At 37.0% G+C, this 72,089-nt stretch overlaps 1 protein-coding gene across 3 annotated transcripts; it reads right to left on the bottom strand.

Annotated features, from left to right (window-relative positions):
* Positions 1-15,708: 15,708 nt before the first annotated feature.
* RPGR (retinitis pigmentosa GTPase regulator) lies at positions 15,709-71,204 on the bottom strand. Of its 3 annotated transcripts, none has more exons than XM_054566561.1 (18): positions 71,007-71,204; positions 69,022-69,147; positions 68,506-68,598; positions 67,369-67,431; positions 65,172-65,330; positions 63,666-63,815; positions 60,296-60,454; positions 47,613-47,768; positions 44,205-44,329; positions 42,012-42,194; positions 40,893-41,064; positions 35,889-35,986; positions 35,499-35,564; positions 32,258-33,199; positions 22,428-22,595; positions 21,015-21,066; positions 19,642-19,733; positions 15,709-16,299 (listed from the first exon to the last, which is right to left on the bottom strand). In XM_054566561.1, the coding sequence occupies exons 1-18, from the start codon at positions 71,167-71,169 to the stop codon at positions 16,102-16,104; spliced, it is 3,165 nt and encodes a 1,054-aa protein (XP_054422536.1). In that variant the 5' UTR covers positions 71,170-71,204; the 3' UTR covers positions 15,709-16,101. The 3 variants fall into 3 exon arrangements, with proteins under 3 accessions (XP_054422536.1, XP_054422535.1, XP_054422534.1); XM_054566560.1 differs by having other exon boundaries at positions 22,449-22,595; XM_054566559.1 differs by lacking the exon at positions 32,258-33,199 and having other exon boundaries at positions 22,449-22,595.
* Positions 71,205-72,089: the final 885 nt, after the last annotated feature.

Here is a 72,089-nt window from a genome sequence, read left to right as displayed (position 1 = left end):
TTTTTCTTTTCTCATCCCTTTATCATCTAACCAAGATATCTTAATAATACTTAACTTTATATCTCAGTTATAAGACACCAAAGGAACTGTTGTGATTCAGCTTGGAAAAGAATGAACATCACCCAGGGATAAAAAAGAAATTTGCATTCTCTTCTGGGGAAAGGGTTAGCATTTTTTGACTTGTATGCAGGGTAGTTGTATCATGCTAGGCAGAAGTAGGACTTTGGTATTGTCTTTATTCAGAGATTAAGTATACTTTAAGGAGATGTATATGGATGCCAAGTTGGCTAGAGATGGATTTTAACAGCTTTGTAATGTGTCAGCTTGGCTAGACTGAGCTATATTTCCCAGAATTCATTCTCGTTTGTTTCCAGTTAAAATCAGCCACCGGGATTCTTGGGAGATTTTGGAGGCTGGAAGGAAAGCAGTGCCATTTTGTAGCTCACACATGGTGCAGATTTGCTGACTTACTCATTTGTATGAAGCAGCAACTGGGACTGCAAGTGCTCTACCTCCCCCTGATCCTCCTTCAGTTTGTTCAACTCCTAGGCCAGGTGTGTGTGTTTAGCAATGTGACAAAGAGCCCCACTTCTGCTGGATACCCTCATTACCAATGCCAGTGGCAACAGGAACTAAGATGAGTTTCAGTTCTTACTCATGGGGTTCCAGTTCATGCTCGTTGGTTCCTGCCTGCCCTGGCTCTCCCCACTCCACCTTCCATCTTTCCTTCCTTATTGTCTGCCCCATAAACATCAAGCTCCAGTATTAGAATTGGAGACAACAGCTGTACAGAAACTGCTTAGCAAGCTCACACAGTTGCATAAGAGCAATTCCCTGTAACTTATGTAACATATCCCTTACTGATTCTGCGGCTCTGGTTAAACTTGGACTTATACAGGCAAGGAGCCAGTATGGGGAGAAATGAGTTTAGTTTTGAACATATTAAGATTGTGATGCAGGTGAAAGAACAATGTAGAAGATGCCTAGTGTTAAAATACTTTGAAATTCAGTAGGAAAAATGAAGAGAGGGGTATAGATTTGAAATGCTTGCATGGCTGTGAAAGCTGAAGGCATTGCAGTAGATGAGATCCTTGAGGACACTGGAGAAAAGGGAAGAAAAGGGAAGAAAAGAATATGTAATTCAAATAGGGAAAATTGAAGGAAGCCATAGCAAACATCAACTTCTGCATCTTAACAAGGGACATCTGAATCTGAAAGACATTTTCTTTTTTGCCATGTAAAACCTGTGGAAATATGTACAGGGGAACGTGTCCTAGGACTAGAGGCTGACAGAAAATGGAACAAAGTGAGGACACATCTGTTAGATCCTGTGACATAATCTCTTTTCTATAAGAATTGAGCCCAAGACTCAAAAGCCCTCACCTTGGGTTGTAATGTGGTTTGTGGCACTCATCTCCCAGCCTAACAGAGAAGTGGAGAATCAGGAGGCTGAGACTTTTAAGGCAGGAATACCTTAATGGGGTAATGAGGAAACAGTTACTTTGTATCCTACAGGCTGTGCATTTGAAAAGGGATATAACTAGTACACGACTGGGGTGTTTTTGCATAAAAACTATCCTGAGACATCAAACTATTATGTTGATTTCCCAAAGAAGAACCCAGTCCTCGGCCCAGTGGGGTCCACTCAGGGCACTGCAGAGGTAGTTCTGGCCCCTTCTCCCTTTATTTCCAATAAAATTCTTGGGCTGCCAATTTTGAAGATGGTACAACTGACACCCTGAAGAAGGCTGCCTCCACTGAACTGTCTCCCCACTCTCTTCTTGCTGATTCTGTTATTGGCACATCCTTAGGGCCTCTCTCTTTTAGAATGCTGACTCATCCAGAAAGCATCTGCTGGAGGTAACAGCCTTGTCACATGTTTCCAGTCAAAGAAGGATGTGTTGGAAGAGAGGGAAAGCTCTCATTTACTCTCTTGTAAGGAACCCAAAGGTCAGCATCATTATGAGGACTTAGACTGGAAAATTAGTCCTGGGGCCTGAAGTAGGGCTTCTAGCTGCAAGGAGAACAGTTAACACATATCCCCTGTATGTGAGTGCACTGAATAGGATGCTTCTCCCTGGGGTTGTACCCATGCCCTTTCTCCTCCTTTTCCTAAAGACCTCCCTTGGATCCTGAGAGTTTCTGGCTCATTGTGAGGTCCTCATGGAGGCCAGAGCACATGCAGAAACCCTGCTGTTTGGCCAGAGCTCTGAGGGCTCCAGCCAAGTACAAAAACAAGCCCAGTTTAGAAACAATGAGTTAATAGTCCTTCTTGGGCTTCATCATGCTGTTAGTGATAACTAATCAAATGCTTCATTTAGTCAGATCCTGTCAGATTTTTTGTTGTTGTTGTTCCCAGTGTTTTTCAAGGATCAGCCTCTCTCTGACCCTGGTAAGTAGCCAAAGCAAAGTTGCTGCATGGAAAAGTTATAAGACTTGCACAAAGGCACACTAGAGTTGAACACATCCAGGCTGAATAAAAATTCTGAGCTATCAGCATTGGGATTCTACAGTAGTATCTTCAGGTGGCTGCTTGAAGCTTTCCTGCATTGCTCTGGTCCTTTTCTCTGCCAGAGTGGGTCTGATTTCTGTTTGTCTGGACATATAAGATACAGGCACTTTGCCTTATGATCTCTTCTCTTTAAAAGAATACACAGTCATATGTTTCTTGAGTGTATGATCTGGTACAATGAAACCCAATGTTTGGTATATCTTCTTATTCTCAAATAAATGCCATTGCGTGATGGTCGTGTTATATAGTTTTCCTCCAACTCATTTTTTCCCTTTCAAAAAAGTTGTCTAAACTCTCTGCCTTCCTCAACCTACTCCAACCTGGGTCTGCCCATACTCCTCTCAAATAATTCTTGTTGTCATGACCTGAGTGTCATTTGCACGAAAAGACATGTGTTAGTTGTCATCTTTATACACTTCAGAAGCTCTCAACACTAATGACTACGTTTTACTTCTAGTAACACTAACAATCTTTACCTTCCAGGATAGCACACCATCATGCCTCTGGCCTCTCTGAATGCTTCGTAGTCTCTTTCACCACCCATCAGTCTCTGGGAAACCACTGAATGTTGAATTCCATGAGAATCTCTATACTCTCTCCCTAAGTGACCTCATTCACACACACAGATTTAATTACCGGCAAAACACTGAGAACTCATAAATCTGTATCTTTAGGCTCTCCTATGTGTTCTTTACTATATAACTGCTCTTGATTGTTCAAATGTATCTCCAACTCTACACATACAGAACAGATTCAAGGCCTGTAACTTGCAAAACTAATTATTCTCTAAAATCCTTTGTTTCCATGACTGGCACCACTATTCATCCTTGACTCCTTCCTTCCATTCCACCCCAACCCATTCCTAGGTGCAGCTGATTTTCCTCCTTATTCTGCTTGAATTCTGCTATGTTCTTCCATCTTCATTACCACACACTGGATTCCTTCCTGCATTCCTATCAATGACTTCCTAAGTGGTCTCCTGCATCCACTCCTGTCTCTCCTGCAACCTCAGTATACTCACCACTCGCTGCATCCAGAGCAAGTCATCACTCACCAGCTTAAAAACCTTTGATTGATTCCTGGGCCAAGTAGATGAAAGAACAAGACTTCAAGCAAAGAACAAGATTTCAAGCATAGCGTACAAGGCTCTGCTGACCTGCACCTTGTCTACCTATCCAGCCTCAACTCTCACCACCCTTCCCATCACTCTCTGTGCTGCAGTCACTCTGACTTTCTTTATGTTTGCACTCTGTTCCTTTCTGTCTCGGGGTCTTTGCACATACTCTTCCTTCTGCTTGTTTTTCCAACTCCTCATTTATTCTAGGTGACATCTCCTTATTTTCAGATCTTCTCTTAAATGACATTTCAGGAAAGCTTTCCCAGATTCCTAAAGGTTTTTCTCATTTGTATCCCAAGCTTCCTAGCCAAGGAGGGGTAGTTCATGTCACAGATAAAAAGGTTTGGGAAACACAGAGAATGGGAAAGAAGGCATAGGTACGAAAATACAAAGAAAGCATCAATAAAACCTAGAGCCTGGCAGCAAATGTGGTACAATGGTGACTTCTTTTTTAAAGTAGATGCAACCTTGTGGTTTTTTTTTTTTTTTGGAATGGCCAAATAAATTAGATGGGACCAATATTCTGACAAATATTTGAAGTTATTGATATGGTAGATATGTGTTTTGTGATAGCTTAACACTCCTTCCAAATGGTACCTTAGTTTCTTTCTGGGGAACTACCTCTCCCTAATATGAAAAATCTAGTGGTATGAGGAATTCAAATAGCTCCCTCCCAACTCTGCATACCCAAGGGATTTCAGGGGGAAACATTCATCTGATTCTTCCTATTTCCCCAAAAGAATGTAAGGCAGGCACCTTTTCTCGGTCATTTGGACCTTGAATCTAGAACAAGTGACAGAAAAATGACAAAGCAGTTGGAGTATTTTTTAATGCAATAGCAGGGCCTTGACTGTTCCTATAGTGCCTATTTCCCTGTGCACCCCACCCCCTCCCAAAGCTGCTCTTCTTTTGCTTGTTTCCAAATCTTTTTCTTCTACTCTCCTGCCAATATTGTGCACTCCTGAAATCCAATTCCCTTTCCACAAATATCCAGTCTCTCTGTTAAACAATAAAGCTCCTGAACTTCAGCTACGTACTTGGATTCCTACTTTAGGATAATAGCTCAGCCTTTCCTGCAATTTGGTGTAGTCCTAAGACTAAGTTCTTGTCATTGGATATAAGCAAAAGTTAACGTATGCTATTTCAAATTTGTCCCCCTACAATGGAATGTTGATGTGCTCTCCTGAGTCTTTCCCTTCAATCTTGAATGAGTGATTACAAGAAGTGGACTCAAGCCATCGTGAGCCATGAAATAAATGGAAGGCCCATACTGAGGATCGCAGAGTAGCTTTATTGTTCGTGGACCATACATTTTTGAATTGTGATCTGAGTGACATAAACCTCAAATAAGTCACTGAATAGTGGGTCTCTGTCAAAGCACCTTGGCATGTGCCTGAATGATATAATTTCCAATAAGTCCTTAATTTATGATCAAACTTATCTGATATGCCTAAGAAATTAATGTTAATAACATGAAAATATTAATGAAATTCAAACTTTTGTGGGTTTTCGTAGTCCAAATATTGGAGGACATGAAATATTTAAACAGTTCTGCAGCCAAGAGAAGCTGCTCCAGACACTGGAATATTTATAGTGTAAGACAGGAAGAGTCATAGTATTTGTGTTTCCATAAGGCTAAGGAACCATTTTCATCTTGGATCCAATCTAGAAATTATTTTTCCTGCCAAAGCCAAACTTGGATAAAATCCTCTCCCTCACCAATGCAGAATAGAAGCCATAGGAGGAGAAAAGTGAGTTTCCACTGAACAGAGAACACAGCCACAGCACAGAAAATGTGATCTTATTTCCAGAGTTGTATGATAAAAGCAATGGGCTTTTTGCAGAGTGTTAGAGGGGATGTACCTGCCTAGTAATAGAGCTGCTACATCTCAAGATTTTAAAATAAACTTTGAGCAATTACTCATGTAAACACATTTTTAATACATTTTCTAAAAGACCCTATGGCACAGATGTTTACTAATTATCAAATATCTATGTCCTCCCCTATGTTTCCTAACATTCTCGCAATTAGGTGGAATCATACGGTTGGTTCTGGCTATGAGAAGTGTGATGCATCATTCATAGGCTTTAGCATTTAAAAGCCAACATGTGTAGTTAAAAACCTTCCCACAAAGAAAATTCCAGGCCAAGGTGACTTCACTGGTGAATTCCACCAAACATTTAAGGAAGAAATAATACCAATTCTCAGAAACTCATAGAAAATTGAAGAGGAGCCCTGGCTGGTGTGGCTCAATGGACTGAGTGCCGGCCTGTGAACCAAAGAATTGATGGTTTGATTCCCAGCCAGGGCACAGGCATGTGTTGCAGGCCAGGTCCCCAGTGGGGGGTGCACGAGAGGCAACCATACATTGATGTTTCTCTCCCTCTTTCTCCCTCCCTTCCCTTCTCTCTAAAAATAAACAAATACATACATACATACATACATACATACATATATACATAAATAAATATATGAAAGAAAATTGAAGAGGAAGGAATACCTCCCAACTCATTCTATGAGGCCAACATTATTACTCTGAGAGCAAAAGCAAAAATATCACAAAAAAACTACAGACCAATTTCCTTCATGAAGACAGATATAAAAATTCTTAAAATTTCAGGAAATTGAATCAATATTATATACAAAGTACAATATGAACTTTATCATAGGAATAAATGAGTTTATCATAGGACTAAAAACTAGCTTTAACATTCAAATTCAATCAATGTCTTTCACCACATTAAGATACCATAAGAAAAGCTATATGATAATCTCAAAAGAAAAAGTATTTCACAAAACTCAACATCCATGCCTGGTAAAAGTTTTCAGCAAACTGAGCCTAGAAAGAAACTTCTACAACTCAACAAAGAGCAATTATTTACAAAAGAGCTGCAGCTGATATACTTAAAGGTGAGTGGCTGAATGTTTTTCCCCTAAGATCATGATGTCCAATGCTGCCACTCCTTCATATTGTGCTCAAGTTCCAGCCAGTGCAATCAGGCAAGTAAATTAAATAAAATGGATGCCGACTGGAAAGAAAAAGGTAAAACTGTCTATTTAAAGAGGAAATGATTGTCTATATAGAAAATTCAATGGAATCTACAAAAACAGAAATAAAAACTAGTGAGTTCTCTATCCTATTACACAAACAATTGTACATAGAAATTTAAATATAGCACCATTCGCAATAGCATTGATATTATGAAATACTGCAAGATAAATATGACAAAAGTGATTCAAGATATGAATATAAAAAACAATAATGTTGAAAGAAATTAAAGTGCATGAATCAGACTCAATACTATTAAAATGTCATTTTTCCCCAAACGGATTTATACATTAAACTCAATCCAAAGCTAAATTTCAGTAGGCTTTTAAAATAGAAACTAACAGACTGATTCTAAAGTGAATATGGAAATACAAAGGACCTAGAAGAGCTAAAACAACTTCAAAAAGGAATGAATTTTGGAGCAATGACACTCCTTGACTTCAAGATTTATTAAAAAGCTACATTAATGAAGACAGTGAAGTATTGGCATAAAGGTAGACGAATAGATCAATAAAACAGAACAGAAAGACCAGAAAGAGGCCCACATATATAACATCTATTGGTTTCTGACAAAGGTACAAAAGCAGTGCAGTGGAGAAAAGATAGTCATTTCAACAAACGATGCTATAAAAATTAAACATCCATATGACAATAGAAAAAAAAAACCCTTGGATCCAAACTTCACACTAAAGACAAACATTAATTCAAAATTCATTTCTCTTCATAATTAATAATGAATTTTGAATTAACTAATTCAAAAAAGACTCACAGTCCTAACTGTGAAACATTCAACTATAAAATATGTAGAAGAAAACATAGGAAAAAAATCTTTGTGACCTTGGGGTAGGGAAAGATTTCTCAGACATTATACCAAAAGCATAATCCATAAAAGAAAATAATGTTAAATGGACTTCATCAAAATTAAAAAAACATTTGCTCTCTCAAAGACAGTATTAGGAAAATTAAAAGACAAACCACAGATGGAGAGAAAATATTGGCAAATCACATGTCCAACATACATAAAGAACTCCCAAAATTCAGTAAGAAAATAAATAACCCCCCAAATATAGAAAATACAATTTCCCAAAGTAGATATATGGATGATTAATAAACACAGAAAAGATGCTCAACATCATTAGGAAAATTCAAATTAAAACCATAATGAGATCACTATATATCTTTTAGAATGGATAAAATTTAAAAGATTGACCATACATACAAGTATTGGATAATATGTGGAAAAACTTGAACTCTTCTATACTGCAGGTAGGAATGTAAAATGCTATAAATGGTCACTTTGAAAAATAGTTTGGAAGTTTCTTAAAAAGTTAACTATATACCTACCATATAACTCAGACATTCCACTCAGAATAATTATGTTGAGTGAATTCAGCCAGATAAAAAAGAAAGAGAATATATTGTATTATTCCATTTATATAAATTGTAGAAAATGAAAACTAACCTATAGTGATAGAAAACTTACCAGTGATTTCCTGGGGGAGGAGGTGGAGAGGGGTGGAAAAGAGAGGTTACACAAGATGCATAAGTAAACTTTTGGGAGTGATAGATATTGTTCATTGACTATACATATATGCAAGGGTTAAAGTAAAGAAGAGTTCAAGTACATATACATATGTTGAATTGTGTATTTTAAAATACATAGTTTATTATATTTCAATTATACCTCAATAAAGCTATTTTTTCAAAACCACTATAGAGTAAGGATAAGATTAAGGGTGTGGCCCTCAAGAAAATTACTCAGTTGTATAAAAGTACTCAGGCAAAAGATATGCTTAAGATTATGGCCCTCTCTGACCTCTTTTAGATGCCCTCACCATTGAATCAGGAGAAAGATACGGGCTTTGGAAAAGAGCAAAAAATGTGCCAGATCTGTTTACTGTGTCCCAAAAAGAACTGTGGATGTGATTATTAATGGCATTCACTACAATAATGTATTAGGAAATCTAGTACATTTTTATTAAGTTTATTTTTCATGTAGAATTCAGTGCTGTTTAGTATGTTCAAAAAGTTGTACAATATCACCCCAACTACATAATTCCAGAAACTTTCCCTTGCTCCAGTTGGCAGTCACTTACCATTCTCTCCTCTTCCTAGTCCCTAGAAACTACTAATCTACTTTATGCCTCTATGAATTTGTCTATTATAGATATTTCATATAAGTAGAATTACATAATCTGTGATCTTTTGTATCTGACTTCTGTCGCTTAGCATAATGCTTCTAAGGTTCATACACATTATAGCATGTGTCTCTACTTCATTCCTTTTTATGGCCAAATAACATTTTATTACATGGATGCACCCCATTTTATTTACCCATTCATCCATTGATAAGTCTAAGGAGTTTTTAAGAGTCTTGTATTGTTGGTAAGCCACAAGCCTGAGCAAAAACAAACAAAACAAAGCAAGTCTTTGACTACTTAAGACTTAAAACAAACCTTCTAAGTTTAATTTCCAGTCTTCTAAGGGCATATATGTTTTTCCAATAACTACTTCAGATACAGGAAGGAGCATAATAGAAAAAGAACCTAAAGAGGGCAGATCCAGGGACTATAAAGAACAGTGGACAGTGGAGTTCCTCCCAGAGAGAAAATCAGGGCCTAATTCAGAAGGTCCTTCATTCTTAGCATAGGGGCCTGCAAACATCTGCAGAACAGGGTTTTAAAATTGCTACATTCCAGTAACATCTGTGCGTCTCCCTTCTTCCTCTTTCTAAGTAGGAGTGTTTATTTCTGCCATTACAGGTTAGGAGTATGTTGGAGGGCAGGCCAAATAATTTGTCTATTTTGTTAGTCTTCTAGATCAAAAAGAACCAAGACTGGTCCTGATGTGATTACCACGCATCACCAGAAATGTAGGATTGTGAGCTAGAGTCATTAATTAGACGGGACTTCGATGGTCTCCCTTGGAGAAGGGTGGAAGGAGTTCAATGTGCGGAAATGTTTTAGATGAGATTAACTGGAAGGAGAGTCTAAGATTCTTGTTCAAGTGATTTGTTGGGGGCATGTTCTCTGGATAAAGAAATACAGGGAAGGAAAATAGAGCAGGGGAAAAATGTAAGCAACAATATGCTATTTGGTATAGAATAAATGCACTCTGATACTACGGAATAGTTCTTAGTCCCACCCTGAAGCAAGGGAGATGGTTTGGAACTCTGTGTCCTTCAGTCACTGGCTGAGGTCCACTCCCCAGGCATGGAGGCATCAACTTCTGTTCAAGAAGGCTTCCCTTTGGCTAAGGGCAACTTTCCAGAGTGAGCTGTTGGTCAACTCTGCAACCGGGGATATACATACCTGCTTGATAAAGACATCAAAGTGGAGCACCAATAGCACCCACTAAATGGAAGATGGAAGCAAAGGGATATTTGGTGAACAGAAGAGTGGACTGTGGAAGAGACATTTATTGGTCACTGAATATGTTTCTCCACATTTCTGAGTCCACTTTACAGTTAAATCGAGTCATGTGACCAAAGGGCTTGAAGAAGTAACATCTGACATTTTTGAGCCAAAGCATTTAAAAGTCATCCAGACCCTTTCTATTTCTCTCAGCAATCATAAAACGCAAGTGTTGAGATGTCAGCATCTCCATTGGCCTGTGTTCTTAAGTGACTATGTGGATCAGAACCACCTGTAACACCCACCCTATGGACTCATATTGAATATGAAATATGGAATTTGGAATTTATGATAAGAATTAGACCATAACCCATTGTGGAAGCAGGTAAGGAACTGTATGAAGAGCTGTTCTCTCCACATATGGTGATGAACCTGAAGTCACTGTAAGTAGCAGGGCTAGCAGTTAGAATAAGTCAAACATGAAATGTGAGAGAGCAAGGACAAACAGGAACCCGTAAGGACAAATGGAACCCACAAGGATAAGAATCTGTGGGTCCAGCTGCTGTCTTGTGCTAACAAGGTAAGCCAACGTGTCATGAGCAATGTGCACACTGCAGTGTTGCCTAGTGCCTAACACTGACCCTCAAATAATAATGACTACCACTCATCTTTACCTTCCAAAATCTCTTGTGGCCAACCAGAAACTAGAACCACACAAGAAAGGAAATTCTGGGAAACAGTTCTGGGTTAGCTAAGTTGACCCAGTACAAAGCTAATGTATATATTATATATATATAGCCTAATTTAATACAGACCCCAAAGGAGATGACAATGTGACACCCAGAATAGGACACATCAACAGAACTGAAGTAAACCAAAACAAGATAAAAAAGAAGACTATTTTCTTAGTCACACCTGGCTAAGAATAGTCATTAATTCTTCAGACAGAAAAAATGGAAACGAATGTAGGAAATTAAATAATGACAGTACTCTACATAATTTAAAGGGTAGTGGTTAAGAGCACAGGTTTTATAGTCAGAAATCCCACTTACAAGCTGTGTGTTCTTAAGCAAGTTTGTTTTCTCTGACTCATTTCACATCTGAAAATGGAGATAAAAAATATTTTTGTAGGCTTAATGTGAAGATTAAATATGTTAATAAATGCTTTTAGAACAGCGTGTGGTGCTTAAATTCTTATTAAATGTTAATGTAATAATTACTATATATAAGCATGCTTTAAACTTATACTAAAATATATACACTTATGATTCTCAGTAAATGTCTAAGTTGTCTTCATAAAGTTCTGGATGAGATGCTTCCTCCATGTGTTATGTGTCTCTGCCTGTTGGTTGTAGGCAAGATTTTGATGTCCAGAATGGGGAAAACCAAGTCTGCAGTGTCTCTTGCTGAATGCTTCCCATTCAAGAAAGTGTCTGAATAAATACATACCATATTAACATGAATTATTATCACTTCTATATATTTATACATCCTATCAACATAGGACATCTGACCTAGAAAAATGATATATTCACAGAGAAAGAAAAAAAAACTGTCTTTTAAAAAAACGCTTCTAAATTCTGCCCTGTTTGCTCAGTTTAGACTTCTTCTTAGGTAAATAAAGCCAAGGTGTACAAGTAAGTGTAACTGTGGGTTATCATACTTAATTCTGGATCTGGGGTGATTTTCACTAGAAGGTGTGCACATGTGTACATGTATGTGTGTGTGTTCTAGAGGCTGTTAACCAAATCAGAGATTGTATTTAATAAATTTTCACGGCTAATTTGGCTTATTGTATTTGTTAAATACTCAGTACCTTGCTCTGGCTGGTGTGGCTGTAAATAAAGTCGTCAAAAAAAAAAAAAATCAGTACCTTTTTTGTGGTAGGCCCGGGGATCCATGATTGAGGAAGATGAAAACTGGTTAAGCATTTACAATAGAACCATCTCCTTTTTATAACCTAGGTATGGCTGAGCCTCTCTAATTTTTGTTATCCAAATGAAGAGATGTTTTTAATAACATATAAAAAATCATGGAGTTGCATCCTATAAAATATATTTTACAGTATACAAAATGTTACCCAGAGCCATGTGTACCATATGTATTAGCACATATGATAAATTGGATGTGGTCAGTAGGATGGGCATCACAAGGTGCTTAAGGAAGAACACACACATGGAATATCACTTACCCCATTCTTAACTCTCCACTTTAGTGCTAGAAAATGATTCTACCCATAACAGTGCTTACATTTGAGAGCTACAGATCACACACAAAAAAATCTCAAGTTTTAGAGTCTGGTCTCTTACATTCTTAACCAACTGAAGCACTGTAATGGGCTGAATCGTGTTTCCCCTAAAAGATACGCTGAAGTCCTAACCCCCAGTGTTCAGAAATGTGATATTACTTGGAAATGGTAATTTAAGGAGGTAATTAAGTTAAAATGAGGTCATCAGGGTGAGTTCTATTCCAATATGACTCGTGTCCCTATAAAAAAAGAAGTTTCCATTTGGAAATGGAAACAGACATGCACAGAAGGAAGACAGTGTGAAGAAACGTAAGGAGAATGCCATGTGTGGACACAGACTGGAGTGATATTGCGTATCCATAAGCCAAGGAATACCTGAGGCTACCAGAAGCTAGGAGAGGCATGAAATGTCCCTAGTGCCTTCAGAGGGAGCATGGCCCTGCCAACACATTTATTTTGGACTTCTGGTTTCCAGAACTGTGAGACAATAAATTTCTATTGTCTTTAAGCCTCTCGGTTTATGGTCCTCTGTTCCAGAAGCCCAAGGAATCTAATGTAAGCACTTTTTCAGAATTGTAGTTTCTTCTTCATACAAATGACAGTCTTAGTGACTACCAATTTTTTCCTTTAATATTTTCACATGGAATTGTATGCTCTTTCATAATACCTTAATTAATTCTGTAACTTAATATCAATTTAATATTTGACCCATAATAATCTGAACAATGTCAATTACCCTTAATGTTCAAGCCAAGAGATTCTATTTTCAGGTTCCAAAAAGGTCAGTAAAAAACATACAAAGTAACAGTACTATAGAGAGGAAAGAGGAATTGATGGCAACGATAACAAAGGGGGATAGTTTAGGGATTAAAATCATTTCAGCGGTGGAAAATGAAGACATCGTAATAGTGTCAACAATAAAAATAAAGTAAAAAAATAATCATTTCACTTTTTATTAAAGCTATAAGGTTAATAATAATGTAACTGCTTTTATTTTTGAAACTAGTATAAATTGATCAATTCTTGTTAGAATTGATAAAAAATCTTTGGTAAGAATAGTAATAAAATAATGAAAGAATTGATAAAAGATATTTGATAAGATCTTTTCTTTTTTGAATTCTCAAATATGTTAGCTTAGTTTTTGTCTGAAGTTTAGTGTTCATTAATCTCCTTTCCATCCAATTAGGAAACTTAGGTTTTTAAATTGCCTTAATGTCTCCAAATGATAATGCATTTTTTTTTCCATTTTACTCCATGTTAGTTTCTGGCATAGTTTCTGGAGTGTAGGAAGTGTTTAGTAAGTATTTCAATGTAAAAGCTAAATATAAAACCAAATTTGGAAAACAAATATAACACAAGCATTCACAGCCCAAGGGCAGATGGCTGGTATAATGTCTTTATAACAGATTTTGTAAAAGTATTTATTCATTCCACGAAGAACAACTCTGTGTTGATAATCCTCAACAAACCACCTTATTAAAAAGTCTGAATTGTTCTGACACCTCTGACAAAGCAGGATATTTTGTTAGTTTGGTTATGCCTGTCTCATGTTCACCTCTTCCAAGTGCTTTCATTTAATCCTGTCTTTGGTCTCTAACCCTTCCTTCTTTACAATGAGCAGCCAAATGACTGGTATGGCAGGTAGGCTCCAAGATGGCCCCTGTGATCCTTGCCTCCTGGCCTTCAAGTCTTTGTGTCATATCCTCATCTTGAATGTGGGTGGGGTCTGTGACTTGCTTCTAACCAACAGAATATGCCAAAAGTAACTTTTGGGATATCACTTCCATGATATGGAAGTTACCTAAGGCTGTGACACTTGTTTTGCTATCAGACTCAACTGATTCTCTCCCTTACAGGCTTTGATGAAGGAAGATGCCATATAGAGGCTCTACTCAGAATAAAACTGGTATTAATTTCTATTGCTGCATGACAATGGCCATAAACTTAGTGGGTTGAAACTATGTATATTTATGATCTCACAGTTTTCATGGGTCAGAAGCCTGGGCACTGCTTAACTGGGTCTCTACTCCGGGCCTCACAAGACATCAGCCAAGGTATCAGCCAAGGTATCAGGCAGGTGCTGTGGTCTCATCTGAGGACTGGGTTCCTCTTCCAGGCTCACTGGTGTTGGCAGAACTCAGCGCCTTGCAATTGTAGGATGGAGGACCTCAGATCCTAGAGGCTTCCCACCACTCCCTGGCACACTGTCCTCTCCATAATGTGGCAGTTTGCTTCTTCAAGGCCAATAGGAAAGCATCTCTACTTCTCTGACTTCTTCCATCTCTGCTTTCTAGAGCCACTTTGAAAGGGCTCACCTGATTAGGTCAGGCCAACCTAGGGTTATTTCCCTTTTGCTTAAAGTTAACAGATCAAGAAATTTAATTACAGCTATAGAACCTTTCACCTTTTCCATCTAAAATAACCTAAGCAATGGAGTGGTATTTCACTGATTCATGGTCCCACCCACACTCAAGGGGAAGGGATTATTTAGGGCAAGTATACCAGCAGGCAGGAACCTTGGGGGCCATCTTAGAATTCTGCCTACCATAACTGGCTGGCATGTCTTAGTCCTATCTGTAAACTTTATTTCCATTTGGCTCCTATACTTTACATTTTGGCAAACTATTTTTGCAATACAGCACTATTACTATAAGTGGCAATAGCAAGACATTTTATTAAATTTACCTTTAATAAAATTAGAATTCTACTAATTGCAATATTTACATAGAAGGCTACTTTGTAAATTTCAAAATCACATCTATTCTAAACTAACATCCTCACAACCCTTGTGCATAAAACACAAAGATGGTGTTTCTTTTCCTTTGTTTAAATGGGGCAATGGTCACTGTGATTGAGGAAGAAAATGTTCAGAAGCTAGAGTGGGTAAAATGAAGGTAGTTTGCTCCATTAAATAAGCATCATTTGTGAGGATAGGAAAGCAATGTCTCTATCAGTGTAGACTTAACATCTTTACCCTTTTTATTACTGTGGCAGAGCACTGTGGGATAGAGCCAACCTTAGTCACCACTGTCAATGCTAGATACAGTTGAAATAGCAAGACTGGCTATGTTTGGTGGTTCTCCTGTGGTGACAATGTATGGTGTGGTCAAACATTCCAGATCACACCACATTATCTGCAATGTTCCCATGCCAAATCATCTCCTTGAAGAAAGGAGTGGGAGGCAAAAAAAAAAAAAAAAAATTCAACACAGTTTCTCTATAAAGATGAAACTGTTTACATAGTTATACTGAAACTTCCTTTACTCGGAGGTAAAACCATTTTATGGCTTTCAATATTTTAAAATTAGACAGATTTTTGCCCCCATTTTGTCAACTGGTAACTCCAAGTACCCCAAAGTTTTATTTATAGTCAACCATTTGAACAGTGGAACAGACCAGATATAGTTTATTAAAATATGCTCATTAAAAACAATTTTGACTCAGTTTTTAATAACTGCAAATACATTTAAAACTGTTACAGTGTCTTGAAGTTGTAAATATTGCCTTATGAAATTATCAGATGTAAAACTGTTTAGTAAAAACTATGAAATATCTTAATTCAACCTTCACATATAAAAATATATTTTTTATGGAACACTGAACAGTTAAGGCCACAACCCTTGGAGAGTTTGAGATGTACATATTTTGAAATTGTTCGTCAAAAATGTTAGCATAAATAAATATCAACACTGGTCATAATATTCAAACCAAATGAAACATATTAGCTTATATCTTCAAGTTTGTTTTCAGAAACATTCCTTCAGAAGTCATGTTTTTCAAGTATAAATTACAATTTGCTTGGTGACCACATAAATATATATTTAAATTATTACACAGGATTTTGATGTTTTCTCAGTATTTGGGGGTGACGTATCCTGATTATTTTGCCCAATGTGGTTCTGTTTGAGAGCCTTCTTATTGCTTTTAAAAGCTATTTGACCTCCTATTGATTTTATTTCTGGAAGTGGCTCATTATTACTCGGCAGAGTTTTCAGACTCTTTCTTTTAAAAAGGAAAGTCTAGAAAAAACACAAAGAATGAAGTTCAGTAAGTGAAATATTCACTTAATAGTATTTGGGGGTATAATTTTCAACAAGTATTAACATTATTTCATCATTATCTTTACCATATGTACACTCTTAGCATCCATAAGCTTTTTTTTCTTTTACCAATGACTCATGATTCCTTCTTGAGAAACTAACTGAAACATGGTAGAGGAAAGGTAGTTGCCAGGAAAAGCAAGAATCCACAGGCATACTTTTGACAGAGAAATTTTCATCTCAGACTCTTTTATTTATGGTATTGACAATGAATAAGAAATCTATTGACTTCAAACTGGCAGTGGATCTTTAACCTCTTTATCTGCAGCCTCTAGCCTCGTGCCTGTCACATAAGAGATACCCAATTAATATATGCTAAGTAAATACACAAATAAACTAATTCCATGATGGAAAGAATTTTTTTTAATAGTTGAAACGCTTACTGCTTTTTTAAAGTAGCTTACTTGGGTGAAAGGAAATCAAGCCAATAACACGATTTTCTCAGTGGCTAACCACAGGTCCAAATAATCAATATTGACTTTATGTAGTTTAGAAAAGCAATATTTGGTAATTTCTGGATATAACAATCATCTACCAAAACATTTCTGCTGCCAATCAAAACCATAGGTCCCTAACCTGGCTATCTGAAACATTTAAAATCATCAAAACAAAATTCAGTGGTGAATTTTTTCTTATAGACACAAAGAGTACAATTTTTTCTTTTTTTAAAGATTATCCTTAAAGTGTCTGATTAAGGGGTGGATACAAAATCTAAAACATGTTTATTTTGATATGCATTAATGAACCATTTTTTTCAAGTTTTAAAAAACAGTTTGATTTGTTTAGCTTGGATAGTATACATAGGTTAGACATACTGTAGATAAAAGTGTCATGTGATAATGATTGAAAAAAATCTTAAGTCATCTATTTCCTTTTTTAAATACAAGGCTTGCTTGAATGTGGTTGGTAGGGTAGAATGTGAATGTCTCGCACGAGATGGACAGCAATTTGAACATTTCACCTAAAGTATCACATGGTGTACTTGAGTGTGACACTGTTATGTTACAGAATTACATGCTTATGATTTTGAAATAAAATATTTTGTAATAAAAAGGCGGCATTATTTGTGCTGAACCCCGTATGTAGAATAACAGCATATTCCTTAAGTAGGGAATATACTTATTACTGCTTGATTTTTAAAATATAATTTTCATTACCTTTTGTTTCTTTCCTTTAACCAAGGAAATATGTATTTACTGAAATATATTTTTCCATTAGGTATAAATGAGAATTCAAGCAGTATCAAAGTTTAATATTGAATTCTTTAGCTTGGCCCTTATCGTGGCCTAACCTTACCATTGTCCTACTCACCAGCGCTGGCACCCAGTTGCCCTGCTTAGTCTGCTCCCACAGGTGTGTGCTATTCTGCCTCCCACACAGCATTCCTTCCGTGGCTCAGCCCTCTCTCCTATCCAAATCCTACCACCTACAGGCTATCATGAAGACTGGAGAACCTGAAAAGTCCCTGAAACTTGACCACGTATTCTGGAATATGCATTTTCATTTGGTTAGAGATGCGTTTTCCAACACTCTTTTCTTCTTTTTGCTGCTTCATTTCACTTTTCCTCTCATTAGGTTTTTATGACTCCTGACTCTCTCACTTTTCATCTTCCTCCTTCATATCTGATTTTCTTTCCTCGAGCCCTTCCCTGAGCTCTTATAATTGAAAAAACATTCACAGGAATGCTATGAAGAACAGTACAGTATCTGTTAATTGGTCTGGTCTACTAGGCAGAGAAATTCCAAAGTTCCAAACCTTGATTAAATGTTTTGATGATACATCTTTTATAATTCTGAAGATAATTCCAAAGTGTCCTTTGAGCCCTGGCCAGGTGGCTCAGTTGGTTGGAGCATTGCCCCATACACCAAAAGGTTGTAGGTTTGATTCCTGGTCAGGGCACATACCTAGGTTGTGGATTTGATCCCTGGACGGGGCATGCACAGGAGTCAACTGATCAATGTTTCTCTCTCACATCAATGTTTCTCTCTCTCTCTCTGTCCACCCCCTCCTCTCTCTCTAAAATGAATAAACATATCCTCTGGTGAGGGTTAAAAAGAAAAAGAAAGCGAAGCGTCCTTTGAGCCAGGTCACAATTATTTTTTGGGTAAAATAATCTACATTTATGAGATAATTTTTGGGTTCACAGGCGGGCACTCACTCGACTAAGCCATATCAGCCAGGGCTTATAAGATGATTTTTATAAAGATAAAAATGATCATAAAGTAATTCTTAGTAAAAATTAACAATATGGGGATCAAGACAAAATAACATTTGACATTTCTAAAGTAATTCTGAAAGAAATTTCAGAGTGGCATATACTTCCAAAGATGGCAAAAGGCAGTCTATTTACTTCTCTAAGGGTGGCTCCTGGTTTTATACCTTCACCCTTTCCTCTTTCTTAGTCCCTTACATTTTACAATTCATTGTCAACCAAAAGTACTTACTCAGTATCTGTCATGTACCAGAAACTGTAATAAGTGCTGAGGATACCCTGGAACGCTCCCACAGGGCTGAAGGCCAGTGGGGAGAGAGACATAAAGCAAATAGTAGATATACATGACAATGCATAAGAAAAGAGTGTCATGTGAGAGAATACTGGGACATACTAATTTATATAAGTAATGCTGGTCACAAAAGGCCTGTCTATGGAAAATTTAGCTGAGACCTGGAGGTTGAATAGAAATTAAAAATGCCTTTCATTTTTGTTTTCTTCCATGTTTCCTCTTCTACAATGAAATATGGCCTCATGATTAAAGTTCTGAAGATTAAAGTTTCAAGGAGAAGAAACGTATTCATCAGACTTTTAACAATTCCAAAACAGGTATTAGTCATCTCCTGAAAGACTCAAGTAGCATGTGGTAATGTTTTCTGAGAACAACCCTCTTCATTTTTTCATTCATCCTCTCTATTTCTTGGCTTTACCTTGCTCTCTTCTAGACTCTCATGGTTATTATACTCTTATAATTTAAGCAATAAGGTTCTTTTATGAATCTTTTATTGTATGATGAATCACTATGGATGTGATGATTGAAAGAAATATGCTATTAAATTTTGGTAGAATCACCTGATGCAATCTAAAGTCCAATAAATATACAAATATGCATGTTAAAAATGTGAAACATCACCTGAAATTCTTCACATTTTTGAGCATAGAAACTCATAGTAAGGGAGTTAAATTATGTGGATCACCATATAAAAAGCAGAAGGAGCAATTCAATACTTTGGTCTTAATGTTAAAATGAGAAGTTCATTTCACTTACCTTCTTTGATACTTTCATGTCTTTAGCTGGTGTGGATTCACTCCCTTCCAGATTTTCTGAAGAACTGCTCTTTGCATGTTCATACTTGTTTCCTACAATAGAATATACTTAGAAAAATGTTTCCTAACTAATGAGAAAAAGAAAAGCGCTGATGCTTTCAGTGACACTCTATCAACCCTGAATTATAGAGTAATAATAAAAGACTGTACCACTGGAGTAATGGAAAAGGTCTACACTGAATATTTCCTGAAAAGATGAGCTAAGGCAAAAAGCCCAGAATGACCTGACCAGTGTAAAATTTAGAAGGCCAATACCCAAATATAGCTACAAAGGTAACAGTAAATGTTAGGAAAGACTTCTGTAAAATTACCTTTTTAAAATTAACATAGTTATAATTAAATTATCTTTACTCAAATGGACATTATTTTTTGTGTTCCAAATTAACCCACATGTTATATAGTTAAATAATGATCTTCAAAGTATACTCATGAAGCATATGCATTCATTTATATTATCAACTACTTAAGTATTATTACATTTAACTTCTTTTTAACATTTTAGCCTATATGTTAAGAATACTTAAGATAAATATTTTATATTTTTCTTAAAATATTCTAAAATTTACTATGTAGAAGTTAGAAGGGAAAAACTATTAAGGGAACTATTCCTTCTCTGCTTCAGTTCAGAGCAAATATCTACTATTATGACAGTTATTTTTAATGAGAACACAGTAAAAAACACAGTGTGATATGATGGTGCGTAAACATAACATTGGGGTCATATAGCAAAAATACAGATGATTTGGGTATAGAAAATGTAGGTCTCCTCTATTCTGTAGCACTTGTTCTCTGACACCAAGAACGAGGCCTGGGAACAGAGTCCTCTTAAATGGCCAGGGCAACATCAAAGACTCAGATTTGGGCCCTGAAAGGAAATAACTAGATGGCTTGCAGTGGCTCTAGGCCAGGCTGGTCATTGGCAATGGGGTCCGGCAGTGTTCACCAGAGATACAAATCAAAATTTGGGGCAAAAGCTCAATTTACTACTACTGACTGAAAAGAACATTAAAAGGTAGTCAAAAGGTTGTCCTAAACCACTTGACACTGACATATGAGCAGCTAGGAGTAGTATGAATATTTTTAAGTGAAGAAGCTGTGGAGGTTACCAATGAGAACAAATAAGTTCATGTCACATATTTCATAGCTTGTTATGAGGGTCATGTGACAGTAAAAAGTATAAAATAGAATACATGTGTGCACACTATAATTACTCAATACAGGCACATATATGCAGATACATGTATGTACATATGTATGTATGTTATATATCTATCCTTTCTAAAAGTATACTTTTGAAGTCAAATGTGCTCATACCTTTTGGGTTTTCATTGTATTCACAAATGGCCAGTTCTTTGTTTTCTTGGTCCTATAAACAATAAAGAAACAATATAATAAAAACCATATTTGTGCTGTGTTAGAAAACCTAGTCTTACTTTTTAAGCAGGGTTCCAAAGTTGGCCTCTATCATTAATATAAATATGTGACAATTACTTCACTTTGCTGGGCTCTGGCCTTAGATGCTGAGTGATTGCTAAGGTCACTCCTAGCTTAACGTTGTATGATTCAAAAAAAGTGTACAATTCAAGAATTCTACTAAAAGAATGTTCAGAATATTAATTGGTATATGATTTAGCTCAGTATTTTATAATGTCAAATTGGAGTTTAATGATCTTGATGTTTTTAAAGAATTTTAGGGACTAACTTAACTGTTAATGTGCCTTATATATAGAATCCTTCTCTCCATCTGAAAAAAGAAAAGCAATAATAGAACATTTTTTTCCTAAATGGTAAGAAGGAGTCTTGGAAAAAGAAGTATCAAGAAAGAAAGTGACCTCGGTAGCACAATACCATCTTGTAAATTAAAAATATAGGCACGTAAAATAACAAACATGTTTTACAAGTATACATTCAAATAAAAGAACAAACATGTTTCAGTGGTTGTCTATGTTAGGTAGAAGGGAAATGGGGCTAAAATGGGGTCAATTTCAGTAATGAGAGAGAAGCCTTGCCCAGACCAATGTAGTAAGTGTTTCATCAATGAGAAGGCAAGATTAACTCAGTGTTTTGCATAAGAGGTCCAAACAATGAAAATGAAAATGAATCATTCAGTTTGGGTTTCTGAATTCCATAGTTGTGAAATTAATCCAGGGTAATGTTAGCAAATGAATGATTTCAAATGTACCACTGTCTCCTAGCAGGGCCACGCTTAGGCAAAACTGCCAAAGGGAAGAGATGTTTTTTACATCCATAGCTCCACATTTAGGATGGCTTTTTCTTCTTCACTGATACCTCCTACTAATCCTCCTATTAATAATTCCTTCTAGATTGCATCTCTGAAGAACTGATCACAACCTCAAATAGTGCTGTGAACAACTTTAGTTTCTCCCTATACATGTAAACACATACGGGTATGCAGGCACACACACATCCCTTTTCTGCCACCAGTACAGTACTCCCAACTTTGTATTTTCATCATTTCAAAGACCCAGTGCTGAATTACTAGCCCATATCAGTTGATTTCTCATGCAGGAAACAGAATGCTACCAAGAAGTATGGAAAGAGGGCTAGCAACAAAGTGTGTCTCGTTCATAAATTTGCATGAACAAAGTTTTTGATAGAAATATTTCTGCTCCCAAAGGAAGTTGGAATCTGCCCTCTGCAGAGACTAGGGTACCCATATGTATTCTCTTAGGCAGGATTTTAGGATTTAAGCACATATCATCATACCTTTTCAATGGCTGTCAATACCTTTTTAACTGACTTGTCGCTGGTTTCACTGTGGTCATCTTCAGGAACATGTTTATCGTCTCCCACAGCTTTCTTCTCATCTTCCAGATGCTCATTAATTTCCTCTTCCTTGTCTTCTGTTTCTTTATTTTCTGAAAGTTTGCAATCCTATGGCAAAATTGATAATCAGGGAAGAGATCAATTTTCTTTTTTAAAAAATAGAGATTTGTATTGTTCTCATAAATAATTTGTGCCATCTCAATGAACACATGGATAGGAATTCAAGTACTGAGGACAAAGAAATAAAAACTGCATAACCTAGGCTGCATATTAAGTTAGTATATTACCAAGGATTTTATGCCTGTTGTTCTACTTCATTTTTAATGACTAGGATTCCCAAAGTTCTATTAGCACTTATGAAAAGATTAAAATGGAAAGAAAATTAAATATGCTATCAGGGTTGTTTAAAAAGAATGTTCTTAAACTTTAAAGAAGTTAAAAGGCTTTTTATCTGCTGTCGTGTTATAATCATATCTACATATTATGTTCATTTTCTAAAACAGGGATTTAAATTCATTTCAGAAGTATAATTCACTTATTCATGAGAGGTAAGTATAATTACATACATCCTAAAGAAATGATAAAGGGACAAAAACAGTTTAAATAATTTGCTCTGAGCTACTTACAACAAAGGAAATACCAAACTGAAGCGGAACTTAGTCTATCTAACTCCTTTCCTGCTAATCCAAATTATATAACAGCCTGTCTATGAATTTGTTAGACTGAGAATAAATCACATGATGCTTAGTAAGTACAGGTGGAAAACATTAGTTTTATCTTTATTCCTAGACTGAGATTTTTTTTTTTTTTTGCAGTTTCATATTTGGAGTGCAATACTGTTTATTTTTTGTCATGAAGAGATTAGGATACTTACTGAATTTTTTTCCTATGCTTTTCATTTATGCACTTCACTTACAGTAAAATGACCCCTAAAATAGGCGAGGCAGTAAGTAATCAGTGCCATTCATTCCCTCAAAGAATGTTTTTACAAAGTTCACCTTGGCCCTATTTGCCTCAGACCGTATGTGTCTTTTATATCCCTTCAACACTGTAACTACTTTCTTGTGGTCAGCTTCCTAGTGGCCATTTGGCTAAGGACAAGCCTGACGCCCAACAGAATCTTTAGTGGGTAGTTTGAAAACAATGCCTCTAATAATTAACTCATCTTCTGGAAAAAATAAGAATGTGAGAGAATTCAGGCTAGGGAGAAGATATGTTTTCATTTGAAACCTTAGTAACAGATCTAAGAGGCATTCTTAGGCCAGCAGCACTAAGGTTGTGGTCTAACAGCATTCCCACTAAGGACAAGCAATCCAGAAGTAAAGCCTGAGATTTAAGAAAGAGTTTCAGAAGTTACTCTGGGAAGGCTTGACTTAGATTAATCAAAGGTCATGAGGCAGTGCACACAAGAGGGGAATACAGGAGAGGGGAACAGGGTGTAAGTGTAGACATATTTAGGGTGGGTAGGGTTAACTACAAGGTAGCTACTATTTACCAAGAACTTCTAAGGTCTTTTTTTTTTTTGTGCATAATTTCCCCTCTAAGTGACATACATTAGGCCTAGTCAAGTGCACATTATGGGTAGCTAAAATGATCAGAGACAGCTTGACTTTGGAGGGGAATGCGAAACAACTTTGCTAGACTTAAGACTTCTGCTGATAAACAGATGCATTCATAAATGAAGGCCAACTAGAAATAGTAATGCTCCTGACACAGAGAATTTCAGACTCAGCCCTTTTATCTCCGAGAGGGAGAGTTGGTTAGCTGTGTTCTGGCAAAGTCCTCAGTACTTGGAGAGTTTGGCTAATCTAGCACTTGGTCAGCTCCAAATGTGCTAGTTAACTAAGGCATTAATGCACCCACAAGGATATCATGCTATTATAAAAGGAAACATTAAATTTTACCTTATGTCAGAAATAAGCAGAACACTTATTTCTTTAATAATGAACTACAATTTTACTCATTAACTTTATGAAAATCTGTAACAATAAAGAACTGCTAGAACTACATCATTTTCTAAATTTGAGAAAGCTCTTAGAAAATGATATTTTTCACTAGAAATCACACGAATTGTAGCACTTTGTACTCATTAAGCACATTTAAAATTAATTTATACAAATCTGGGCAAATACTTTAAAGCACATACAGCACTTACCTTTAAAATGAAACAATTTAGGAGAGTTGGCAAAATACTGACATTTTATAAAAGAAAGGATAAAGTTTAAATACATTCTTATCACCAGAACTGCATAAGAAGTAAAGACATAGTCTTGAGTGGCCAGTGGAAATGCATCTTGTGTTAAGACCACAATAAAGAAGTGAATGGGCCTGGCTCCCACAAAAGGACCCTTGTTTCATTGGTCAGACTCAACGTGGGGAGCTGCAGTCTTTGGTTTGGCCCAGGGCACTGCCTTTTACATTTCTTATGGGAAATATCAAGAAACTAAACATTCCTCATAAGGTTTCAGTTTCCTTAAGAATACGATCACATTGCATGCTTTAAAACCTAGAGATTGCTATCAGAAGTCAGCCTAGTGGTCACCCTGGGAGAGGGGGATTGGAAACAGTGGAAAGGGGTTGAAGGAGAGTTTCTGGAGAGCTGACGCCATGTTTTTCCTTGACCTGAATGTTAACTATATGGGTGTGTTCAGTTTGTGGAATATACGTGGAGCTATACTTTCCTGTATGTGTATTAACTTCAAAAGAGTTTTTAAAGTTTAAAAAAGAACTATAAAGCATAAAATTTTATGCTAAGTTAATACAGGATACAAAATGTTTTCCAAATAGGCTAATAGAGCATAAAACTTTATATCTAAGTCACATCAGGTGGGAAAGTGCATATTTTAAAATCTCAATTTCAAGGTTTCTTTAGGACAAAAAGAGTTTAACATGTAAGTTTTAATTACACTAGAAATCACTGAGGCAGTAGAGTGGGAAGGGCAGTAAATACTAAGATGTAAGCACTGCTTTCTAAGCCTTTCTCCATTAGTCACTGCCTGAGCAAGGCGCCTAATTAATGTACTTTACAGTCTATCTGTAAAGTGGGAAAATGACAATAGCAATTAAAAAAATTATTGACAAAGAAAAAAACAAGAGCAAACAGTATTTGTATGTAAATATAAGTGATTCTGTAAAGGTCCCTCCATAAAAAAGGTAGGATCCCTAGTGTTAACACTTTTTTTTTGACATAATGTCCCAGATCTTATCACTAGAAAACAGTTCATTGAAAACGTTCACTTATTTGTTCTACCCTCTTGTACACATCTCTTTATCTCTGCCAGGAGTCCAGCAGTCAAAGCAAGTGAGGGAAGAGGGCGGCAGCATGCCTGTCCGTACCGCACAGGATGGCAGGAAAGTAGAGGAAAGGCCTTGCCTGGACCACAGGTCAGGGTTATCATAGGTCACAATGCTTCCAGATCCTCAGGTTTTCCAAGAGCAGTCCACAAAACATTTTTAAATGTAAAAATCTCCTGCTATTTCAATGTTGGCAAAAGAACTACATGGACTATATACTAAACAAAATAAATCTGCAGGCCAGACTGCATCCATGGGCTTCCAGTTGTAACCTCCCAATTGTTTGCTTTCAATGACACTACTTTATAATTTCTAAACTTTTCTTTCTTCCTATGTACCAATTCCTTCCTTCATTCCTAATGTCGTATTTACACCACCAAATATATTACAGTTTGATTCTCATTAGGAGGCCTGCAAAAATGAACGTAATGCTCAAGGTATACAACATCTTGCTGGTATACAGTTTCTCATTTTTACTTTTACTCTTTATTATTTCCCCCCTTTTTTCCTTAAAAATCTTTTCTTCTTCACCTTAAACAAATGTATGATACATGATTACACTTTATGTGTGAATTATTTTTAACTGTTTTGAGAAAAACATAAGGACACAGAGAAATCTGTGGTCCCCATAATAGCACTAACATTTAAATTTTAGGCTAACCATGTGAGTACAATCAGCCTTTCATCATGCTTCAAATGTTAAGGGACAGTATTTGACCCATGTATGGTGTGTAATGGTAGAATTTCACTCTATCCCATATTTAAGGGTTATCATTATTGTAACCATTTCATTTCCACAGATCTATTTCTATAAGCCAGTTTCTGGGAGTTGCTGTTATATCTAAGCAAAAGTGAGGTTCACAGGAAAAAAAAAAAAACTCATGCACATTAGCCAGTGACTTGGTGATTCAGGAGGGTAACATTGCACCTGACTCAATGTGGAGAGAGAAGATAATTAGTGGTACAAGTCACCATATGCTGAGTACCCCCAACATGTTTTATGTGTTAACTAATTATCAAAAGACCCCCCACCCCCGTTCCTTTACTAAAAGAGAAAATAAGGCTAAGAAAGGTTTAAAAAAACTGCAAATGTCCAGACAGTTAATCAGTGAAGGGCTGAGATTTGAATTTAGGCTTACTGGGCTCCAAAGCCCATGCTCATTCCCAACTCTGCTCAGATAAATTGAAGACCATGATGCCTGCCTTCAGAGTCTACCACCCCACAGTGATATTTAAAGCACTGCAGGTTCTAATGTTTATAGTTCACTTGGATAACATCCTACTCTTATATACCACAGTACAGTAACAGAAACTAAACATTTAGGATTTTTTTTTCCCAGAGCACCAAAGTCTCTGGAATATACATCTCCCCACTCTAAGTTGAGAAATATGTCAGTAACGTTCTTTGATATTTATTTTTCAAAGTCTCTTTCTGATTCTATTTCTTGCAAAACAGACTCCCTGCAGCTCACTCTTGCTGGCAATGTGGGCTCTTCCGGGTCCTCCACTGGGCCTGTCCCAGGTCCTCTCTGCAGCCCTCCAATTCTCCTTCTTCCTTCGCTTGGGCAGCACCTTTCTTTCCTAGAAAGTGTTCCCACCCCACCTCCTTGTCAGACTTCCCTTTCTCACCCTCCCCTTATCTACTGACATCTCCCCAAATTTTGTCTTCAGTTCCCTTTCACATTATGAATGTTGCCTCTCATTCAACTCCACTGTTTCAACTACATATAAGTGCTGGTGATACTCTACAATTTCTACTGAGCTCTAGACCTAGGTGTGCATCTGACTACTGAACATCTGTCTCCTGGATCAACAAACCCCAAGCAGTTGCCCAAACCTGTCCCTACTCCTCTGTTTTGGGCCTTGCTGAACGGCACTCTTTCCACCCAGTTCTCCAGGCCAGAACCAAGAAAACTTGGCCTTCCCGCACCCTCCAAGCTACATCTCTTTATCAATCCCTCTAATTCGACCCCTATATCTTTCTCGATAATATATGTCCCAAACTCTCCATCCCCTCTGTCCTAGTCCAGCTGCTCCTCAGTCTCTGCCTGGGCTAAAAATGCCTCCTAACCGGCATCCCTGCCTCTGGTCCTGTTCCCTTCCAATCCACCTTCCATACTACTGCAGAATGATGTCACAAAAGCCCAAATATGATCATCTTACTACTGTTTAACATCTTTTACAAATATATAAGGCCCTCTGCCTCTCTATCCAGGACCAAAGGATACTCTAGGCTGCACTGACACCAAAACACTGGCATGGCTCCCATCAGCCTGGAAAGCCTACTCTCCACCCTCCCCTTTTCCTGGTTAGGTTTACTTTCTTTGACTCAGTTCACAGTTCACCATGGCTCCTTGGAAGCCCTTTCTTAGCCTTTCTCTGTGGCAGCTGAAGTGCCACTCCTAAAGCACTCTGCTGTACTCATATGTTTTCTGGTCAGCCTGTAGAAATCTCTACGCGTTCCTTGAGATCAGGAGCCATATCTTACTCTCTGCAGAACCAAGGCACAAAACCATTTTCTTACTGAGGGGTTTAATACAGGAAAGTCATAGATCTGTTTTAAGATCATATTTTTATCTTCGGGCAGTCCTAGCTAAGAACATGGGAGTAAAGGTAAACAAAAGGACATTGTTAAACAATAGTTAAGGCAGAGTCCAGGAAATGCTTTTACATAGTGTTCTTTCAAGAAATCTATACTTAACCTAATGTCCCTGACAGGGAAGAGGGCCATAGGAGGTTGACTGTAAGCAGCCTCACTTCTTGAGATTCACCTTTTTGGGGGAGGCTACTGTTCTATTTTTGGTGCTTGGTATATAAATACTTGTTGAATGACTAATATGAAACAAATATTAAGTTATATGTCAGGTATCGGGCATATAATACCACATTTAATTTTCACAATGGAAAGAATAAAGGAAGGAATTACAGCACTTTCCTCCATGGTATTATTTTATTTTCTCTCTCTATATATATGTATACAGAAAATTTATTTCTATGTGAAATAACAAACATTTCAATTGCACTCATCTCCATTATGTTCAGCAGCTGTGATATTCCTTTACGGTTTACTTTAAAGTATTTTTCTGTCAGGGTCGACATTTTAAACTATAACTCAATGGATTCTATACTACTCCTATGTGCCTCAGAAATGATCACTGATAAACTACAGTAAAAGCCTGATCGACCAACAGATGGGGACCAAAGAAGAAACCAGTTATTCCAATCTATTTAACCAACTATTAATTCAGGTCTGAAAATTACCAGGCTAGTATTTTGACAAGAAGACTATGCTGTACAAATTACTGCTTCTAAAAAAGCACTAATTTTTTTTGGCTGGGGGAAATGTGAAGAAATGGGTATGAAGTGATAATTAAAAAGTGGTTATCTAGACCAGCTCAAATATGAGGTAGACACAGTTTAAAAACATCATTTCATTACTGCTGGCTGATTATCTCTTTGGAAGAGGAATGTCTATATCTTTAACATTAATAATTTGAGTTTAAGAGTTTCTCATCTCCCTGGAGGTTTTTCCATTATAAATTCCACTTCTGTCACTGAACTTGTTTAATCATCTTAAACTCAATTTTTAAATAGCCATGCTTTTCACTAGTAAACAACACAGTACATATATCTTTATCAAAGTATTAATTATATTCTATTAACAATGAATGTGGTAGAATTTGGAAGAACCCTGCAGTGCTAAATCAGCACGTTTGGTTAGTTAGGGGAAGCTACCAAAGATCCTTGCAGCTAAAACATAACTTACAGTTGCTCCTAAGAATTTCTTCACTTCATATTCTAGTATTCCTCCTCATATTCTTTCTCACTCAAGGAGAATCAAATGCACAAAGAATTCAACTACACAAAATTCACAGGAAGTTTAGCATCAAAATCCTCCTTGATAAAAGAATGTATAAGACATCCTCATGTCCAAGATATGGGACCAGTAAATCAGTTGAAAATGGAGCTATGAATAAATAACAACTAAACAAACTAGCTGCATTATATACATTGAAAATGTTAAGGGAAGACTGAAATTACACTAGTGGAAATCTAGCCTCTCTAAAATCCAATATCTAAGATTAGATTCTCTTTTTACAAACAATTAGTGACTGTATATACTTGAATTTTTATTTTACTTGAAACATTTGACAAGCAACAAACAGAATTACAGAATAGTCAATGAAGAATACATTGAGAGTACACAAAAATATATACTGAAAATGAAATTTCTCATAGTACAGTTAAAGCATGGAAATTACAGGATTCAGCAATACAGAATGACAGAAGATAAGAGACATTAAAGCTGTCATAACTTTTTAAGAGAAACGAACAATATTTTATAGAAAACTAGACTAATTTTAAAGTGCAATTATTCCTTAACAATTTTTTATGCAAATAACAAATATGATAGATTAAGTCAGCTTGGGAATGAAAGAATTTAAGAGTTAGAAGTATAGCTGTAGTATCATCTAATCCATTCTATTTTGCAGATGAGAAAACTGAGGCCTAATGAGTAGCTTGGCCTGGCCAATAGTTGAAATTTTACATACTTCCACATTACAGACTTAAATTAATCTCTACTTTATAATATACATTGCCATTTGCCTGGATAGTAACTAAAAGAGGCTACATTATTAAAATCTGAGCTCTGAATCCAACCATCACTTGGTAGACTGTAGCAAAAAGGACAAGTAAAAGGCAGAAAAGACAGCACTATTTCTTTAATATGTGAATTCTTCATGTTAGCTTTCGAATACTATCCATTCTTATAAAATTATTCTATGTGGTAGATAACCTAATCATACTGAAAATAACTGTACTAACATACTTATAAGAAACCAGATAGCTCTTAAGGATCTGTGCCATTTTTGTATACACAAACAAAATACTTATAGTGTACTCCTATTTCCTAAGTCTATCTTTAATGAGGAATATTAACTTTTATGACCTTTTGATATTTGCTAGTTATAGATTAAATTTGGGGGGGAAATACACAAGATATCAGTTTAAGAGGAGCCAAAATTTACCAGTGCCTTGTGTTGTCTTTACCAGTTGTCACTGTACCACATGTAAGGTAATCATGATATAAAATCAATTTAATAAAATGTATTGGGTGCCTATTACATGTAAGGCAATCAAATTGTTTGCCTGGACATAATCAGGTCTAATTTACTTTACTACTTCAATTCCAAATAATGTGGTAACACATTATTCCAGAATTTTTTGGAACCTGGTGGCTTCTGAAAAATTTTAGAACCATTTTCTAAAAGTTGTTTTGACTGCACTGGCATTCTAAACCTCTGTACTTCATGTTCTTTCTTCTTTCCCTCTGTGTTAGTAATGAAATTTCTTTGATGTGTTTTATCTTTGTCACATTTCACAGATCCTTTGATTTTGCTAACTTTTCTGGACTCTTTTCCTTCACCCTGTCTTCCCAGCCTTTCACTCCCTTCATCACCTGTCTCCTGGTATTTCCCTTCACCATCCTCATTGTTCTTTTCTTCCTCCTCCTCCTCTCTCCTCCCATTTTCTTCCTCTTGCCTCTTCTCCAATTCCCACTCCGTCCTTTCCATTTCCTCCCCTCTCCCCCCTCCTTCCTCCCCCTCCCCTTCTCCCCCTTCGCTCTCTCCTTCCTCCCCTTCCCCTTCCTCCTGTTCGCTCTCTCCTTCCTCCCCTTCCTCTTCCTCCCCTTCGCTCTCTCCTTCCTCCCCTTCCCCTTCCTCCCCTTCTCCCTCTCCTTCCTCCCCTTCTCCCTCTCCTTCCTCCCCTTCTCCCTCTCCTTCCTCCCCTTCTCCCTCTCCTTCCTCCCCTTCTCCCTCTCCTTCCTCCCCTTCTCCCTCTCCTTCCTCCACTTCCCCTTCCTCCCCTTCCCCCTCTCCTTCCTCCCCTTTTCCTTCTCCCTCTTCCCCTTCTTCCTCTCCCTCTTCCCATTCCCCCTCCTCTTCCTCCCCTTCCCCCTCTCCTAGTCCTTCCCCCTCCTTTCCCCCCTCTTCTTCCTCCCCTTCACTCTCCCCCTTTTTTCCCCCCTCTCCTTCTTCTTCCTTCTCTACTTCCTCCTCTCCCCCTTCCTCTTCATTCCCCTTTTTTTCCTCTTCTCCTTCTTCCTCTCCTTCTTCCTCTTCTCTGTCTCCCTCCCCTTGTTCCACTTGTCCCCCTTCCTCATTCTCTTCTTCCTCTTCCTCTTCTCCTTCCCCCTCTCCTTGCTCCTCCCCTTCCCCTCTCTCCATCCCTTTGTTTCTTTCCTCCTGATGGTCATGTTCCCTCTCCTTTTGCTCTTGTCTCTTCCCTTCTTCTAAATCTTTCTCTCCCTTACCCTGGCTCTCTATTTCTCCTCCTCCCTTGTCTTTCTGCTCCTCTCCCTCCTCACTTTGCCTCTGTTCCACTCGTGAATTACCCTCCTTCCAGATTCCCTCACATCTACCTTCAGGCACATCCTCTGCCTCTCCCCCTGACTTTCCATTGCCTTCACTCACCTCTGCTCTGTCTGTAAGGTCATCTGACAGGATCTCTGATTTCTCCTTCTCCTTTCCTCCAGGCATCTCCACATTTTCCTCTACCTCTTGCTCCTCTACTCCACTTCCTTCTAAATCCTCTGCTCCTTCCTCTTCCTCTGGAATTTGTGGCAAGCGGTCACACTTAAAATCATATTTTCTCATGAATTCAGATAATATGAGTTCTTCCTCACGTTCTTGTTCAATAAAGTTTCTGCTATACCATGAGTTTTGGTAAGTTTCCACTTCATCATCATCATCTTTTTCTCCACTACTACAGTCTACTGATTCAGGTGGCTCGAAGCCATCAGTTGTACTGTGCTGACTTTCACTTTCACCTTCCATGTCTGACTCCTCTACAGATTCTCTTTCACTGTCAGAGATCTCATCTTGCTTGGTTGTTTTCCTTTCCTTAACAAATTTACTTTCTTCAAAATTCTCAATATTCATGACTCTATTTGGTAAGTCATCAAAGAATCTGTTAACATTTTTTATATTCTCTTCACTTTTTCTTATATCCTTCAGACCTGCCATTTCTGCCAGTTTAGTTTCCTTTTCAGAAACTATTTCCTCTGCCTCTGAATCTTTCTGACTGCATTGTCCACTACTGTTATTTTCTATTTCCTTATCATCAAGTGGATAAATAGCATACTTATTTTTAATTTTAAATGTCTTTTTCTGCAAGCCTTTCTCTTTGGTGTCAGCCTGAGGCTCAGGTTGGCCTGAGTCATGACCTACATCCTCATCTGAACGTGCTTCCACATTCCCAGCTGTTGGTACCATGTATATTCCTTTAGCCAAAATTTGTTTATATGCTTTCCCTTCTTTCATTTTTTGGGACATCTCTTCACTTTCATATTCACTGCTATCATCCTTTTCAGTATGAGCTGTATGCTGCTTCAGTTGCTCAATTGTTTCTTGTTTCTGTAAATTTTTTGAAGTAATCATCATACTACTATTAGTTGACAAAGGTAACTTATTTAATACAAAAACTGCCAAGAACTTGCACTGTTATTAATTTTACTAAGAGAGCACAAAAATGTCCAATTTTACTAAAAACTGCCCGGGTCTTTTTTCTGGAGATAATTTATGCTGCTCTCTAAGTTTATGGTATATCCAATTTTGACTTAATAACATGTCTATGTTTAACTTTTAAATTCTTAGTACTTGCCTTAATTTTGCCATTACAGTTTCATCAATATTTATTCTCTGACCCTTTTTTAAATCTAAATCAATTCTTAAGTATAATGCATTTCCAGGCTGATTTTGCAAAATACTATTAAAAATGTATACTTCTCTTGCATGCAGTGCAGTTCAATTTTTGTCTACATTTCTTATCAGTTTAATTGTCAATTTTTGATTGGCCTTTCAATTACACAAAATTCACACAATTAAAGAAAATAAATGAAAATGTAAACTTCCTAAAAATTGAAAAAATGAATAGTTTATTTCTAGAGGAAAATAACTGAAATAAAAAGTGAAAATAAAGTCTTTATGAATATGCTAAATAATGAATATATTTTTCTTTTGAAAACAAAACCTTGGGTTTTCAGAATTCTGACCCTCTACTATATTTTTAAATTATAATAATTTGCATACATAAAAAACACTACAAGGAAAATACTTAAGGTAAAATGTAAGATTTTTAAAAAACTATGAAATTAAACATTGTGATTTGAATGATATTTTAAGAATATGAAAGTAATTTCCTGCTAGACAAAATAAGGGAAAAATCAAATTGTTGACCTAAATTTTGCATGCTAATGGGTAAAAATATTCAATAAATTTGGGTCTCTGGATAGTAAAACCTCACTGAGTCAAGTTTTATAAATTGTGATGAATGTTAGGCCCAGGACAAAGTCAATATTTTGCTAAAGAAATTACTTATAAAGCACGTTAAAATTAATATATAAAAATACTATATAATAAATCTTTTTTTATTCACCAAAGTAAGCCTGGTAAGGCTTCTACTTAGAAGTATAAAATATGTTATCAGTTCAAAAGTAAATGCCATCTTTTTCTGTTTATTCTAGGTCCTACTCTTTAAAGTCATGATTCTTTCAGGACCCTAAGAGAGACAGAGGCTCAGGTGCCAGAAATGATTCCTAAATGTATGTGCCTTTATTTCCCTAGCACAATAAAGCAGCAGAGGCAGAGCCCAGAGTCCAAGAGGAAGGAAAGACACAGAAAAGCTGTCTGCTTGGAAGCACAGTGAATCAATAAACAGTCAACCTTCACTGAGCTTCCACAACTGTGTTAGAATAGCTCTCCCACATTTAAAAAATGTTATTCACCATGACTCTTGGTGAAAAAAAAATATAACAGTAATGAGGATTGGCACCAAATTTTCTAATTTAGTAAGATTCTCTTGCATTTCAGTGACTTTGATTTTAAGGATTTTTAGCTTACCAATGTAGAAAAGGTACTAGAAATATAAACTAAATGTTTTCTATAGGCTTCTTCCTTCAATTTACATTTCTCCAATTTATTCTTTCAATTTCCAAACTATTCATACTTTCACTCTTCTGGCCCATAAAGGTAGGAAAAGTAAAGAATTTTAGGGGAAACCTTTATCTCTCCAGGGTTGTAAAAACCAGGCTACTCCTTCCTCTTGCTATTCATTTGTTATTTATTAAAGGTCTATTTTTATCAACCATGCACAGTTTCTAATTTCTAATAATCTAACATGACTAATTTCTAAATGTTTAATCTCATTTTTATGTTACTAATTCCTTGATAAATTAAAGCCTATTCCAAACATTGGAAAAGTAATGGGTATTAAATATTTTCACTAAAACCACAAAAATTTAGAGCTGGAAAAGATGTTTATATCATTCTGTAAGGTCAGCACACTTACTCATCTAAAGTAATACTCAAGTGAAGTCTGAGAGCCACTCTGATAAACAATAGCGTCTTGCAATGCTTAAGAACTACAACCATAACCTTTTTGCCTTGATGACAAGAAAGTATGGCTATTCTGACTAGTTAGCAACTCCAAAGAGCAAATTTCAGCACTGGAACTCTATCAATCTTTGTTGTATTGCAGAAAATACACACCAACAGAACAAGACCAAATTGAGGCGATTTATATTGTATTCGTGTCTTTTCAATTCTAAAGTAAGTGAATGCTTACCTTTCTTGTGTTCTTTCCAGAAACTTTTCAAAGCAAAAAAAATTAAATAGTTCTTACCCACCATGATAAAAATAACTCTCTATATTATACCTTTCTTTTTTGAATTGGCGATAATTTTAAACACTTTTCATTGGAATTTAGGCTCATCATATGTGTCTGAAATAAATAAAAAAGTATATGCTCTAAAAACAATGAAGACTGTATATGATTATATATTTATGCATTCTAAAATATATATAAATAATTTAAAAGTTTAAATAGTATTATAATCAACTCAATTGCATACATATTGTGAGAGTTGAAATAAATTTTATTGCAGGTATAGGTTTATACCTCAATAAAGTTGATTAAAAATAACAAAATGAAACAAAAACAAAATAACAGTACAGAAGTATATATATACACAGACACATACACACAAATACATGATGAACTAAAATTCAAACTTATACCTAAATACATAAATAAGAAAACCGTTACCATATTTAAGACGTCAGTAGTTTCTCCAAGGCTTTCTGTATCTGCTGATGAAGAATTGTCTGTATCATTCCCTTTGGTCATTTTATCTTGAAAATTACCTGAATGATTAAAAGGGAAAAAAGAGAAAACCAGATTTCAAAGGAAAAGTGAAAGACAACTGGACAATAAACAGAAATTATTCTGTAATACAAGGTGCAGATATAATTTTATTGAAGGTGCTTTAACCATGTTAAGGGAACTGAACAGATTTCATTCACAGCGATAACAGGTTTTAAAATTTCTTCTTGAAAATTTGAAGATTTTGACACTGATGAGATAACAACCACTTCATTCATATGAACAAGAAAATGCTATTCCTTTAGGATAAATACTACCCACGTGTCAAGCACTGTGAAAGCCAGTCTGAAAGAAGAGCCCCAGTGACCTACATCCTCCTGGTATGCATACCCCAATGAAGTTCCTTTGCACATTTTACCAGATTGGTCTGTATGGCCAATAACATAAAGCAGACATAACTGTGACGTTATTGTGGTTTATGTCTCGGTCCCACATATTCTCTCTCTTTCTTGGATCACTTGCTCTGGGGGAAGCCATATTGTGAACATCTCTAGGAAGAAGCCCATGTGCTGAGAAAGTGAAGCCCCCTGACAATGGCCTCAGTCCAGCCTTCAGATTACTGCAGCCTCATCTGACAGCCTGTTTGTAACAGCAGGAAATGCCCTGAGCCAGAACTACTCAGCTAGGCTGGCTGATCCAGGATTCCTAATCCTTGGAAACTGTGTGAGATAACAAATGTTTGTTGTTTTAACTCATAAACTTTAGGGTCATTTGTGATGTAACAACAGATAACTAATACAAGCACCCAGACACTTCCATGGAAAACTGAAAAGTTATTATATAATAAAGAGAATTAGAATTTATAAGCTCTATTTACCTTATGTTTTTCTCAGTTATTATACCCTCATTTAGAACGTGTCTATTTATTTGAGAGGAGCTCCTTAATGCCATCTTCACTAAAAATGACAGTCCACACTGATCTCTCCCTTGTAAATTCATTCCGTTCAAATGAGCAAATAATCAGTTTGTGTGTGTTTCATGTGACATAATATGCAGGTGATATCAATTTAACTATTAATTCTTTTTTTGGACGTTACACTTTGTTATTTTTCAATTACAATTTACATTCAGTATTATTTTGTATTAGTTTTATGTGTACAACAAAGTGGTTATATAATCATGTACTTTACAAAATGGTCCCTCTTATATTTCAAGTATCTATGTGGCCCCATACTTAATGAACTTGTAATCTATAAGGGAATATAAAATATATGGCATAGGGGAATGAGAAATCACATCTGAATGTTGGGAATCACAAAATGTTTCACTAAGGAGGCACTGGGATGGATGAGTAGAATTATGAGAGGCAGAGATGAAGGTGGACAAGGACGAAAATGAAGGTCAGTGTTAACAGAAACAGAGTTGCTTGTATTGAAGGGTTACCACGTGCTGGGAACATATGTTTTTATACATGTCAGATTAATCCCAAGACAACAAGAGAGGTAAGAATTATATTTTGACTTCACAAATGAATAAATTAAGGTTCAGTGACTCTTTTGGTGCCAAGTGTCAATCTTGGGTCCAAATTTCATAGCCTTTTCACTGAGTCTGACTGTGAAGAGCTCAGTTTGATCAAAATTATGGGTTGGCAAACTTTTTCTGTAAAAGTCCATAAATGTTTTAGACTTTGTGGTCATATAACCTCTGTCCTAACTAACCAAACTTCTGCCACCCTGGTGTGAAAACAACCACTGACAACACATTAAAAGAATGGATATGACTGAGTTCCAATAAAACTACAAAAACAGGGGTCTGGCTAGATTTGGATCATGGGCTGGTTTGTAGGCTTGGGACCTCAGTTAAGATTATAAGAAAAAGACAACTGAAAGATGAAGCAGGTGGGGGTTACATGGGGAAATTTACACTTATTTAAAAAAAAATACTGAGGATCCTCTGAAGACACTGGAGCAGACAGGAACTAAACTGCACCTAAAGAAGATTAATGTATAAAGTGCTAAGCAGGCTAGATTGGAGGGCAGAGAATGGAGGTTTAAAAAATAGATCATTTAAGCTCATTGGCCTTGCCTTATACTTGACTGAGAAACCAGTACTCATCAGATCTAATGTGCTTTATCTTCTCACCAACAAATGTACACATTTATCTATATTTTCCTGTTAAAATGCAGAATGTCTTTCCTGTTACTAAAGACTACTCTGAATGTGAGCCCCTCCTGTATTAAGAGTTCTGCACCTTTGGTTATACACTCTCTCTCACATGCTACCAATCTCTGGGACTACTGGCTTATGTCCATTAGCATACAAATATACTCTAATATTTGCCATTGATCCCATATCTCCTTCTAGCTGCCAGTCGATTCCTGTGCTCCTCTTCATGATCAAAATATGCAAAAGAATTATCTTCACACCCTATCTACACTTCACTTCATCTCCCATTAATATCTCAACTCTTAACATTCTGGATTCTGCCCTGATCTTCCCCTGGAACTACTCTTGTCAAGACTAGCAGGAATCTCCATGATGTTAAATCCATGGGCTATTCCTGTGAGCTCTTTTTCCTTGATGTTTGCAAAGTAGTTTGAATTCATGACTCCACTCTCTCCTAATTTCCCTCCTCTTACCCAGCTGGCTGAGGAGGCAGAGGAAGTCTTCTTTGCTTGCTAAACATTAGATGTCCTCAGGGCTAAATCCTGGGCACTCTTCTCTTCCAATTTTACCATCTAATAGGTGATTTCACAAACTTTCATGGGTTGTGAATACTATCTCTGTTTGCATAGTTTCCAAATTTATATCTCTAGTCCAGACCTCCCTTCTGAACTTCAGGCTTGCATTTTCAACTGCCTGCTTGGTATTTTTGCTTGGATGTCTCACAGGTATCTCAAGCTCAATTTTAATTTTTTTCCCTTCGAACTTGTAAACCATTCTCCTGTCTAGGAATCATCCTTGATTCTTCCTTTTCCTTCATATCCGTATGTAATACATTAAGAAGGTCAGCAAATTCATATATTTTAGTGTGTCTAAAATATACTTTCAACCTGCCACTTCTCTCTTTCTCCACTGTGAACGCCTTGGTCCAAACATCATTATCACTTACACAAAGCTCCTAAGTATTCTTTCTATTTCCAGTCTGGCCTCTCTACAATGCACACAAAGGCAAGTGATCATCTTAAAATGCAAGTTGGACTGAAGCACCTCAACCCTCTGGTTAAAATCCTTTAATGACCTACTGTTCAATTTTAAAAACACTGAAATATTGGCTAGCCATGGCCAATAAAACCATGAATAATTTGTCATTGTCTCTTTCTCCAACATTATCCTGTCCTGCCTTTTCCTTTACTTTCTAGCCCCAAGGGTTGTCTTTCCTTTTCTTATAACTGCTTCTAAATCTTTACATATATTATTTTCTTTGCCTGAAATACAGAAATCCTCCTCTTTGTCTATCTTTTGTATCATTTAAGTTTTAGCTTAATTGTCACCTTCTCAACAAGGTCTTCCCTGACCACCTTCATTCTATAGTATACATTGAAATCTGCAAATAACTAAGAAAAAGTCATATAACATGTTGGATACAACTTTCAAAATAATTTTTATTAAGAAAGTTTTAGCAAACAGCCACAAAAAGATAAGGGATGGCTTTTGCTTTTGATCTAGCTACAAAATTCTGTATATCCTCACAATCAAATCTTGAAGTGGGAAGTAACTTCCCCAAACCACAAACTTCTCTTTTCCTTGTATACATTGTTTTCAGACTCTACTTTTCTTGTATACAGGGATGAAGAGTGCCAGTGATTTTTATCTCAAAAGGAAACACCCAAAAATTCTGAGTGAGATGCAGGAAACTAGCTCATTATCAAGATCCCAGTTGCAGATAATATCTCATTACCATGGCCCAAAATTCTTGCCTGAGTTCCTGATCTTTTATTATGTCAAATTTTTGTCTAGGTTCCTGATCCCTAAGATACTAAAAATGATCTGTGTCACAGTCATTAATTCCAGATGCCCAGATTATCTTCTTAATACCAAACCTACTGTTTATTCTGATCTCCTGGTCTTGGTTTCTTGTCCTGCCCCTATCAAGCATATACCCTGAAGTAATATATACATAATCCTAAGATATACAAATGTCTGTAAACAAAATTGTTTAGAAAATGTATATATTAGCTAAAGAGCTGGGATTACAATTCAAAACATGAAAGTTATATCTAATAGGTAGTGAGGTAGAGGTATTAATAATAACCATGACTATATTTACTGAGGGGTTTCTGGAGGTGCTAGGCTGAATGCTAAGTATATTATATGCCTTATTTAACTGTCACACTCACTCTCTAAAGTAGGTATTATTAAATTCATTTCAAAGATAGGGAAACTGAGGCTTAGAAAAATCAAGCAACTTCTCCAAAGTCAGTCACATAGTTAATGAATGTCAGAGCTGTCATCTGGCCCCAGATCAATTTAACTCCATATACCAGGCTCTTAGCCACTATGGTATACTGCCTAACTGTAGAACTTCACATAGGTCCAGTAAGACCTGCATTCAACTTATTCACTTCATTTATAAGCTGGACAATCTTGGACAAGTCACTCAATCTCTTCAAGCCTTGCTTTTCTCATCTATAAACCTAAAGAATATAACTCCTACCTAATTCATGGAGTTGCTTCAGAGTTTAAAGGAAATAATGAAAGTTAAGGTACTCTGTATGCCAAACACTGCCCTACAAAGATATGCTGCTGTTATTATATGGAATTTTTAGGGTCAGTGACAAGGCTTGCTCTTTGTAAGAGCATTCTTGGATTTGAATTGAAATGAGAGATGTCGGTCTTTAGGAAGAAAACAATTGCAGAAAACATCTTAAGGTAAACATGAAAACAATGGGAATAAAAGGTACATATTTTTTTCTGAGAGCAGGCAGAGTATTTATCAAATAATACCTGGTTCCATGGGCTTCACGGGGACCTCCTTTTCAGTCATCATTTCCTCTGGCAGATTACTTATAGATACACAGAAAGGAACTGAACTCGGGAAAACACAAGCAGATGGCCCAACGGTCCCTTTAATTGGAGGTAGTGTTTGTGTCATTTGAAGAGAATCTGGGGATTTATCCTTTAAAATAAAAGGTTAAATAAACTGTTAGATGTTTTATATTTAATATCAACATCAACTACCCTGTGGCTGCTAAAAAATATTTAACAGACAGACTTCAAAGTTGGCCAATGTCCCACACAATTCACTTTTTATAATCCCCAAGGGATGAAAAATGTTGTTCTTGTCTCTATACATTTAGTTGCTCTAAACTGTCAATTTGAAAGCTTGTTTTTCACATGATGGGGAAAAGCATGTGTGTGTTTTCTCTGCCTTCCTTGAAAAATAAAAAAATTACTCATGAGACATAAACAACTACAAAATACTTACAGGATATTTCTCAGTCTTTCCATAGCTATTTTTTCATAATAAAAAGTCAAACTTAATCTTTTTATCTCAAAAGGAATACAATTTATAACTTAAACTAATTTTTTAAAAAAGGAATGTCTTTTGTAAAAATTATTTGGCATTTTACTTTTTAAAAAAATATTAGTATCATTGAAATAATTTTAAAGCACAGAATGAGACTCTAAATTTAATTGAGAAAAAAATATTCCCTCTCTCAGACTGAAGATCTTATTTCTTTGTTTTCCATGTTTCATTGTTTACAATGTATAACTTTCTACTGTTCATGAGGTATAACTGAAAGATAAAAGCAAAGCAAAGGTCAATACACATATAGTTGAGAAAACAACTCAGCATTCAATCTGAGGTGATAAGATAATGGTAAGTATCACTGTATATAAGCCAAGGATATTCATGGTAATTTGAATTTTCTAATTTGTATATTTAACAGCTTAACTCTGAGTTCCCTTAAAAAATTTGTATGCCCTCAACTCTAATTATTTTATTTAGTGAATGTATCTCGCAAGACCTTTCTTTGATTTACAAAGAAAATGGATTTTTTTCTTCCAGTTTTCTTTGCAATGTTAGACTATACTATTATACAGAACAGACCACGACTGTACCCTTTCTCTTCGACGTACACGTGCTGAAAAAGTTCTGTACAGTACGTTTCCTGAAGTCACATCGCTGATGGGCAGAGAAGTTGCTCCAGATATGCAAGGATCACTCATTTCCTGAAATTCATATTTTTCTATAATATGTCGTGGAGTGGCAAAAACTATCATGTGACATCCACCACAGGCAACCTACAGCATAAATGCACAGATAAATTAATTGATATTGGCTTTACACACAAGTAAGTTTTTAACAGTTTTCAGCTACAAAACAAAACATTTATTTCATGGCAGACTTTCTATACTGAATGCCTCCATCTATACATACACACATACACGTATGTATACACACACAAATATGAATTATAATATACAGCTGACCCTTGAACATGGATTTTGAACTACACAGGTCCACTTATAAAAGTTTTTATTTTTAAATTATTTGTTGATTTTTAGAAAGACATTGATTTGTTATTCCACTTATTTATGCATTCATTGGTTGATTCTTATATGTGCACTGACCAGGAATCTAACCTGCAACCTTGGTGTATTGGGACGATGCTCTAACCAACTAAGATAATTTTTTTTAAATAAACAGTCAGCCTTCCATATCCCTGAGTTTCATATCCGTAGATTCAACCAACCATGTATTGAAAACTATATCCGATCCACAGTTGGGAATCTGCAGATGCAGAAGGCTGACTGTATGCATTGCTCTATGCCATTTTATATAAGGGACTTGAGCATTTGTGGATTTTGATATCTGGAACCAGTTCCTTGTGAACACTGAAGGATGACTGTATTTAAGTTCTGGGGAAGTTAAAAGTTATATATAGATTTTCTCCTTTCAGGGTCAGAACCCCTAACCCCTGCATTGTTCAAGAGTCAACTGCAGATTCTTTTCATTAAATTACTATGACTGAAAATTAGAATAAGTTTAACATACAATTTACTTTCAATTTTAGGTAGTATAGAGAAAAAACTATTGGATATAGTATAGATAAAAAACTAAATGTAATGTTACAATTCTCCTTACAAGTTAGAAGATGTTGTTTTAATCTGAGAGCAACATGTTAATTACTTGAAAAAATTACTCAGGGAAATTCTTCTTGGAAAAAGGTGACCCAAGAATAAATCAGTCTCTTAGGCTAATTATGTCTCAAAGCCTTTTTCTTTACATGAACACTTTTTAAAGTCCTTAGAGCAAAATGCAAGCACGCACAATGATGGACCATGAAAAATAAAATCAACATTCAAAGGATGTTGAGAAATAACTGATTTTCAACAAAGTGTTTAAAAACCACTGTGTAGTATTTGCAATACACAGATTTTTAACAACTTTATAGTGTACATGGTAGCATAAGGATAGCATATTCTGAACCTTTCCTTAATAATATTTTCAAAGTTAAAATTTATATACTTCTGTATAGCACTTTTAAAAATGATCTTCCCTATAAGACCATAAGCTCAGTGAATGAGGATTTGATTATTTTGTTCATGTTCATCATTGTATGCTTTCTACTCCTTATATTCAGTCAGCATCTTGTTCAGAGTAGCGGTTCACTAAAAGGGTATCAAATACAAAGATGGAAATGTTGTATAGTATTAGGCACTGAGTTTTTGGAGAACAAATTTCAAGTGATACCATCATCAAAGAAACAGATTTTTCAAGTCTGTGGTTCTTAACTGGCAAAAGTCTTAGAAACAACATATACAAAACGCCTGCTGGGAATAACTTGAAACAATACCTTCTTATTTAAATAACATTTGGCCAACAAAACATAATTTCAAAACTCTTCATCCATTTTCTCTTGTGCAGAATTTGAGAGTCTTAGTAATATCTAATTCAACAAATATTTATAGATGACTACTATGAGTAAGGTACTCTGCTGGGTGCTATAGGAGTCATTTCAAAGCTTTCAGGCATGGCACAGTCCTGGTTTTCAAAGAGATGTGAGGATAAAATAAAAGAGTCAAGATTAGGGCACAAAGGAAGACATTACAGAAGGAAAATAAGGAAAGGCACAGGCTTTCAGAGCGACATTATGTCTGTCATTTGACTTTTAGGAAGCAAGTATATTTATTAGATATAGCCATGATGTTCTTTCATATAAACATAAAAGTGCTTATTTTTTATACAAAACTGAAAGACTAAAATAAAGAAATACGAAAATATAAACAGGGAAATGTTAATACCCTTACCAAACAAACTCTGAATGTCAAAAAATTCGGGCACAAAGTAGGAACAAACTGATTGGTAAAATTCTCCATTCCAAGTCCTAATTTTCCGTATCGACCATCTCCAAAAGTATACATATGGCCTAAATCTAAAATGCAAAAAAGAGAATTATAAAATTCTTGGTTGTATTAATTTATTTGTAAATAGACAAATACATTAACTTACATTGCAATGGTAATTTCCCCCTCACATTATACACTGAATTTATCCTGATTCATTGATGTTTCCATACTCTCTATGGTCTCTCTGGTCCTGCACATAACATTAGACAATAGATACTCTGAGAATAAATCACTAAGCCCTTGGTAGTTTGTAAAGTTGAAACCAAGTTGTGTGAAGCCTTGTGTGGAGCCTTGTGTGGAACAGCAGCAACCCAGCATGAGATCTCATGTTACATACCATCTTCTCAAGGGGAAAGTGATTTTTATATTCTGACCCCCTTCATCCCAATACAACCTATTTTCTTTTTCCCTCCATTCATTGATTAGATAAGGGTTTCTCAACCCTGCCTCTGCATTGTGACAATCAAAAATGTCTCCAGACATTGCCATGTGTCACCTGGGTGGGACAAAATCACCACCAGTGGAAACTACTGTCTTAGATCAATCCAGCTGTCTCTTCTACCAGTTCTGCTCCTGGGCTGTGGAATACTGCTGCTGAAAATGCAATAAACCAACCATGCTGACTAATCCCTACACCAATACTGGGGGTCCCCTAGATAGGTTGAACCCACTATGATGATGATGAGTAATCTTGTTGCGTCTCTTCAGTTAACGCTTTTACTCCACTGCTATAGCAGCTATTCTGAACCTTCACTCCTCAAGCCCTTCCTTCATAACCTCTATCTCAAGTGGGGTAGGTGCCATGGAAGCAAAAGTAAAGGGAAAGGTGCCAGTATAGGTACAGAGGAGGGGGATGATCTCCCAATAGTCTGGGGACTAGGGAAGGCTTTCCAACTGGAGCGTAAAGGATGATCAGAGTTAAGCTGCAAGAAAAGGGAACAAAGAATTTTCCAGGCACAGTCAGCAGTACATACAAAGGCTCTGAATAAAAAAAAAAAATGTATATATAGCATAGTCAAGAAGTTGAGAGGCAACCAACGTGCCTGAAGCACAAGGGGAGAGTGGTAAAAGATGAGTCTGAGGAGGTAAGAAGGAACCACAAGGCAGTGGATCCTGTTAGTTCATCTTAAGAATTTCTGAACTCTCTCCTATGGGCAATAATCAGCTAAGTGAATGGTTTTAAGCCAGAAAATTGTAAGATCACATTTGGGGACTTCTAGTTAAAGATGGCAAAGTAATTGTACACTAAGAAAATCCAAGAGAACTGACTGAAAAATGATCAGAGATAACATAATTCAGTAAAGTGGGAAGTTAAAAAATTAATATATAAAAATAAATAGATTCCCTACAAATTAGCAATAGTTAGTGTTTATGCCCTAAATTTACACTCTTATAATTCTAACTATTAGGTATTTATTTCCTTTCTTTATATATATTCCTTATCATCTTATTGCCTTTCTCCTCCTTCCTTTGACCCTGATTTCTTTACTCAAAATGTTTCTTAAGGTTTGCCCTTTTAATCTGATTATCTTTAGTCCGAAAAAACAAACTCTGATGTAAGCCACCTGACTCCACTCCTAACCTTAGCTTTTAAAACTATGAGCCACTGGCTATAATGAGGAACTGGAAGAACTTAGAGATAACTCACTACATACCTCTCATTAATCCTAAAGAAAAAATATTCGTAACACCTGTCCCCTGGGGAGGATTCATGAGCAAAAGGGCAAACCAAGTTAATATTCAATTATTTGTGCTATAACTTCTTTCATCAGGAGGAAAGGTATTATGAAAGTTTAACCAAATAATCTCATTGTATGTTAGATGATCCATAAAAAGTGTGTATTTACCACCAATGGCAATTTAGAATTGGTGAAAAATGGCAGTAAGGGCAGAGAAACTGAGATTAGGATACTGCAGTAAGGGATGCATACATAACAACAATCCTAGGACTATGAATGAATAGCAATTCTTTACATTGTATATATATGTATTTATACATACAATTGGATATATATATATATTTGTATATATATGCTCTATTTCATGCTATATTAACAAAGACATCAATACTTGAAAATGGGCAGGTAGGTCTCTTTGAAAGGTTCTTTGGGAAGAGAGACAGTGAATTGCAGGACCTCGCATTTGCTGACTCCTAGGTCCCCTAACCATACACCATTAGGTGAGCTTCACTGTAGGAGTAGCTTGTTTAAAAGAAGGGAAATAAATGTAGAAATAGCAATATCTGGACTGTGGGAGCCGGGAATAGTGCAGGAAGAAGGAGGGCAAAGGGGGAAAAATTGGGACAACTGTAACAGAATAAACAAAAATAAAATTAAACTTAAAAAAGAAATAGCACTATTTGGATTATTCTAAAACACTATATGATTTCTAACTTTTTAATGCTTCATTTTAGATAGAAATGTGCACTGGAAACAGTGAAAGTACAAAGCCTTTTTTTCTAAAGCAATTAAAATTGTGGAATAAGTATATCAATTACCTACAAATAACTGAATCAGTCATTTTAGGGAAAGATCTTTATTAAATCCTACATTAGCAGCACCTACTTTCTGAGGTGGATAAGTCAGCCCAATAAAGTATCTCTCTAGATAAAGGAGAAAAGACAGAATGGAAGATCTAGAGGACTCAGATCTTATTCACTTAGTGCCCTTTGAGGTGCCTTTCCATCACTATGGAGCAAGTAGGAAAGGGTCACTCCTGAAAACACCTCCTAGTGGCAAAAACATCATAAAAACTTAGTCTGAATGTAGCTGTGTCAGCTTGAACAGGGAAGATGTTTTAAAATAAGTTCTCTTTCGTTCTAGCAAACAGATCTGGGGAACATAGAATTATATACTTGAAACCCATACAATTTTATTAACCAATTTCAAAACAAAAAAATTAATAAAAATTAAAAGAGTAATAAAAATAATAGGTATGTGGATATACACAAAATAAGTTTTTTTTCTTGTAAGACTTTTACCTCTGGTCTGAGGAGAGTTAAGAATCTTCAAGTTGATAAAGTTTCAAAAAGATTCCAGCTTTCTGCCAAAGTATAATACTATGGTTTTATCTGACACCGCTGACACATTATGAAGTTCTAAAAATATATGATTATTTATATTGATTTTAAACTGAATTAAAACTTAAAATGAGTTTACAACTTTATATTTTGGCATATTAAACAAGGGAGTCAATTTTCTCAGTTATTAATTCCTTTGTTTAAGTTATATACATTAATTTCACATAGTCTTTATCTTGTAATAAAATACATCAAGTTCTATAAGTATATACCAGAAATATGATCTGTACCTGTTATCAAAGCTGTGTGATTTTCTCCACAGGAAACAGAAGTTATTTTCTGACCCTTAACAGACTCAATGATTTGGGGTTCTGCAGTTTCAAAGATGAAAGTGCCAAGACCCAGCTGACCAAACTGTCCCAGTCCAAAGGTGTACACAGCTTTTTCTGAAATGGAAGGGGAAAATACAAAAAAAAAAAAAAAGAAAGAAAGAAAGAGAGAAGGATTGCAGGAAAGCAGACACTGTCATCATTTTATCTAGAAAAATTTTGATATTCAAACTTTCACAATGAAGGTTAAGTATCTCTGAAAGAAATGCCCATATAATACCCCATACTTAAGCATATATTTCTCAATGATGAAGGAAGAGGGAAAATGACAAGGTATACAACTGTAAAAATTATGGTACTGGCCTCATTTCATCTTTTACACATAACCGATAAAAGAAACTGCTAAAAATACGTAAGTCAGTGCACTACTTAAAATGTCCCTGTAATTACCACTCAGCACTTTTTAAAAAAGTATCAACTGTCATTAAGCTAATTCCTTTCACTGCCTTAAATAAAAAAAATGAAGTGTTTCCTATAGAAAAAAGTCCTTACTTTCAAAGGTAGTTTAACAGAATAGTCTATTTTATAAAACAATTTCATGAGAATTTGCATGGGAACTTAGACACAGTAGATAATGCCAGATTTATTTATAGGTGAAGTACATTTACTAGGAAATGCAATAATAATGAAAGGAGGGTAAAAAAGCTTTCATCTATATTAATATTTTAAGTGATTCCAAAAGACCTCCAATAGCTTAGTAAATATTATGCTTACATATTCTCTAGAAAAGGAAAAACACAAAAACAGGATAAATGAGTGATGATGGTAGGGTCATTTTAGACACACAACTCTCGCTGGCCACTGTGTTAGGAAGCACAGTGTTGATTTATATTAGTTTACTTCTACAGAGTTCAATACATTGCCCCTCCTGCTACAAAAAAGAAAAAGAGTTTTGGATTCAGGCAGAAGCCGAAACCTGCATTATTATTACTAGCTGTGGCAAGTAGGAAAGTTACGTAAATTCTCTGATATTATAATCACTTTCTAATAGAGTTTCTGTGAGGATTAAATGAGAAAACATTCAGACAGATTTTAAAACATCATAGGTCAGAGGACATTCAGTTGTAAAAGCTGCGGTACATTTAAACAAGGGAATACTACCCAGCCATAAAAAGAAGGAAATCTTACCTTTTGAAACAGCATGGATGAACCTTGGGAATATTATACTAAATGAAATAAACCAGTCATAGGAAAACAAATACCATATGATCTCACTTATATGTGGAATCTAATGAATCAAATAAACCAACAAAGTGGACACTCATGGATACAGAGAACAGAATGACAGCTGTCAGAGGGAAGGGGGTTGGGGGCTTGGTGGTAAGAGTGAAGGGATTAAGCAAAGGAAAAAAGACTCATTGACACAGGAAAGTATTGCCAGAGAGGAAGTAGGGGTGGGGAGGTAGAAGAAGGTAAAGGGGTGAACAAATGGTAATGAAGGAGACCTGAATTAGGGTGGTAAACAAACAATACAATATACAGATGATGTATTACAGAATTGTATCCCTGAAACCCATATAGTTTTCTTCATCAATGTCACCCCAATAAATTCAATAAAAAATAAATTAGAAAAAGAGTATCTTTCTAAAAAGTAATTCTCTAATCAACTGATTTTATTATGACAATGGAAGATACTGAGAACACATACCTATCTACTATCATGGCCTTACATTTTTTCTGTCTCAAAAGAATGTTTATTTCATAAATAAGACATATAGATATTAATTCTTAAAAAATATGCTGTGTCAAGGATATGAAGCCACAATGAAGCAATTACAAAACAGATCCTTATTTTAGTATAAAAAATATCATCTCTTAGTTTAATTAACAATCACATGGCATACTCCAGTTCTAAATGTTCAGCTTATATATAATGTTGGGTAAATGAAAACAATTGTCTATCTCTAGCTGGCCAACGACTACTCTTAAGTTTCTTAAGTTGTCTGATACTGGCTTATAAAATTAGGCCGTTTAGGCAGCCTGATTCACATTATCCTTTTAGATTCATTTTCAGATGCTTGGATGATTAACAATGACAATATTTTCTATTTTTTTTTAATGACCTAAGACTCTTTCATCTAAGAACATTATATATAACAACTAATATAATTTTTGGTCATATCGCCTTTGTAACATTTAACAATGTAATTCAAAATTAAAAATAATACTATGTTAGAAAAACAGATTTTATTAGTTGGCTTCACATCAATACTACTGTAATTTCACAGAATACATTTGATTTCATGACCAGTCATTTGTTATCCTGTAGAGATCTTTGTCAAAACATAATCTGGAGAATTTAAATTCTTATTTTTCCTGGGATCCAGATTCCATTGAGGACCCCAGGTTTTTTTTGTCTTTTGGTAACTGCTCTGGATGACATACAAGATGATATCTATCACTCTGCCTCACTTAGTGTGTCCAAGTTCCAGTCTGACACTTTCTCAATAGCAGTCCATCGTTTCCCTGATTCTAAGGAGAAACTAATCATATTATCACCCATCACTACAACCAGTAGCTGTATTTTCTAATCTATCATATTCATATTTAAATATTATGTTTTAAATAAGTTCATCAGCAATGAACTACTTTAAATTATCTCTATTTTTAATGAATGATACCTAATTAGATTTTAAGATCAGAGTTATAGACACAAGAAAGACAAGATTGGGGAAGACCTCCATAAAATGATCTAATCCAAGCCCTTTGCTTTAGTGAAGGGAATAATTTAAAAACAGGTTTGTTATTTTTTCCTTAAAGCTCTTGCAAAGTATTCTATGTCTCTTAGGTATTCAATTTCATGCTTAGTAAAACTAATGGTCAATGCACTCTTCGATCCATTTCTTCTCAAGACTAAATATTTAACCTTTCTGTCCACACTGTGCTCCAGAATACAGCTTTCTTATCAGTGCTAGCTCATAGTAAAGCTCTCATGGGCCCATGGAGAAATGTGAAAAATAGGCAAATTAGTGAATTTTCCATACACATAAACGTATACAATTTAAGGGCATGTCTTTTACTATAAAATTAAGAGCTATTTAATTGTTTTGAAAGTTCCCCTTATTTTATTATACAATGGTGAAAACATATTTTTTGCAATGTCCATATTTAGCCAAATGAAAATCAAAAGATGGCAACCATATGTTCATTCAATTTTATAAAACAAAACACTTAAAATAGGAAAATTTTACTGGTCCATGAAATCACAAAGTGTGCAAAAATCTACAGGAAACAACCAATTTTTGGCAACATAGTTTTGAACTACAAAACAAAGTCCACAGGAAGGTAACTGTCTATAATATCGTAAGAAAATATCATACTTAAGAGCATTTTTAATTTTAAGTATAATGAAAACTACCATTGATGATACCGGTGCTCATTTTATAATACATGAAAATATTTTTAATGTATGGTTGAATGACATTATTATATAATCAATATTTGTATCTTTTAGAACATTCAATCATCTAATAAATTATTTCTGTAATCTTTGTATAAACTACATAAAATACATAACATAAAGAATGTGTTGCATTTTGGCCTACAGAATGAATTTTCAGGTAATTTATAAAGATTTTGAAGTTTAATTCCTAAAAGAAATCTTTTGGAAAATATATGAAAATTCATTTTGTCAGCAAAAATTTTAAAAAATCTTACACCTCAAAATTATTTCCAAATTTAGAGTGGAAGCTTTGAAAAATATTATTTCTAATTTGGAAAAAGATTCCATCTGGAAATTATAATTCTGGTAAACCATAGCTTAATAAGCATGACTAGAACTACAACAAAAAGTCAAGGAGCCCTGGCTGGGCAGCTCCGCTGGTTGGAGTGCAATCCCATAAACCAAAAGGTTGCAGGTTTGATTTCAGGTCAGGGCACATACCTAGGTTTCCGGTTTGACCCCTGGTTAGGGCACATATGTGAGACAACTGATTGGAGTTTCTCTCTCACATTGATGTTTCTTTCTCTCTCTCTCTCCCCCTCTCTCCCCCTTCCTCTCTCTCTAAAATCAATAAAACATATCCTTGGGTGAAGATTAAGAAAATAATAAAGAGAGGGAAGGAAGATGGTGGAGGAGTGAATGGGAGTTACGCTGACCTCCTCCCAAGACCAAACTAGAATTGCGACTAAATAGTGGAGAAATCACCTGGAAAACAATGGAATGATAGCGCGAGAGGAGCCTTGGAGCTGCGGACAGACAGTGGATTCAACTCTCACACATCCCAATGGGTGAGAAGTGCGGTGGAGGCTCGAGAGGGTGGGCTGGGCGCCCATGGGCACCAGCACCAGAGGGATATTGAAATGGTCAGTTAGCTCCTCCTGAGAAGAACAGGGTCTGAATCATAAACAGGGACCCCTAAACTACAGCAGCTAAAACCAGAAAAACACACAGACAAAACGCAACCCCGAAAAGCTTAGGAGCACTCTCTGCCAGAGACAGGTAGCTGGGGATGCAAAAAGACATTTAAAGGACAAACGCAAAAATTGCAGTGGCAGCCACCCTCCTTGATCTCTGGGTAGAGGCGGCAGCAGGGTGGGCTGGTGCCTGGGAAAAGATTGGCGAGAAAAACTTTGTGAAAAGAACTGAGACAACGGCCGATGGAGCCCGGGTGATAACTCACCTCCCACTCTGCAGCTACCATCTCGCTCAGGCATAAGGAAATCAATTAACCTGCCTTTTGTGCGCTCCGCACACAGCTTGTGCGCGTGTGAGCTGGGCGGCTAAGTGCAGACAAGCTGGAAGAAATAGAGGATCCCTGGCTAAAGGGGTCACACAGCTGCATAGAGAGCCTTGAGGAGAGACTAGAGACGGAGGTGTTGGGGAAAGAATGGGAGGAGGAACTGAGGAGTCCTGACTCCCTGCCCATTCCATAGTCTCCATTTTGTGCAGGCAGGGCGCGCCTCCACAGAGGCAGAAGCGGAGGTGCAGGAGACAGACTGCCCACGATTGCAACGCTATCGGCAGAAATAGTGGATTCTTGGCCGAAGGGATCCCAGAGACCCCTGAGGAGAGACTGGAGACAGAGGCATTGGGGAAAGAATGGGAGGAGGAACGTGGGAATCCCAACTCCTCCTCCTTTCCCCAGTCTCCATTGTGCTCAGGCAGGCCACGCCCCCAAACAGCCAAAAGCTGAAAAGCACACAATAGACAGCCCCAAACCACCCAGTGCCAGCGCTCACGAACACGCGCAAAGTGGCCAGCGAGGGTGGCGAGCGCGTGTGCAGACCACCGCGGGCTGGTCTGGGCTCCCGCAGTTGGTGCCCACGGGCCTGTGAGGGAGTGCACAGAACAGCAAGGGCAGGTGTAAATTGGCCGGCATGGGCACGTGAGTGCAGAGCGGTCCGCAGAAATAGTAGATCCCGGGCGAAGGGGTCACAGAGCTGCCCAGGGACCCTGGAGGAGAGACTGGAGACAGGATTAACCAGAGAGTCCTGGAGCTGACTTCCTCCCATTTCTGTAGTCTCCATTTTGTGTGGGCAGGTGACGCTGCAAAAGAGCCAAAAGCCGGGAAAGCACAAAATAGAAGACCCTAAACTGAGCAGTGCTGGGGTGCGCGCTAGGCGGGGGGCCAGACGTGTGCACGAGGTCGCGAATAAGCGTCCCTGGGCTGGGACATGCGCGCGCATCCGCCCAAGCGAGGGGTAGGAGATCATGACGGGCGAGGAGCGCGCTCAAGGAGCCAGCATGAGAGTGCAGAGCGATCCACAGAAATAGTGGATCCCTGGTTGAAGGTGCCCAAAGCAGGAGCCAGACACAGACAGTAGACTCCTGGAAGGCTCAAACAAACGACCCAAGGTCATATAGAGTCAACAACTGACATCATCAGATGAAGGCCCAGAAAGAAAAGGAAAAATATTAAAAAATATAAATAAATAAATAAATAAATAAATAAATAAATAAATAAATAAAAAGACCCACCTACTACCATAGAAGTTTAATCCACAAAGCCAGGAAATCTAGATGGATCAATTGAAGCAGAAGCAAAAATAAATAAATTAATTAATTAATAGACTCTCACAAAAATGAGAAGAAAAAGAAGTTCCCCCCAAAAGAGTGGAAAAGGGGAATCCCTACAGAGAGAGCTAAATGAAATAGAGGCAAGGGAACTTTCAGATATTGAATTCAAAACAATGGCTCTAAGGAAGATCAATAAGTTCAGCCAGCTCAAAATAACCATGAGAAACTGCAGAGAAACTATCAGGATCTTACACCAAACCATTTCAACCTGGGAAAGGACATAGAAACTATCAAGAAGACACAAGAGGATATGAATAATAATATTTCTGAATTGAAGAACACAGTGGAAGGAATCCAAAGCAGGCTGGATGAAGCCAAGGATCGAATCAGTGAGATGGAGGATAAGGTAGAAAAAAGCTCCTAGGAAGAACAAGAAATGGAAAAAAGACTCAAAAAGAATGAAGAGGCATTTAGGGAAATGCAGGACAACCTGAAACTCAATAATATCCGCATAATAGGGATACCAGAATCAGAAGAAGATGAGCAAGGGATAGAGAACCTCCTCGAAAAAGTAATGATGGAAAATTTCCCCAATTTGAGGAGAGAAAAGGTCGCATGATCCAGGAGGCACAGAGGACCCCATTCAAGAGGGATCCAAGAGGTCCACTCCAAGACACATCATCATTAAAATGGCAACTATCAAAGACAAAGAGAGAATCCTCAAGGCAGCAAGGGAGAAGGAGAAAGTAACATACAAGGGGGCCCCGATACGCCTAGGAGCTGACTTCTCAACAGAAACACTCCAAGCCAGAAGGGAATGGAAACAAATCTTCCAAGTAATGAAAAGCAAGGGCCTATAGCCAAGGCTGCTCTACCCAGCAAGGCTCTCCATTAAAATAAAAGGGGAAATAAGGAGTTTCCCAGACAAAAGAAGGCTAAAAGAATACATCTCTACCAAACCAGCACTCCAAGATATGCTAAGGGGACTGGTTTAAGGAGATGAAGGAACAGAGTGAGAAAGAGAAAAACACAGGTACAAAGAGAAAAAATGAATAGGTTTCTATCGGTAATAACTCTCAATGTAAATGGACTAAATGCCCCAATCAAAAGACACAGGATAGCTGAATGGATAAGAACATGATCCACACATATGCTGCCTACAAGAGACCCACCTCAGAGCCAAAGACCTACACAGATTGAAAGCAAAGGGATGGAAAAAAATATTCCAAGCAAATGGACATGAGAAAAAGGCAGGGGTTGCAATACTTACATCAGACAAAATAGATTTCAAAACAAAGGCCATAAAAAGAGACCCAGAGGGGCACTTTATAATCCTTAAAGGAAGAATCTATCAAGAAGACATAAACATTATAAACGTATATGCTCCCAATATAGGAGCCCCAAAGTATATAAGGAAAATCTTGGATGACTTCAAAAAAGATATAGACAGCAACACACTGACAGTAGGGGATTTCAACACCCCACTGTCAAAAATGGAAAGATCTTCCAAATAAAACATCAGTAAGGATACTGTGGAGCTGAATTACACACTGAATCAAATAGACTTAACTGATATATATAGAACTTTACTCCGCAAAGAAGAAAAATACACATTCTTTTGAAAGGCTCATGGAAGTTTTTCAAAGATAGACCACATGGTAGGACACAAAGCAAGCCTCAGCAAATTCAGGAAAATTGAAATAATACCAAACATTTTCTTGGACCACAAGGGACTGAAAATGGAAATCAACCTCAAAGAGAAACTTCAAAAACTTGCAAACTCATGGAGACTGAACAGTACACTATTAAACAATGAATCGGTCAATAATGAGATAAGAGAAGAAATCAAAAAGTTTCTGGAAACAAATGAAAATGAACAGACAACAGTCCAAAACCTATGGGACACAGCAAAGGCGGTCCTGAGAGGGAAGTTCATAGCAATACAGGCTTACCTAAAAAATATAGAAACATTTCAAAGGAAAGACCTAACACTACAACTTCAAGAACTGGAGAAACAACAACAAATAAGTCCCAGAGCAAGCAGAAGGAAGGAAATAGTCAAGATTAGAGCAGAACTGAATGACATAGAGACAAAAAGAACAATTCAGAGGATCAACCAATCCAAAAGCTGGTTCTCTGAAAAGATAAATAAAATTGACAAGCCTTTAAACAGACTCATCAAGAAAAAAAGGGAGAGGACCCAAATCAATAGTATCAGAAATGAAAGAGGAGAAATAACAACTGATACCACAGAAATACAAAGGATTGTCAGAGACTACTATGAACAATTATATGCCAAGAAATTTGAAAACCTTAATGAAATGGACAAATTTTTAGAAAAGTATAATCTTCCAACACTGAAGGAGGAAGAAACAGAAAGCTTGAACAGACCGATAACAGCTGGGGAAATTGAAGCAGTCATCAAGAAACTCCTGGCAAACAAAAGCCCAGGGCCGGACGGTTTCACAGGAGAATTTTACAAAACATTTAAGGAACAGCTAACCCCTGTCCTTCTTAGACTATTCCAAAAAATCCAAGAGAAGCGAAGACTCCCAGACTCTTTTTATGAGGCCAGCATCACCCTAATCCCAAAACCAGATAAAAACCCTACAAAGAAAGAAAACTACAGACCAATTTCGCTGATGAACATAGATGCTATAATCCTCAACAAAATATTGGCAAACCCCATCCAGCGATACATTAAAAAGATTATCCACCATGATAAAGTGCGATGCATCGCAGGGATGGTTCAATATACACAAATCAATAAACATAATACATCACATAAACAAAAGAAAAGACAAAAACCACATGGTCATCTCGATAGACGCAGAAAAAGCATTCGATAAGGTACAGCACCCAGTTATGATCAAATTACTCAGCAAAATGGGAATAAATAGGGCATTCCTCAGAGTAATAAAGACCATATATGAAAAACCTACAGCCAACATCATACTCAACAGGCAAAAACTAAAAGGTTTCCCACTAAGATCAGGAATACGACAAGGATGTCCGCTCTCACCGCTTCTTTTCAACATCGTATTGGAAGTCCTAGCCACAGTGGTCAGACAAGAAAAAGAAATAAAAGGCATTCAGATAGAAAAGGAGGAAGTAAAGCTATCATTGTTTGCAGATGACATGATAGTGTACATAGAAAACCCTGTATACTCTACCAAAAAAACTCCTCAACCTAATAAGTGAATTTGGCGAAACAGCAGGATACAAAGTCAATATTCAGAAATCTAAGGCATTTTTGTACACCAGCAATGAAACAGAAAAGAAAAAATCAGAAAAAAATATGATTCGATATAGCAACAAGAAAAATAAAGTACCCAGGAATAAATTTAACCAAGGAGGTAAAAGACCTGTATGCAGAAACACTAAAGAAAGAAATTAAGGAAGATACAAATAAATGGAAACATATACCGTGCTCAAGGATTGGAAGAATTAATATCATCAAAATGTCAATACTACCCAAAGCAATTTATAGATTCAATGCAATCCCTATTAAGATACCAATGATGTATTTCACAGAAATAGAATAGACATTTCAAAAATTTATATGGAACCATAAACGACCCCGAATAGCCTCAGCAGTTTTTGGAAAGAAAAACAAAGTAGGAGGGATCACAATACTGGACATCAAACTATACTACAAAGCCACTATACTCAAAACAATCTGGTACTGGCACAAGAACAGACCCATAGAACAGTGGAACAGAATAGAAAGCCCAGAAAGAAGCCCAGGTCCCTATGGGCATCTAATATTTGAAAAAGGGGGCAGAAGCATAAAGAGGAGCATTAATAGCCTCTTCAACTGAAATGGTGTTGGGAGAGCTGGACGGCTACATGCAAAAAATTGAAATTGGATCATCAGCTGACACCATACACAAAAATAAACTCAAGATGGACAAAAGACTTAAATATAAGTCGCAACACCATAAAAGTCCTAGAGGAGAACATTGGCAGGAAACTCTCAGATATCCCACGTAGCAATTTTTTAGGCGACTGATATGTCTCCTAAAGCAAGGGACATAAAGGAAAGAATAAACAAGTGGGACCTCATAAAAATAAGAAGCTTCTGCACGGCTAAAGAAAACATCAGCAAAATGAAAAGGGAGCCAACCCTATGGGAAAATATATTCGCTAATGATACATCAGGTAGAGGTTTGATCTCCAAGATATATCAAGAACTCACTCGACTCCACTCCAAGAAGACAAACGATCCAATCAAAAAATGGGCAAAGGACCTGGGCAGACGCTTTTCCAAGGAGGAGATACAGAGGGCCCAGAGGCATTGGAAAGGATGCTCAGCATCACTAGCCATCAGAGAAATGCAGATCAAAACCACCATGAGGTACCACCTCACACCGGTCAGAATGGCCATCATAAACAGATCCACAAACAACAGGTGCTGGCGAGGCTGTGGAGAAAAGGGAACCCTAGTCCACTGTTGGTGGGAATGCAGACTGGTGCAGCCACTGTGGAAAGCAGTGTGGAATTGCCTCAAAAAGCTGAAAATGGAACTGCCTCTTGATCCAGTGATTCCCCTGCTGGGACTATACCGTGAGAACACCAAAACGCCAATACAAAAGAACCTATGCACCCCAATGTTCATAGCAGCACAATTGACAATAGCCAAGTGTTGGAAGCAACCTAAATGCCCATCAGTAGATGATTGGATCAAAAAATTATGGTACATTTACCCAATGGAACACTACGCAGCAGAAAGAAAAAAAGAACTACTAAACTTCGCAACAGCATGGATTGAACTGGAGACCATTATGCTAAGTGAAATAAGCCAGGGGGCAAGAGACAAATACCATATGATCTCACCTATAAGTGGAACCTAACGAACAATACAAAGATGCAAGGAAAACAAGACCAGCAACACTGAAAGGAAAAGAAACCAGCAGAGACAAGAGGGAAGGAGGTAGAGGGGGCGGGGGGAAAAGGAAGGGAAGGGGCAAGTCAAGGAACATATAGCAAGGACTCATGGCCAAAACCAAAGGGGAAGAGTTGAGGGAGGGAAGGAGAGAGGGGGCAAGGGAAAGTGGTGGGGGGAAGGCAGAGACCAATGTATTTGAAAAAATAAATTAAAAAATTTAAAAAAATGAAAGAAAATAATTAAGAAAAAAAAGCCACAGGAAACCTATGTTAGAGAGGAAAATCTAAAGATAAAATATTGCTCAATCACCTTGCAATACTAAGCGTATCATCTAAGAAGTGGATTATTATTCAAAATTTATCTAAAATACTTCTAACTTTGGGTTAATGAAGGCTAATGGTGATTTTGGAAACTGTTCACTTCTTTTTAACCCAAAAAATCATAATTCACTACCTAACTATATTACCTCTATACTACTCATCTAAAATAAAGGTAATGCTGAACAAATTTAGGAACATCAATTTAGTAAACATATTATTGCGTAGTAAGTATATCTTAATATGTTAACTAGAATGCTGAGAAATGACATGTCATACCAAATACAAAATTCAGAAGCCAAAAGTGATATTACTATTAAGGTTCAAACTTTCTTTTATTACCTATAATGTATTACCTTTAATTTAAAATCTTAACACTTTTTAATGAATTACTATAGCAGAACATAAAAATCACAAAGAAATCACCAAGTTATACATGGTGAATGCCATGAAGAAAAGAATTATCAATGACTGTAGAAAACAGCATGAAAAGGAGCTTCTCCAAAAGAAAATATTTCAGAAAAAGTCAATTTTTGATAAATATGGAATATATAGACACATATAAATGAAAAACATATGAATTTTCAGCACACAGGAAAAACATATTTCTGTCTACCTATGGAAAAGTTTGTTCTTGAAACTTTTCCATAAAAGCAATGTCATTTTCTGCCATTAAAGGTGATAAGATCATGAAAATATCAGTTGTTAGTGAAAACAATTCAACAAAATTCATTTATTCTACTTAAGAAATTCTTTCATAGGCCAGAAATGTATATTAACTATAGGAATAAAAGGTGAGGATCTTAACAGGAAAAGATCCAAGATCAATTTATATAAGCTATCTAAAATAGTCTAAGTCACAGAAGCAGAGACTAGAATGGTGGTTGCCAGGAGCTGGGAAGGGGACAGAAGAGCTGCTAATCAACATGTATAAAAGTTTCAGCTGTCCAAGGTAAGTTCTAGTAATTCACCATACGACATTGTGCCTATAAATAATACTGTATAATACAAACTCACTTTATATGTGGAATCGAATGAACACAATAAACTAATGAACAAAATACAAAAAGAAGCATAGATACATGGAACAGGCTGACAGCTGCTGGAGGGTGGGGAACTGGATGAAAGATGGTGAAGGGATTAACCAAAAAACATTTATGCATGACCTATGGACATGGACAATGATTAGCGAATTGACTGAGGGAGTGGAGGGGTTGGGGCTGGGTGGAGGTGGAAAAAAGGAGGAAAAGTGGGGATAATTGTAATAGCATAAACAATAAAAAAATCAAAACAAAAATCACTTAAGAGGGTAAATTAGATCTGACAAATGTTCTTCCCACAATAAAAAATATATTTTAAAAAAACTTTTTCATTACCCACCACAGAAAGCAAGAAACAGATCAGCAGGGTCCCCACATACCTGTGAGAACCACTGTGTGTCCTCCACCACAAGCTACTTGAATCACTTTCTCAGGAATTCCAGGTACCAGCTGGGGCACTCTGTGATTCACCAGTAGCTCTTTGGGAAGACCTAACTTCCCAGACTCAGGCTCTCCAAACATGTACAGTTCTCCCTCCACTATTAAAGGAAAAGAACAGTGATCAATGATGACATAAATATGAACAAGACACTAGCCTTTTTAGAACATGTTCTTATGTTCAATAAAAAATGGCAACTTAATAAATTAGACTTTTCTTGAGATATTTTTACTATACAGTAAGGAAATAAAGCCATATTTTCTTTTCCCTTTGGTTATTCTAGTCCAAAATATTCACAAACAATTCACAACCATCACTACTAAGAAACAATTTAAAAATTATTTTACTTGTTTAACAAAAGAGAGAAGGCTATCTTACTTCTACTTACTTTTAATAAAGCAAAATAACTAGACATTAAGCCCCCATAAGGACACAGATTTTGTTATGCTCATTAAGGTATTCCAAAAACTTAACAGAGTGTCTATCCAGTACACTGAGCATATAATGAATAGTTGATGAATAAATGAATGATTGCTTTTTATTAAATTTGTTTCAGAAAACTCAGTAAATTCAATATATTTACTCAGTTCAGAAAACTGAGTATGTTTTATGAGTCTTAAGATAACAGATTTTACTATTATATGGTACTTTCCTCCAGAAAGATTCTTATTAAGGAACCCGACATTTAATCACTGGCTTGTCAATATCAATACTTCTGACTTGCTTCTGTTATTAGTTACCGCACTATGACTATGAACTTCTTGAAAGTACGAAATTTCTCTTATTCATTTCTATGAACTGAAGTTGAGTTCTATAAAGTAGGAATTTAAAAACCTTTGTAAATATACAATCTAATCTAAAAAATGACACAGAACATATCACCATTGGTGTGAGGAAAGAGGTAACACAGCAGGCCTTGTTGCTTATTAACTGCATATCTCCAAGAGAACTATGACTGACCACTGAACAACCCTTGGGAATATGGCACCTGAAATGTTCTTTATGTTAGTGATTGGTGATTTTGTTATGCAACCTGGAGCAATGAACTATGCCAGCGCAGCTTCTTAGGGTTGCTGTGCACAAACATCAACGCTGATGAGGTACACCTGGTTTCACTGTTGAGGGACCTGAGTTTCGGATGCTGTGGCCAGTTGCTAGCTGAATGTGCCTCCATAACCAGTGCCCTGCATAAAAGCCTCAGATCCTGATACTACAGTGGGCTTCCCTGGGCAGAGGCATTCCACACATGTCCCTGAAGTTTGCTGTCAAAGAGAAAGCATGCCCTATGTGACCAAGGAAGAGAAAGAACTACGAAGCCTATGCTGGACTTGTCTAGACCCCATTGATATTTATTTTTCTTGTTGCTTTTGGTCTGTATCCTTGGCTGTAATAAATCTTAGCCAGGACTGTAACCTGCTATTGAATCTTGAGAGTCCTTTCAGCAAGTCATAGAACTTTGGGAACTTGTGGGACATCCAATACACGTGGTATACACTAAAAACTTGATCAAACATGAGACTAACATAATAATGTGTGCCAAATATAGTTTACTTAAAAAACTTGGTCAAACACTGTAAACATAGCTATAATGACTTTTCACAGGTTCTTAATGAAGTATTTAGCAAACACTGGAACAGAAGAGGTGCTCAGTAAGTCAGCACCCTTTCCCTTTTCCCATGCCTTTTGCCTCTCATATGAAATGAATTACTAAGTCCAGAAGAGCCTCATTCCACCTCTGTCTATAAATTCCTGGTGCTCCTCATACCTTAACATGGGTGAACTGTATGGCATCTGAGCTATATCTCAGTAAAGCTATTTTTTTTAAAGGTATGAAAAAAAGCAAGAAAGCTCCATTTAAGACTTGCTGGTTAAGACAAACAATTCAATTCTACTTCTTCCTTTATTGGCTAAGGGCGAGTTTAGTCATAAAAGTGATTCTGGAAGTTTTATTAAAATCTAAATATAAGACAATGCTTTTGCTTGTTTTGTTTTTATATTTGTATTTTTTTTGTTTTGTTTTATGAACAAAGTGAGCAAAGACTACACCAAACGCAGGACCCTAAATTCACTAATAAGTTGGTATGTAGTATTGCTCCAAGAAACACAATTAATTAGTCATTCATTTATTTACTTCCTCATTTGGCAATATTTATTGATTAACAGTTTGTTCAAGATACAAACTGATACAGTGGTGAGCAATACCAACCAAGGTGGATTTTGCCATCTCTTGGTACTAAGCTGCTTCCAATTCACTGGTAAATCTGAGCAGCACTGAGATGAGTCAAATGGAAATTTCTAAAACTGAATTCAAGGTACATGGAATAAGGAGTATAGGTATGAAGAAAAAATTTAGAGAGAGAGGTCTAAGAGGGACCACAAAACTATCTCCTCTAGCTAATTTACTGTTAGAGAAACCATCAATAGGATGGAAAGCCATGATCATACTTCTATTATTACTAGCGTAGATGTGGACTATAATAGAGTTCAATATTTCAAATATTTTAACTAAGGTAGAAAGAGTTGCCAGTGAGCCCAAGAAAGGGAGAAATTGAAGATGCTGAGAAAAATCCCACTGAAGGAAATCATATCCGATACTGACCTCTCTTCTTTTCTATTTAGTCTTTATCCTTGTTCACATAATGAAAGTCTATGCCTCATTTATTGAAACAATAAAAGCAAATTATCAGGACAAGAGTAGAATAGGTCAAAGTACATAGGCAAGTAGATCCAGAGGAAAGTGGGCCACAGGTCTTATTTTTCATACCAAATTATTCCAACAAGTTTGAGACCCAAAACTTAAAAGGGTTTCTAACATATAAATTTTATTTTTCTAATATACCTAATAATCATTAAAAAGTCAACAAGTCAAGGCCTGGCTGGTGTGGCTCATTGGATTAAGTACCAGACTGTGAACCAAAAGGTCACCAGTTCAATTCCCAGTCAGGGCACATGCCTGGGTTGCCGGCCAGGTCCCCAGGTGGGAGTGTGCAGAGGTGTACAGGGACATACGAGAGGCAACAGATTAATGTATCTCTCACACATCAATGCTTCTCTCCCTGTTTCCCCCTCCCTTTCCCTCTCTCTAAAAATAAATTAATAAAATCTTAAAAAAAAAGTTAAGTCAGAGAGAGTTTGAAATTGTAAACTCTAATTACTGAAATGGAGAAATACTGTTAAAACAGATCAAAATAATGTTATTACATAGACTAGCATGGCATTATTTCTATGGAACTGTAGAACACTATACCATTTTATTACTAACTAAGAACTTAGAAATGAGAGATAACATGATGAATCCAAAATGTTCTTACTTGTTACAAAAGCTGAATGGTAATATCCACAAGATATCCAGGCAATAGGTTTCCCAATGGTCACTTCATGAGGAACACACACATTAGATATATCATTTAAGCCAATCTGCCCTTCAGAATTTTCTCCCCACATAAAAAGTTTTCCATCCTCTAGAAAGAAAACACAAGGAGGAATAAAGGTTTTAAAAAGTGGCAGGGCTATGAAATTATTGTATTTCCAATGGCTCATTTATTTTGTAATTTAGAAAAATTATATGCTTGAAAGAAAAGTACTCCTAAGACATTTATACCAGTTAGCTACTTAACAGTTCAATTTCTAGTATAAAATGCTTCTATAATGCTAAAGGACAGAAACTAACCTGATGTAAATCACGTTAGTCATGTCCATATTTTTATCTTAATAGCAATGACAGAATGTCCTTTCCTATAATAACCTTTTCTTATTTTAATGCCTCTAAACAAAAAATGGTTTCTTCCTTTCACATAGTCTACCTGCACCTGAACTAAATGATACCATGAGTCACACTGGACATCATCTCCTGGGCAAGTAAGTACCAGGTCAAAAGGGCCTGGAAGATCTGGCTCTGAGAACACTGGGGAAATGATGCTTTAAATAAGGGAAAAAAAATGAATTTCCCGAACTTCTAATTTTTTACAATTTACACTTGAAACATATAACCTAGCTTCAGAGGATCAGGAAATATATTAGCATACAATGCATCTCAAATACAGGTTAACTTATGTTCTTTCTGATAAGGGTTTTGATGTCTGGAAAAGCTAAACGCAGAAAATATTTTAGAAAGAAATCAAGACTTCTTTACTTTTTAATTAATTTAAAAATTAATCTTTGAATTGATTTAGTAATATGGCAAATAAAAGAAAAACTTAAAATAAGAACCAATAGAAAGATGTTAAAATGCTAACTGCGCTGATGACAGAATTGAAGGAGGGAGCCTCAGAGCTGACTCTGGCTCTCCTGATAGCCAGAGCAACATGGTAAGTTACACAGTTCTCCAGACTGGAACAAAGAAGCACACCAGCAGCTTCTTCAGTGAGACCAGGTTTATTTTGGATCCAAATTTTAAAGTCCAGCTCATATAGATTTCTGATAAGGAGGCAGAGAGATACTATGGTTGTTACAAATTTTAACAACATTTATCCAACAGATTTCCATGATGTTTCTGAAAGTAACTTCATTAAAGCTGCAAGTATAATTTTCAGAACATTCAATGAAAATAATATCTAAGAATATAACAAGTAGATAGCACAGCTAAGAATTTATTTAACAATTACCTTCAAAATGTTTGTTGACATCTAACTCTAAATAAGCATAAAATTGTAACATATGTCATGGTTTAAAGTTCTATTCTATTTTAACTGCCTTCTGAAAACAAATCAGCAATGAAAAAGAACTAAATGGTAATGCTCTCTTTCATTTACTGAGTTGGTATGTCCTGGTCTAAAGGAAAGGGATGTGCCCCAGCTTGAAATGGAAAAACGTCTCACCAGTTAGTGCAGCTGAAGTGTTAGATCCAGCAGAGAGCTGTTTAAGCTGATGTTGAGATGTAAAAAACTCGATTAGATGGAAAGTGTTTCTATCTTCAGTGTCACCAAGTCCTAGCTGGCCTTCACTATTTCCTCCAACTGCATATACTTTTCCTCCTTCTGCACATAGAAAAGAAAACATCAGTAAACTACGGTTATCATCTTTATGAGAACAGGCAGTGTATACCTGATATTTCCTCTATTAACAGTGAAGAAGTTGGAAAGTGACATTATCCTATAATTTGGGGCACAACTTCATTTCACTGTCAAAAATGAAGTAAAACAAGCAAGGCTATATATTTTTTGTGAGATTTTACAAATCATTCCAGAGTCCCAGTAGCAACTGAAATGCACAGAATGTGTGGAATGTATTTTCTTACTCATGCAGCATTTTATTAACTCAGAGCAGAAAAGAGGAAAGTAATTTCCAAGTTAGTTTACAATCCAAATCAAACTATTTTAAAAGAGATATGGCTCATTAATTTTAACTTCCATACCCATTAAAGCTAAGATATAATAAGTAACAAATAAGTAAAATGAGGTAAATCCAAGAATATAATAAGAAACATGGAAAGTCTATGTTGTAGAATTCTTTTAATTTTATAGCTAACTAGAAAGGCAGTACAACATTGTATTTAAGAGAAAGGACTCCAGAGACATATTTCCTGGATGCAAATTCTGGCTTGCCTCTTATCAGCTATGTGACCTTGGGCAAGCTGTACTTCTCCCTGTCTCCTTTTCCGCATATAAAACAGGGATAGTAACAGTGCCTACTTTATAGAGCTGTTATAAAGTTTAAATTAGTTAACATGTATAATATTCTTGGAACAGTATTTGGCTCATTGAAAGCACTATAAATGTTTGTTGATTACTTTATTAATTAAGAAGTATATCATACCAACATAATGAATATTACTAGTAGGCTTTCAAGTAATGAAGTTTTTTGAGATATATACATATTAAAAATTAGTGATATCTGTCATAAAAATGCATATGCATATGAAGTCAAAGCCTCAGCAAATAATAGGGGAAACTGAGGGTAAAACCAGACTGAATCAGTAAAAATTAAGAAAGATATTTTTTAAAAAATTAAAACCTAACTGAGGGAAGTAGGACTAGCTTTCAAATGGAATTGACCACACAATTTACAAATATGGAGCAAACCTGAGTTGGTGAAATACTTAGCACAGTTCAGAGAATCACATGAGTAAAAAGATGAAGTTACCAAAAGCCCCAATGGAATAAGAAAGACTTACACTGCATCTTAAGAGATAAGAATCTGAGGAAAAGACATTTCAGCAAGAAAAGCCTAAACAGGAGGGCAGAGAGGTGAGGTGAGGAGCCAAAGTGGTGAAAATAGCCGAAGCACAGAAACTCTGTGGAAGGGAAAAGAGGTAGGAAGGACTGGTCAATGGCCAGAGCCTAAATATCTAATTGTTCCAGGAGCATTTGTTGAAAAGGTTACCTTTTCTCCACTGAACTGTCTTGGTACCTTTGTCAAACATTAGTTGGGCATATGCATATGCATCTATTTCTGGATTCTATTCTGTTCCATTAATCTTCGTCTATCTTTTCACTAATAGCACACTCTCAATTATTGTGGCTTTGCAGTAGGTCTCGAAATCAGGTAGTAATATTCCTCCATTTTGTTCTTTTCAAAATTGTTTTGGTTATTTTAGGTCCTTTGCTTTTCCATATAAACTCAAGAATCACTTTGTCTACACACACACACACACACACACACACACGTCACCTTGTCAATTTCCATACACACACACAGAGCCTATTCAGATTTTAATTGAAATTGTGTTAACTCACATTAATGGGGGCTTTTGTGAGGGTAGGTGTGGCTCCCACTCACCCTCAGAAAAGAAGAAGGAAGAACAGGAACAGGAACAACCAGCCCCTGAGGTGTGCACACAGGTAAGGAGACGCTGCCCCCTGATATAATCCAAGGAAACAATCTTTTTCTTCAGCCATTTACCATTTATCTGCATATTTTCAAAGGCAAACAAGTGTACTAACCACTTCCATTTTAAAAAATCCTACAGTTGTTACCAAGGTATCACTTTTATAAATTCTATAAAGTCACAAATGTACTGGAACGAGACCTCAGTCCTCAAATTGGGCAGGAAGTCATACAAATTGGACGCCATACCTGTTGAAACTAAGGTGTGGTTCCGTCCACAGGCAGCAAGTTTCACCCTTTCAGGTTTTAAGGCTAAAAATATGACAAGTAAAATATGAAATGGTTATGAAAATGATAACTAATATAGGTCAAATGGTAAGTAGGTAGTAGAGCTGAGATTTAAACCCAAGCCTGTCTGACTGCAAAGTCAACTAAACCAAAAGTTTTCAGAACTAGTTGTGCATCGAAATAACCAGGAGGTCCCTGATTGGGGTGTGGCTCAGTTGGCTGGGCATCCTCCCGCAAAGCAAAGGGTGGCAGGTTCAATTCCCAGCCAGGGGACATGCCTGGGTTGCTGGTTTGGTTCTCGATCGGTGTATGTATGAGAGGCAACCAATCGATATTTCTCCTACTCTTTCTCCTTCCCTTCCCCTCTCTCTAAAAATAAGTAAAGTCTTTTAAAAAATAACCAGAGGAGTTGAGAGAAAAATACACATAGCTCAGCCCCACCTCTGGAGACCCTGAGTCAGTAGGTCTAAGCTAAGGCCTAGGCCTCTATACATTTTTAGAAACTCCACAGGTTAAGTAGTATGTGCAGAGATCCACGGCATTGTTATGCTGCTTCCAATACCAATCTGATCTTTATCCTAATCTGTGATCATTATCATCAGTTTTACCTTTTACCTCACTCAGTGAAATGCTGTTAAGTCCAATATTCATAGGCATTACCTTTCTTAAAGTTCTTCATTCATTTACACATTCAGAAAATCTTTAGAGGACAAACATATCCTAAGTGCTTAGCATAAGTGGCTCAAGAATCACTAAGACAGAGCTAAAAATTCTAGCATATCTTTTGTTCTCTGTATATAGAATAGTGATATTTAAGTAGATTTACAAACAGTGAGGGACAAGAATGTTCAAGTGCAATATAGTAGAATTATTACTTCCTTTGCAGCATCTGGGTTTAAATATCAATGTGATTTTTATACCCTAACATGTAACGGTAGTTGTAAAGATCATAAAAATAAAGTGAAATGCCAATAATACTCAAGAAAATGTCAGAAAATAAAGAACTAAAGTCTTTATTATTTATAATATCATATTAAAGAACTATACAATATAAAAGCATTTTAGTTTGTTAAGGGATAAAGAAGAAAAGACCCAAACCTTTGACACATGTTGGTTTGCAAATAGCTGACTTTGATCCTAATCCTAACTGGCCCCAGCTGTTACTGCCAAACATGTAAAGTTTATTATTTCCTGGTGGAAAGGAAAAATAAATAAATTAAAGCATTTTTCAACATAAAGGAATGTGAAATGAAGTTATCGCAAATTAATAAAAATGCTACACTTAAAAGGTGTCATTGTTTTCCATGTAGAAACACGTTACCTCGTCCATATACGTATAACCAGATTCTGTTAAGTGTAAAAGTGTTTCTAAGATTATATGGTAATAGTTTTTTGATTGTATAGATGTATTAAAATAGATTTATTCTAACAAAGCTGTGTGTATTGAAAATCATATTTAAATATACCAAGGAAACTTAAAATTTAAAAGACTCAATTGATGAATCAATTTGTCAAAAATTATCTGAAAGAATAAAGAAAAAAACAAGATCTTCTAGATTATTTTCAATATGTTTAAAACAGTTCATCTATAATATTTAGGATTTTAATACTAACCTGTAATAACAGCAGTATGTTCATCTCCACATGCAAGGTATGTAGGTATATCATGTTTAAACCAGAATTTGCTAGGTACATTTTCAGCAAATTTAGATTTTCCAAATGTAAACACAGCACCCGAATCTGCAAATATATGACAGTTTTTATTTTACGACTTTTCCTATGTTGCCTGGTACTATTTTTTCAGTAATTCATTCACATTCCTTGTCTCATGGCAGCATTGCTTCTGCTAGGACACTGTTTACACTCTCCTCCCTCCACTGTAATTCAGTTTTCTTACTCCTCAGACCTCATTCTAATTTTATTTATGAACCCTGCTAAATTAAATATGTAATATTAACTTACTGGTATAAAGTAAGACATGTATTATGACACAGAGGGCAGTCCTCAGTTGCAAATAGTCCTGCTGTCACCAGGTGGACCTACTCACTTTGGTTTACACTTTATGGTCTAGCCCCTGACTGAAGGCTTTTCTCCACACACAGAAACAGGATAGTATCAAGTTTAACCATCAGCACCACCAGGATATAGGATGCTTGACTCAGTACCATTTTGGAGACCAAAACCCCCTACCAGTCACCAATAATCATTTAAATACACATGCACACCTAAATAGGCCAGATTCAGCCTTTGAGGAAATCTCAGAGGATGATCACACATAAAGAAACTAATGGGTCCCAGAAAGGAAAACGTAGTGAACATAAGTATTAATAATAAATATTCACAAGGGAACTAGACACATGGAAAACCTTTTGAGAACAATTGTGAGGCATCTCATTTCTAACTAATAATTGAGATGTGGTAGGCCAGCTTCTAGAATAGGCTCTGGGTTTCCCTAGAATGAATAATTTTACCTGTTTCTTCCTGCTCTGACTCCCCAGGAAACGTTCCCTGATACCCTCACCCCAAGTCAGGGTTTGGTGTCTCTGCTCTGGTGCCCTGGCCACCTATTGCCACACAGTATGGGTATTGTCATTTGGTTTACTCTCTTGTATTCCTCACTAAGCTGTGAGCACCAAGAGGATATGAATCTATGGTAGAGTCAAGAGCGTGGCAGAAAACTAGTACTTATTTCAGTGAGTGCATGATTCTGCTCTAATCCATTGTTTTTGTTCCAACTGTTAGTCGTGACTGGTTAGTGGGTCAGAAAATCAACTTAGTGGGTGGGTCGCAATGAGCATTTTTAAAGGAATGTAGTACAGAAAAGACCAGAGCACATCCCAAACGGTTAGAGTAAGTACTGCTTCAGGAAATGCCTATTTCTGTTACGCAGTTTGTGTGCCGTCACAATATCAAGTGTATTTTGAAGCTGGGGAGGGGGGAAGCCTTAAAAAAAAAAAAAACAAAACTCGCTAACGGCTCCTTCTTCACCCCAGTTGTCTAAGTCGTTTTCCCCACCCTCTTTTACCTCGTGTCCCCGAATCACCCACTCTTTAAGGTATTCAATACATAACTAGGTCCTGGGGACCTAGAAGGAATTTGGGGAAGTTTACAGGGGGTAAAAGCCGCCTCTACCTTCCAGAAACTCATATAAAGCTTATTTTAAAAGAACAGAAACGAGACTTGAGTGGCTCAGTTGGTTGGAGCGAAGTCCTCACACCAAAAGCATTCGATTCCCGGTCGGGGCGCGTAGGGGAGGCAATCCGATCGATGTTTCCTCTCTTTCTCTCCCTCTCACATCGATGCTTCTTTCTCTCCCCTCCCACCTCCTCTCTCTCTAAAAACAATAGAGTCTCGGGTGCGGAGACGATTATAAAAAAAGAACAGAAAAGACAGACACCCTCCCCCTTCCCCTCAGGTCCCTCCCTTCCTATCCCCGATTCTGTCTTTCGCGGGGGCGCGGCCACAGCTCCGGCCCCAGTCAGGCGTCCTCGACCAGGGACAGTCCCCTAACGGGGCCGTCCCGGAGGCGGGGCCTAGCCTCCCGCCCTCCCGCAAACCCTCCCCCTGGGCCCGCCGCCACTACCGCGGACGCGACTCACCGGGCACTATCTCCTCAGGTTCCCCCATACCGAGAGCGATACGGAGAATCCGCGCCTGGGCCGGGAAGACAGCGGGGGCGATTCGGTTGGGCCTAAAGTAGCCACTTAGCCAGGGATGGAGCCCCGAAAGCCCCTCGGGCCTCCATGGCGACACTCTGGGCATCTGAGGCGACCGCGTTCCCGGAAGTCAACAAACAGCAACCTAGGGCAACCAAGGTGGAGCATTAAAGCGCGTGCCGGGGCGGGGCGGGGCGGGGCGGGGCGGGGCGGGGCGGGGCAGGAGCTGCGGGGAGGGGAGGAGCTCCCTGGCGGCCGGTGGAGCGCAGGCGCAGAGGCAGCGGCTCGTCGCTAGAGCTCGCGCACCCTCTGGCCTGGAGGGAAGGAGCGGCCTGGCGGCTGGTAGGGCGCAAGCGCAGATGCAGCGACGTATTGAGAGTCCGCTCTCCTAGTAGCCAGGAGAGAAGGGGCAGTGGGGCGCAGGTGTAAACGTAGAGGCGTGTCGGAAGAGCCCGCGCACCCCCTGGTGGCCAGGAGGGAAACGGCGGCTGGGCCGCCGATGGGACTCTGGCGCAGACGCAGGGGTGTGTTGGAAGAGCCTGCGCACCCTCTGGTGGCCCGTACGGCAGGAGCGGCCAGGCCGCGCAGTCGTGCCCCGGAGTGCTCAAGGTTAAATCCGGTGGACATCTAGGTCCTGCAGGGACACTGTCTGGAGACTGGCAAACCTCACAAATATCAGACGCTCTCACTCAAGCTCTGTGACATAGGCAAACGTCCACACATAACTGTAATACTAGTAATGGCGACCATTTATAACTGAGAAAGGTGCTTTGTTAAACATTCTAAATAGCGCTTGGAGCCTCATCATATAAACCAAAACCTGGCGTGTACTAGATGCTCATTAAGTCTTTATTGAATGAGTCATCCCTATTACAACCGTGGTTAATGTTACCCCCATTTACGGATGTAGAGATTATACAATGGGAGCCAGTTTAGCCAGTCCAGCCTGTATACTGAATGACCCCATTGTATCCTCCAACAGGAGAAGGCTGAGATGTGAAATCTAAGACAGAAACAGGTTCAAAG

This window comes from Pteronotus mesoamericanus, unplaced genomic scaffold (genome assembly GCF_021234165.1).
Source record: "Pteronotus mesoamericanus isolate MK-2021 breed Mesoamerican mustached bat unplaced genomic scaffold, CSHL_Meso_final contig_173, whole genome shotgun sequence".
Taxonomy (NCBI): Eukaryota; Metazoa; Chordata; class Mammalia; order Chiroptera; family Mormoopidae; genus Pteronotus; species Pteronotus mesoamericanus.
The sequence above is the reverse complement of the archived record's forward strand: the minus strand, read 5'-3'. Positions and strand labels throughout refer to the sequence as shown.

Coding starts and splice junctions, on each gene's coding strand:
- RPGR (XM_054566561.1), bottom strand. CDS start 71,169: ATGCCCAGAGTGTCGCCATGGAGGCCCGAGGGGCTTTCGGGGCTCCAT. Junction 35,987..40,892: donor CGTGAAGCCCATGGAACCAG/GTATTATTTGAT, acceptor TTAATCATTCAG/GTAATTTTCAAGATAAAATG. Junction 16,300..19,641: donor ACATGAAAGTATCAAAGAAG/GTAAGTGAAATG, acceptor TGTTTTTTCTAG/ACTTTCCTTTTTAAAAGAAA.